Raw genomic sequence first — 72,089 nt, forward strand, 5'->3', positions numbered from 1 at the left:
TTAGGGGCGTTCACATATCGCTTTTCTAGAGTTTGCACAAGTTTGTTATTTCCAATGGAGGTGCACGCCTTCCAGATGCCCCCAGTTAAATGAATGCCTCTGCGAGTCACGTGACAAGAACTGATTGATCAGCTTCATACTTTGTATAGAATATACACATTTCGGTAGACTAATTATCTCAAACAAACACAGAACGCCCAAACACTGCAGTGCTTTGTAATTTTCTCCATAAATAAAACTTGTATCAAAGTTACAGCAGTGTTCTGTCAGCTTGTCATTCTCGAAGGAAACGGTTAATCGGAGACCGGTGCACTGTTATAAGAAGATTGGGGAACACTGGGCTAATGGACGTCTTCAGTGAAGTCAGTTTCATTTACTTCACAAAAGTAAAGGAGTAAAGAGTAAAAGTTAAGAGAAAGTAAAGAGGCCGAATGGAGGAGGCTCATTCTTTATCCTCGCTGCAGTTGGTCTGTTTGGTCTGAACCGTTGATTAAGGGCATAATCGAGGTATTTAAAGTGCACTTAATCATCGTAGAGCAAATAGAATATTTCAGTGTGAATGCACTTCTTACACTATTTATACTACAAAATGGCATAGAATAGTGCCTAAGTATTCAATTTGGGATGCACCATGTGGTTAAGTGAACAAGTCCAATGTACAGTGTGTCATTTGGGACACAATTTACGAGTTTAGTGTCGTACCAAATGGAATGTTTTATTCTACTAAACGGAAATTCAAACCAACTTTTCCGCTATTATCAGTTTGTCCTGTGGCTTGCTGCATACGCCGGCAGAGAGGAAATGCAGAAAGGGGTTGACCACGAGGACGAGGTTCAAGTCCGGCGAAGAACAATTCTAGAAAGTAGGTAAGACAAAAATAGGAGCCAAAAAATAAAATAAACAAGTATATAACAGGGTGACAATGTGGTAAAACCTGAAAATGTAAAAACCATGGCAAGGGCTTTTCTTTTGCTGGAATGCTTTTCAAAACACTGTCGGTTGGGTTTATGGAAGAAGGTGGGCTGGTCAATAGGTGCTTTTTAAAACACTATTGGTTGGGTTTAGGGAAGGGGGTGGGTGGGGGGGTCAGTCAGTCAGTCAACATCTGCCGCTGCTGGATTTTTTTTGGAAATGAAAATCAGGTTGACGTCAAGTTCCAGCATCCAAACTAAAACCAACCAAATATCAACGTCTAATCAGCGTCCACACACTGTAACACCTTGACGTTGTGTGGACGTTACCACTATGACACCTATCAGACGTTGGATTTTGGTCACTTTTCAACACAACCTAAAATCAACCGAATATCAACGTATAATCATGTTACATCTTAATGTTGTATGGACGTTACCACTATGACATCTATCAGACGTTGGATTTTGGTCACTTTCCAATACAACCTAAAATTACCCAAATATCAATGTAATTTGACGTCGTTATTAGGTGTTAAAATAACGTTGGCCTTAGACGCTAGTTAGACATAGAATTTTGGTCACCTGACGTCATGACCTAAATCTAACCTAATATTAGCGTCTTCTGATGTTGCGTGCCTGCTGGGTAAACTACACTTTTTTTTTAATTGTCAATGTAAATGCACTACTTTTACTGTTTATACTGCAACATGGCATATAATAGTGCATAATATGTGATTTGAAATGCACCTCTTGTGTGTGTGAAAATGGCGGACCGCTCATCTGCATTGAAGATGTCTGGAAAAGTCATCGGTCGAGGCCGGTTTGGAGTCTGAACGGCCTGCCGGTGTTGGCGGTGTCCGTGACAGGTCCTCTCCTGGTGCGCTCGCTCCCATGATGAATGGCCACCTTTCTATTCTTTATTGCTCCACTAAATCATACAACTGCCATGTGTTTATAACCCGTTTTTTTCACCAGTTTTTTTTATCCCTTCTCCTTTTTTTGGAATTAAACTACAGGCGTCCTCTTTTTTCTAATAGGCAACATACATGAGTACCGGTCAAAAGTTTGTGATCAGAATATTATCAATGGTTTTAAATAACACTCTTCTTGTCCTCACCAAGTCTTCATTGATTTGATCAGAAATCACTGTTTTGGATTGACGGATTAGTTTGGAAACCAGCTCTCACTATTAGCTGCTTACTGTATGTTCAGTGTTGGGTGTAATAAGTTACTGAGTAGCTAGTTACTATAATTAGATTACTTTTCTGCAGACAAAAAGTAAAGTAAGGGATTACTTTTCATTTTCAGGTAATTTAATTACAGTTACTCATAATGTACTTGATAAAATACTGTACATAAATTCAACCGTTCTAGATCAATCATTTAAGAGAAGCAGTATAATTATTGTATCAAGCAGATACATTCGTCAATATACGTCAATATATGGAATGCGTTAAAAATATTGTGTCATTGCTTTTTAACTCTTTTAATATTCTTTATTATTCTGAAATTGTTGTGTTTTTATGAAGCTAAAATGTCCTGTTTGGCCAACGCAATCTCACGACAATTCTATCTTTTTGATTTAGTGGCTAATTCGTAGAAGGGGCTAATAATGTTGACCTTAAAATGGTTTCTTAAAAATTGAAAACAGATTTTAGTCTAGCCGAAATAAAACAAATAAGACTTTCTTCTGAAGAAAAAATATTATCAGACCTACTGTGAAAATTTCCTTACTCTGTTAAACATCATTTGGAAAATATTTGAAGAAGAATTCTGACTTCAACTGTACATGGTACTTTTAAAAGGTACTGAATAAAATGTGAATATGTAACACTGATGATGATAATAATAATCCTTAAATTAATCTCGAATGATAATCTGAGACTGAAGACTGGAGTAATTATGCTAAAAATTCAACATTATTTTAAAGAAATAAATGAAAGCGTAGGATCATTACGGACACATACCCAGGTCTACATTTCTGGGGACTGCGAAATACGTAACAGGAGATACGTCTGCTCGCAGTTTTTGTTTTTGCAAACCCACCAGAGGCTGCTGTGTATGCTTTTTGATGAGCTCAAATTTCACTTGCGCATCCTCTTCTTTCGTAAACACACCAGAGGGCGCTATATAGACTTTAGCCGACCTGGCCAACTTGCTGTTGACTGACTGACTCACCGACTGACCCACCCACTTCCCTAACTCTACCGATAGTGTTTTCTAAAGCAATCTAGAAAAAGAAAAGCAGTCGCAGCCATGTGATTTCACCATGTTTTCAGCCTGTTGTTTATTTATTTATTTAGCTTTTGTTTTACTTGGTGAGGGCAAGGCAGTGGAGCAGTAGATAGTGCTGTCGCCTCACAGCAAGAAGGTCGCTGGTTCGAACGTCGACTCAGTTGGCGTTTCTGTGTGGAATTTGCATGTTCTCCCTGCCTTCGCGTCTGTTTCCTCCAGGTGCTCCCCACAGTCCAAAGACATGCGGTACAGGTGAATTGGGTAGGCTAAATGTCCGTAGTGTATGAGCGTGTGTGTGAATGTGTGTGTGGAAGTTTCACAGAGATGGGTTGCGGCTGGAAGGGCATCCGCTGCATAAAAACTTGCTGGATAAGTTGGCGGTTCATTCCGCTGTGGTGACCCCGGATTAATAAAGGGACTAAGCCGACAAGAAAATGAATTAATTAATGTTTTACCTGGTTTCTAAAACTGTTCTTCGACGGACTCTAACCCTGTCATTGCGGTCAATTCCGCTCTGAGTACCAAGTCCATCGGCATACGAGGCGAGCCACTGGGCAAACTGGTAACACCGGAAAAGTCGTCCATAAGGAGGTAAGCAGTCTGCAGTAGCGTGAAAAGGAGCAAAAGCCATTGGTGGTGTCATATCACCCTATAGCGTTCATTTCAAAGACAAAATACAGCCATACGTAGCTCTGGCTGCATATTTTATGCTCTCCAGAAACGTAGACAGGGGTACATATCCACAATAAGCGTGTGTTAAAAAACATCAAAAGTCTTACTTTAGAGACATCTACGTTTTTTGTTACGTGAACTGCAGACTTTCCTCCATCCACTACTATCCAATAATCATGTCCCCGCATTCGCATTCATGGCTGGAATTGCTGTGCATATTAAAAGGTCTGAAAAATCTGCAGCTTCATTACTGAAATGGTAGCAAAATGGACGCACAAAAAACCATTAAGTCCCTCCAACTAAAAGTCTTGATGCTCTAACTAATAAAGTGAATATTTGGAGTGGTTCAGTATTGTTGATAATTCAATTGCGCAGAGCTTAATGACTAGACGGTGCGATGCATCAACCTCCTTTATTCTACACCTCCTGCTCCTGTACTTTTTACTCTCAGATTTTTTCCCATTAAGAAACTGGCCCAGTAATGATACAGTGCATTATTTCAGCTATTGCTTTTCGGCCAAATTAACTGAGGTCTGTGTAATATATGTAGCATGGATATGATACAGTCTCCATCTCCGAACCATAATCATATACTTTCTGCTGCCTGATTACTACTAGAGATGCTCGTTCCTACTTTTATTTTTGAATAAACCTGAGCACTGTGTATTTCCAAATGATATCCTGTTATTGGTCAGAATATTAAGTCTTTTATTTGTTGTGTTTGACAATCAATCAGGATTACTGAACGTTTTATTGATTATACTGAAATATTTTACTCTTTTCGATTCTTTTCCACTAGAGTGTCGCCTATTGGTGATTCTATGCTCTTTATCACAGCTCTGCCAGTGAAAGTGGTTGTGCTCAAGCACATCAAAATGAAAAGCTTCTTGAAGGGGCGGGGCATGCCAGACAATAGAGAGCATTTGATTGGTCAGGATTTGATGAGAAACTGTCCCTGCTGAAAAATCCAGCTTAAACCAGCCTAGGCTTGGTTGGCTGCTTTTAGCTGGTCGACCAGGCTGGTTTTAGAGGGGTTTTGTCCATTTCCAGGCTGGCTTCCAGCCATTTCCTGCCTGGTCTTAGCTGGTCAGGCTGGAAAATGACCAGCTGAATCCAGCTAAAACCAGCTTGACCAGCCCGGTTTAAACTGGACATAGCTGGTTTTAGCTGGGCTCCCAGCCTGGCTTGGTTAGTTAAGCTGGCTTTAGCTGGTCATCTTTTTACCTGGTCAGGCTGGAAATGGCTGGAAACCAGCCTGGAAGTGGCCAAAACCCCTCTAAAACCAGTCTGGTCGACCAGCTAAAACCAGCCAACCAGCCTAGGCTGGTTTAAGCTGTTTTGTTCAGTAGGGGAAGTATGAGGTGTTGTTAATGAAACAAGCTACAAGCTTAACTTGTTTATATCAGCTTTACGTCTTCTAAACACTCATTTTGTCGCTGTTTTGGTGCACACTAACTTATAGATATCCTAAAAATTAACAATGCTGATACGAACATCTAAAAACCTTTACTTTAATCTTATTTTAATCTCATGGGACCTGTGATGTGTTTTGAAATGTGTACTTTTATTCGATGTTTGATGTAATTCGAAACACATAGTATATAGTCTCTTCCCTTTTTAAAAAAAAAAACAGGCAATAGCATTTTGTTTTACCCAAATTTTGTATAGAGGTAAAGTTGGTTTTATGTTCGCACATTTGTTCATTTAGCATTCTCTGTATTGTTTACCATGTTACCTTGAATATTTAATCGGAATTAGCATGCAAGTATGACTTCTAAACAACATTAACACTATCTAATTCACTGTGAACAATGTTGTACTTGGCTGCTAATATGATTTTCCTATTTAGAATTGGCAAAGAATACTTTTCTGAAATTATATTATTAAGTAAAATGTCTGAATATACATATATAAAACCAACTTTGCCTCTTTAAATTTTGTCTCTGTTTTGGTGCGCACTAGTTTGTAGATACCCTAAAACTAACAATGCTAACACCTAAAATGTATTTTAATTTCATGGGACCTTTTGTAACCCTGCCATTTGTATTAAAATATTTGGGGAGGGGAAAAAGACGGAGTTTGAGATGCCAGGCGGCAGATACGGAGCAGCACCGACATCATCTTTTATTTATGTTTGGCTAATGGCTCGAGCCGCATTACAGGCTCGGTTGTGACAGCACTGAGCAACAGCCAAGTCCAATTCCGCTGCTCTGCACACTTTACCTTTAAAACTGTGAAATACAGCCGTACTGGAGCATCAATCAGCCTTCAGTCCACACATGCGGACAGGTAGAGCTGCACCTGCGACGAGTAAATCCTGCTGCTCTGACAGAGTCTTACAGAGGCAGATTTAAGACAGGTGAGACACTTACTTCAGTCACTTATATATAGTAGAGGAAAGGAGCTCTGCAATCTGAACCTCTGGTATCTGCCTGGCTTTTTGCTTTTGTAATGGTTGGACATGTTTCATGCTGTTCCACCGTAAAGAGATGCATATGCTTTTAGTTTTGGTGTTTGTTCGGTCTGTGAATGATCTTCAGAAGAAAAAAAAAAACTGCAAGCGAGGTTTTGATGTATAGTCTGTACTTTGTCTCCACCTAGCGATTATATGGGAAAACATTAAAGGCCAATGCTTTGTTATAATTGCTTTGTAAAATAAAATAAAATAAAATAAAATAAAATAAAATAAAATAAAATGCATTCAGATGTATTAAACATTCACTAATAATTGTAGCATAATTAAAATAATTGTTCTTTCAATAATATTAAATAAAGTGATGGACCACTATTTAAAATGACTAAAATGATTATTATTAGTAGTAGTAGTAGTAGTAGTATTATATTCACAAAAAAAAATCTAAATTCTATCAAATAAATTGATAATCCGGGATTCTCAAAAAGCGAACAATAATGATTGTATGACTATCCAAAATTACAAAAAAAATGTAGTTATAATTTCAAATAAACCAAATCCATTTCAGGCTATTGTTTTTTAGCATAAATGTATCACTTTTTTAATGACTGATTATTATTATTATTATTATTACTATCATTAAGAATAAAAATAATGTAATTTTCATTTAGATAAAATAGTATAAATTATTTGATTATCCAAGGTTATCAAAAACTGATAAAAAAAAAACTGCAGCCTAATTAAAACCATTACTTTTTAAAAAAAACAAAATAATATTAAATAAATAAAAAGCAGCACTAATCAAAATTTAAAAAAAAAAATTATATTTATTTTCAAAAAAACACAATTAAATTGAAGTGTCTAACTATCCAAAATTGAAAAAAAAAAGTTTGTAAATAAAATTGAATCAAAACATTTCTATTTTATTAATTATATTTAGCATAAATAGTCAAATCCAACAATACTTACAATTACTAAAATATATTAATAATAATAATGATGATAATAATGTAGATTTCACTAAAATAAAGAAGCATAAGTTAATTAAATATCCAAAACTGGTTAATAATTGCAGTCTAATTAAAACCACTGCTTAATTAAAAAATAATAATAAATAAATAAAAGACAGCACTAATCAGAATTTTAAAAAATATGCTAATGATTAATTTCCAATTTTTTTTTTTATTCTTACAATTGCCTGACTATCCAAATTTAACAACAAATACGGTTGTCATTTAAAAACAGATCAAAACATTTGTATTTTATTCATTAGATTTCAGTATAGTTTGCATTAGTCAAATCTAGCAATACTTGCAAATACAAAAATATACTGAATTAATTATAATAATAATAATAATAATAATGTAGATTCTCCAAAACTGACAAATAATTATAAACATTGCTTTATTAAAAATATTAAATAAATAAAATGCAGCAATACTCAGAATTTTAAATTTTTTATTTAATTGTAAAATACATTTACATTAAAGTTGCCTTACTATCCAAATTTTAAAAAAAAATGTGGTAGTAATTAAAAATAAATCAAAACATTTATATTTTACCCATTATATTTCAGTAGCATAAAATAGTCAAATACTCACCATTACAAAAATATAATATTAATAATAATGTAGTTTTCTATAAATTATAGTGTAAATTAATTTGATTATCCACGATTCTCAAAAACTGACTAATAATTACAGTCTAGTTAAAACCATTACTTAATTTAAAAAATGTAATAAATAAATAAAATGCAGCAGTATTCACAATTGCAAACATTTACTAGTAATTACTTTGCAAATTTATTTTTTAAATTGCCAATCCAAATTTAACAAAAATGCAGTTGTAATTAAAAGGAATCTAAACATTTCTATTTTATTCATTATAGTTGCATAAATAGTCAAATCCATCAATACTTACACTTGCAAAAAAAATACAATAATAATAAAAATAAATGTAGTTTTCAAAAAAAAAAAATAGAGTAGTATAAATGAATAGTTTTTTCCAATATTCAAAATCTGACCAATTGTTGCAGCCTAATTAAAACCATTGCTTTATTAAAAATAATATTAAAGTCAATAAATGCTGCAGTATTCAGAATTGCAAATCACATAATTTTTTTCCCAATAAAATACAATTAAATTAAAGTTGCCTGACCATCCAAATTTATCAACAAATGCGGTTGTAATTAAAAATAAATCAAAACATTTATACTTTATTCATTATATTTTTGTATACACTGAAAAAAAATATTCAAAGATGATTATATGGATTTACCTCTATTTTACCTCAAGTGGTTGTAAACAATTTATTTGTGTTGAATTTAAACAAATTAAGTTGATAAACATTAATAAACTTAATTTGTTTGTTTAAATTCAACACAAATAAATTGTTTGCAACAGTTCTGCATGCAACACTTTTTTTCCAGTGTATTTAGCTAAATAAATAGTCAAATTCATCACTACTCACAATTACAAAAAAAATTATTAACTATAATAATAATAATGTGGAGCATAATTTCTACTATTAATTATAGTCATTTTATCTAGGAAACATTTTTTAAAAATAATTCATGCTTTTATCAAGATTGGACTACTGTAATGCGCTATATTTTGGGATCAGTCAGAAAACTATATCCCACCTACAGCAGTTCAAAATGCTGCAGCAAGGCTTTTAACCAGCACCAAAAAATATGACCACATTACACCAGCTCTGTGCTCCCTGCACTGGTTGCCTGTGCACTATCGTGTCACAAATTTTTCTGGTTTTTAAATCTCTAAATGGCTTAGCTCCTTCCTACATGTCAGACATGTTGACTGAACATCAGCCTGGTCGGTCTCTTCGGTCATCAAACCAGAGACTATTATATATTCCAAAGTGGAGGCTGAAATGCAGGGGTGACCGGGCTTTCGCAGTAGCTGGTCCTACGTTGTGAAATGCTCTGCCCCTCTGTATTAGGTCTATTTCATCTCTGTCTGTTTTTAAATCTAGGTTGAAAACTTGCCTTTTTGATTTGGCATTTTATCAGTGAAAATTGTTTGTTTTTAGCTATATTAGCTATTAGTGATAATTGTTTGTTTTAGCTATAATTTTATACTTGTTGTTTGTGATTTATTGTTCAGCACATTGGTCAACCTTTGGTTGTGTTTAATAGTGCTATATAAATAAAATTGACATTGACATTATTCATTTATTGTCCTTCGGCTTAGTCCCTTTATTAATAAGGGGTTGCCACAGCGCAATGAACCACCAACTTATCTAGCAACCGCCAACTTATCCAGTTTTACACAGCAGATGTCCTTCCAGCTGCAACCCAGTACTGGGAAACATCCATACACTCTCATTCACACATTTGTTTACAAATGATCAAAATTATGTTTATAAACTACAGCAAAGGTTATTAAATTCACCTAGAGGGGCCAGAGCACCCAGAGAAAACCCACGGCAACACGGGGAGAACATGTAAACTCCACACAGAAATGCCAGCCGACCCAGCCGGGATTTAACCCAGCGACCTTCTTGCTGTGAGGCTACAGTGCTAACCACGGCGCCACCGTGTCGCCCCTTTATTATAGTCACAGAATTTAATTTAAGTTAGAGTAAAAATCGCATGACTACACAGAAGTAACAAGAATGTTCTAATCCAATCCTTTTTATTTCCTCTGATTTGTCAAGCAAATGATCAAGAATTCAGACTGCACTGCTCTGAGCTGATTTTTCAGTATGAAACAGCAGCAGTTTTGAGCCGTGCAGTGACTGACAGCTTTTTATGATCTATCAATCTTCTGAATCGTGGTCTGTGTGTGTTATGGTGAGTTGAGGGACGTCTGACCCACAGACCAGCGTGACATTTACTGAAGGAGCCACGCGCACCACGGAAATCCCATTACAGCAAACCATGATGGATCTGTTCTTCCAAAGAAAGCCATATGCTGCCTGACATATTGTTTGTTATCATTTGTAAAGATAAAAATAAATAATTTTCATTTTTATTTATCTATCTATCTATCTATCTATCTATCTATCTATCTATCTATCTATCTATCTATCTATCTATCTATCTATCTATCTATCTATCTATCTATCTATCTATCTATCTATCTATCTATCTATCTATCTATCTATTTATTTATTTAAGACTATTTTAATCTATTTATTTATTTTATTTTTTATTTTTTACTTTATGTATTTTATTATTATTATTTAAATGTATTTATTTTATAGTTTCTTTTTTTTTAATATTATTTGTTTATTTATATCTTTTCATAAAAGACATGTTTAATTTTTTATTTAATTTTATTATTATTATTATTATCATTATTTTATAATTTTTTTTATTATTTTAATTAATTTGTTTAATATGTCTTTTCTTTTTTCTGTCTCATATTTTTTCTGTTTTTATTTTAATTTTTTTATTATTATTTAAAAATATATATTTTATCGTTTCTTATTTATTTACTCATTCAGTCAATCAATTATTCATTTTCTTTTCGGCATAGTCCCTTTATTAATCTGGGGTCACCACAGCAGAATAAACCGCCAACTTATAACCACCAATATTATTTTAATTAATTTATTTATTTCATTGCTTTATTTATTTATTTATTTTTATTTATTTAATATTGTTTTAACTCATTTATTTATTTTATCTTTTCTTTTTTATTTCATTATTTATTTTATTATTATTATTTTGATTTGTTTATATTATTGTTTCTTATTTTGTATTTTTTATTTAATATTATTTTAATTTATTTATTCATCTTGTGTTTTATTTCCTCATTTATTTATTTATTTGCTATTTCATTTAATTTTTTTTCTTTATTTGTATTTTCTTATTTATTAAATTTTTTTTTATTATTTTAATTATTTTATTTTATATTTTCTTTTTTCTTTCATCATTTATTTCATTATTTTTATTTATTTATTTTAAAGTTTCTTATTTATTTGTTCAATATTATTTAAATTAATTAATTTATTTAGTTTTTTTCCTTTTTTCTTTCATCATTTTTTATAACTATTTTAATTCATTTATTTATTTCATCTTTTATTTATTGATATTTTTTCTTTGTTATTAATTTATTGTTATATTGGTATTGAGCAGAAAAGTAACAAGACTTCTAATAATATTCAAATTTATTAAAGGGATAGTTCACCCAAAAATGAAAATTATGTCACCATGTATTCACCCTCTACTTCTAAATCCATTTCACTTTCTCTCTTCTGTTGAACACAAAGGAAAATAGTATGAAGAATATTAGAAACCTGTAACCATTGACATCCCCTGCATTTTTCCCCTACTATGACAGTGAGCATTTTTTTTACATTGTTTATACAGAACTGTATAAAGGTTGGGCGACACTGTGGCTCAGTAGTTAGCACTGTCGCCTCACAGCAACGAGGTCGCTAGCTCGAGTCCCAGCTGGGTCAGTTAGCGTTTCTGTGTGGATTTTGCATGCTCTCCCTGTGTTGACGTGGGTTTCCTCCAGGTGCTCCAGTTTCCAAAGACATGCGCTATAGGTGAATTGAATAATCTAAATTGGCCGTAGTGTATGTGTGTGAATGAGTTTGTATGGGTGTTTCCCAGTACTGGGTTGCAGCTGGAAGGGCATCCGCTGTGTAAAACATTTGCTGGGTAAGTTGGCGGTTCATTCAGCTGTGGCAACCCCAGATTAATAAAGGAACTAAGCCGACAAGAAAAAAAAAATGAAGGTTTGAAACCGCATTTGTAAAGAAATACTACATTACCCATGATTCTGCACCAACAGGTGAGTGTGTTGAAGAAGGGCTGGAACCAAACTGTGCAGGGCTGTGCAGTTTGGCATCCCTGTATTAGGGCATAGGGATGAGCCTTTCCGCATGGAACAAAGTAAGAAACGGTGTATTTTGTGTCATTTATTATCTAAACTACACACAGCTGTGAGAGAACTAAAATAATTATTTAGATTAGAAGATTTTTAGAAGGTTGACCGAAAATTTCTTTGGGGAAGCAACCACTGTGAAAACCCCCTTATGAAACCTGGAAAATCCAGAAGAGTTTATTATTTTGAGTTTCTTTTTTAGGTGGAGCATGTCCAGCGTTTCGCAGAGAAAGTATGTTAACATTATATTGAAATATCTGTTTATATCTTCCAAAACAACTAACCACAGAATGAAGGGATCAGAAGAATGTCAACCGGTAAACATGTTTAAAAGTTCAATTGACCAAAAAACTTAGCGAGTTTACATTGTAGAAATTCTGTTTCAAAAGTTCACACTTAGATATTGCTCAATGATGTTGGCAGGTTTGGCATGCTGTCCTAGGAGAGAACCCTGAGCTTGGAGATAATTAAAAAGAAGGCTCCAGCCTGGTCAATGCGCATTTAAGAGGTACAAGATAATTTAATTAGTTTAATTAATTAGTTTAAAATAACTTTTCTTTTTTCTTTTTCTTTTTTTCTATCTTTTATTTTTCCTTTTTTATTAATTAATTAATTTATTTATTTATTTTATTATTATTATTTTAATTTATATGTTTCTTCATTTCTTATTTATTTAATCATTTATTTAATATTATTTTATTTATTTATCTTATGTTTTATTTCCTTTTTTATTTATTTATTTACTTTATTAATATTATTTTCATTAATTATTTTTTCTTTTATTTATATTTTCCTATTTATTTATTTATTATTTTAATTTATCTATTTTAGCATTTCTTATTTATTTATTTAATATTATTTTAGTTTATTTATCTTATGTTTTATTTTTTTCCTTCTTTATTTTTATTTTATTTTATTATTATTACTTTAATTTATTTATTTTTCTTTTCATTTAATTAATTTATTTAATATTATGATTTTTTATTTATTTACAGTATACAACATACTTTGTACAAATTCTGTTTCAAGAGTTCACACTTATATATTGCTCAAGGATGTTAGCAGGTTTGGCATGCTGTCCCGGAAGAGAACCCTGAGGCGTCTGGTCAATGCGCATGAAAGGGTAGACGAGATCAGGTTGTTTATTTTAATTATTTTAATTAATTTGTTTAAAATAACTTTTTTCTTTTTTTTCTATCTCTTATTTTTCCTTTTTTATTTATTTATTTTATTATTATCATTTTAATTTATTTATTTTATGATTTCTTATTTATTTATTTAATATTATTTTAATTTATTTATCTTGTGTTTTATTTTTTTCCTTCTTTATTTTTTATTCATTTTATTATTATTACTTTAATGATTTTTTTTCTTTTTATTTATTTTATTAATATTATTTTAATTTATTTATTTACAGTATACAGCATACTTTGTAAAAATTCTGTTTCAAAATTTCACACTTAGATATTGCTCAACGATGTTAACAGGTTTGGCATGCTGTTCTGGGAGAGAACCCCGAGCTCGGAGATTACAGAACCCAAGGCTCCCGCCTGGTCAATGAGCACGTAAGGGGGTACGAGGTCAGATTGTTCTCGAGAGCTCCCTGAAATGGTTCGGCTTTTCCTTAATTATCAGGTGCAGCCCTAGAGGAATAGACCATTAACCACACCAGCACATACCCACGTGGTGAAAGCTCAGCTCTGGCAGCAACCATTAAACACCAACAGGTGTCAGGGTAAACTCCAAAACCTCCAGTACTATACTGGAGAGATTATCATGAACCAAAGTTTACTGACTACTACACTTTTTAGCATCCAAAAGCTTTTTTGGTGGGACAGGATTCTTGACTATTGTGTGTTGATGCAATTCTCTGGCGAAAGACTTGATTTTATTGAATCACATGATCAAATCTGAATGCAGAAGATGAGAAGGAATGTAACGCAATAGCTTGTTATCATGCTGCCTTTGATCAATAGCACCGTTGACCTGATAGCAAATACAGCAAAAGGGCAAAGTTTAAAAAATAAAAGCTACTAGCTAATCCTCTATAATGAAGACGAAAACAATGTGATACAGTCTTCAAATCAAATCAACACCACATCCAGATCAACCACGCGAATCTCACGTAGTCCTCACGAGTGCTTCTCAATGAACGTTTTCAAAACCAACATAAAGCAACCAACAACACTTTGCTATCTTGCTGTTACCGAGCAATAAATATACTCCTGATGTTATTTCGCATTGAAAAGTGACTCATGTTTACCTGATCCAGATCCCTCCCCTTTATGGTTCCCTCTACACTGATAAGAGCACAGCAAACACATAGACATTTGGCCAAATCTCAGTCTCTCAATCAGTCTGCTTCTGAAGAGTCTTGGGCACTAATTACCGTATCAAATACCTCCGGTTCAACTCCAAGCGACTTTCGACAACAACTTCTTAAAGACATCAAGGTGATTCCAGCATTCGAACTCCATATATTGGAAAGGAAAGACTAACAGATCCGAGAGGTCACTGACATGCTGGAGTGTTTACGAGTTTTTGATGGACGCTGAGTAAGTTGCTGGTTAGCTTTTTTCATGGTGTGCTGTTGATTCTGAGATACAGGCCGAATCTTGACTTCATCATGAAGATCTCTGGGTCGTCTCTTGACCTGAGTGTGACGGAGTATGGAATAACCCTGGACCCGACATTCACCATGCTGGAGTTTGACGGTCTACGTGTTCTGCCTGTACAAACAGGTATGTGTCTAACCTTTGCTCTACTGACTCATTACCCAGTTATTGACTCAATTGTAGCGATGAATTCTGTAGACAAGCCTCGAGGATGATTGAACACCCTGCTGACAAGACTAGATGAGATCAACTAGGCTTGCTAGTTAGTGCTTGTTTTGTGTTGGTCTTAGTTGCTTAGTTTCGTAAACTAGCATGGGCCTTTTAAAATAAATTGAGTCTTGCTGGTTTGGTTAGCTAGTCACTGGCATACTTTTTAAGAAAAATACAAATGTTTTAAAAGTCTAGTTTTGAGCCTTTAAAAATTGCTTCTTATATTCATATTGCTTTTATCTGGTTAAAAAAAAACTTATGCTGATTAAAGGTTGAATTTATTTAGTCAATATGTAACCATGTGTGTTTACATATCTTAAACATAAGCTATCAACAAGCAATTAAGTTTTTTATAAATCTTCAATATTATTTTGAGAGCAAAAGTTTAGTATTTTAAATTCTATGAAAACAAAAATGTACTAATATATATATATATATATATATATATATATATATATATATATATATATATATATATATATATATATATATATATATATATATATATAATAGGTGTGCATAGATTAATTTCTTTTAATCTATATTAATCTAGATTAAAATGGCTTATTTTAATTTTAATTCTGCCGGGGGCAACACAGTGGCGCAGTAGGTAGTGCTGTCGCCTCACAGCAAGCAGGTCGCTGGTTCAAGCCCTGGCTTGGTCAGTTGCCGTTTCTGTGTTTGCATGTTTCCTCCGGGTGCTCTGGTTTCCCCCAAAGACATGCGGTACAGGTGAATTGGATAGGCTAAATTGTCCATAGAGTATGTGTATGAATGAGTGTGTATGGATGGGTTTCCCAGAGATGGGTTGCTGATGGTAAAACGTGCTGGATAAGTTGGCAGTTCATTCTTCTGTGGTGACCCCAGAATAATAAAGGGACTAAGCTGAAAAAGAAAATGAAAGAATGAATGTTTAGAAATGTGTTGAAAAAATTGTATCTCCATTTAACAGAAACTGGGGAAGAAAACAAACAGGGGCTAATAATTTAGGGGGGTTAATAATTCTGACTTCAACTGTATATAAATATAGAGAGTGTATATATATAAATATATATATATATATATATATATATATATATATATATATATATATATATATATATATATATATATATATATATATATATATATATGTATATGTGTGTGTGTAGTGAATATAATTTAAACTTTTCTTATTATTAGTTGTATTAATAATTATTAGTAAAAGTAGTTATTTTTAATTAATTACAAAAATATAATTGAAAATGCATTTTAAAATTAACAATAACTAATTTGTTTGTGCAATTGTAACCAAACTATTAATACACACACACAAAAAAAAAATCTTAAATAAAAACTCAAGAATTTAGATCTTTTACAGTCTAAAAAAACTTGAGTTATTTTAAATCAACAGTGGGTCAAATGTGAACATTCCCAACTTTGGGTTCAAAACAAAACCGTTGAAATATAAAAACAATGAAGAAATTTGTTCTTTTACACTAAAAAGATGCTAGGTTGTTTTAAACTGACATTGGATCAAATATAGACAAACACAACATTGGATTAATTATTTTAACTCAATGATTTGGGTTTGTTCATATCCAAAGCAGAATGAACTGCCAACTATTCCAGCATATGTTTTACGCAGCGGATGCCCTTTCAGCTGCAACCCATCACTGGGAAACACCCATACACACTCAATCACACATAAAATACGTCGTATTTAGCTAACCCAATTCACCTATAGCACATGTCTTTGCACTGTGGGGGAAACTGGAGCACGCGGAGGAAACTGACGCCAAAACGGGGTGAACATGCAAACTCCACACAGAAATGCCAACTGGCCCAGCCAGGACTTGAACTAGCAACCTTCTTGCTGTGTGTTGACAGTGCCAACCACTGAGCAATCTTGCTGCCAATGTAATAATGCATTCTCTTCATTACAATATCTAACCTGAGCGTTACGGTGGCAAGAAGGTTGCTGGTTTGAGCCTCGACTGGGTCAGTTCACATTTCTGAATGAAATTTGCATGTTCTCCCCGTGTTGACGTGAGTTTCCTCCAGGTGCTCTGGTTTCCCCCACAAGTCCAGAGACATGCAGTACAGGTGAATTGGTTAAGCTAAATTGTTCATAGTGTATGAGTGTGTATGGATGTTTCCCAGAGATGGATTGTAGCTGGAAGGGCATCTGCTGCATAAAACATAAGTTGGTGGTTCATTCCACAGTTGCGACCCTTGATTAGTAAAGGGACAAAGCCGAAAAGAAAATAAATGAATAATATCTAAGGCTAAACCTCCAGAAACTAAATCAAAATCCACATCGCTGACCTAGTTGACAATCCTTCAGCTGCACATCTCGCTCTGGTGACCAGCTTTCCAAACACAATTTACACTTGTTGACCAGCAAGGTCTGTCTTTTCAGCAGCAGAGTCTTGTTGGAATATGATTGATGTTGCATTTGAGTTGCGTACACGCTACATGCACGGCTGAGTTAAAACATAAACACAAAGATAAATGTTTAAAAGAGGCCTGTCAGCAGTTTGTATGCGTGTCTGCTGCCAATGAACATGGAGAACCCAGACGCAAGCCAAGTAGAGCATGTGTTGAACTGCTCTGGACTCTAAACTCTTCCATACTCGAGTGTTTAGGCCATTTACTGCACAAAGCAGGGCGCTAACAGCTAAATTCACTGTGACATTAGCTGCTTTAGCATGAGATGCTGCAATTTTAACTATACAGTGGTCAACATATATAAGTACACCACTCACAAATCTCTCATTTAAATTCATATTTTTCATAGGAAGCTTATATCTGTGCATATACATTAGATTAGTCAGTACTGAAGCCAAATCTGGAGCTAATCTAACAAAATAGCTTATGAACACGCTCCAAAATTACTACACTCAAATGTATATGTGAGAGAAAAACATTTCAAAAAGAGTGAAAATTCAAGAGAAACTAAAGATTTATTCAATTTGGCTGATATTTTGTAGATTGTAAGATTTTTTCCAAAATCTTGCATGAATTTAAATGTTTTATCTTTCTATTTCTATAGATTTTCAGTGACTAAAATATAATTTTAATAAATATATTTGTTTAATAAATTGGTTTTGTATAATGTGTTTGTGTCGCTCCTGTCAGCTAAGAGCAGGAATCGGGGGCTACAATTCGCATAGGCTCACCAATATTGGACAATAGAAGATTGGAGAAACGTTGCCTGATCTGATGAGTCTCGATATCTGCTGCGACATTTGGATGGTCGGGTCAGAATTTGACATCAACAACATGAAAGCATAGATCCATCCTGCCTTGTATCAATGGTTCAGGCTGCTGGTGGTGGTGTAATGGTGTTAGTACCAATTGAGCATCATGTCAACGCCACAGCCTACCTGAGTATTGTTGCTGACCATGTCCATCCCTTCATGACCACAGTGTACTCGTCTTCTGATGGCTACTTCCAGCAGGATAATGCACCATAAAGCGCAAATCATCTCAGACCTGTTTCTTGAACATGACAACCAGTTCACTGTACTCAAATGGCCTCCCCAGTCATTATATCTCAATCTAATAAAGCATTTTTGGGATGTGCTGGAACGGGAGATTCACATCATGGATGTGCGGCCAACAAATCTACAGCAACTGCGTGATGCTATCATGTCAATATGGAGCAAAATCTCTGAGGAATTTTTCCAGTACCTTGTTGAATCTGTGCCATGAAAGATTACGGCAGTTCTGAAGGCAAAAAGGGGTCCAACCCATTACTAGTAAGGTGTACCTAATAAAGTGGCCGGTGAGCATATATGATCTATATTCACTGATAAATGGATAAAACCATTCATTTTCAAAATGGGCACTGTACATACTGTATAAGAGGACTTTTAAAAAGCTTATACACACACATACACACACACACCAATTCAACCTTCTCCAACTTTCCATTATAATCTCATTTTCTTATATCATTAGAAGTGCTGCTGATTCAGATATGCTGGATCCATCTTAGCAAAGCACACATGCGTGGGTGCCAGAAGCATTGTGGACTCTTAATATAATATAACTGCCCTTTGAACCCAGAGGCGTTCTGTATGTTAGAGCGCATTACCTCTCTGAGTGGCTTTAAAGTGCTGAGTGTATTATTTGCATACATTAGGCTTTATTCCTGCATCGGTTAAGTGAAGATGTGACGTTCACTGACTTGGGATGGCAATCACATTTAATGCAACACATGAGGGAATTGAATTAGGTTTTTAGCTAACACTGCAAAATGACCTGGATGGAGTCTTTTTACTGACCTGTTTAATTGAATGGAGTTTCTCTTATGCAAAGTAATAAGCGCAGACACTCTGTAGCTGGGTGGATAATCCACTGACTGATTGGACACAGTTGGAATTGCGGTCATTACCTTCAGGAGTGCGCAACAGGTGGACTGTCCGATTATTATTAGCAATGTTTTTGAACCCAGTGGTTGGGTTTGTCCATATTTGACTCACTTTGTGTTACAATGACCCAGTATTTATTAATTTTTTTTTTTTTTTTTGAGTGCATGTGAGTCTTCTGGGAGGTGGCATGGTGGCTCAGTGGTTAGCACTGTGGCCTCACAGCAAGAAGGTAGCTGGTTTGAGTCCTGGCTGGGTCAGTTGGCATTTGTGTGTGGAGTTTGCATGTTCTCTCCGTGTTGGTGTGGAATTCCTCCGGGTTCTCCGGTTTCCCCCATGAGTCCAAAAACATGTGCTATAGGTGAATTGGGTAAACAAAATTGGCCATAGTGTATGAGTGCGTGAATGTGAGAGTGTATGGGTGTTTCCCAGTACTGAGTTGAAACTGGAAGGGCATCCGCTGCGTAAAACATATGCTGGAATAGTTGGCGGTTCATTCCGCTATGGCGACCTCTGATAAATAGGGGACTAAGCCATAGGAAAATGAATGAATGAATGAATCTTCTTCTGAGATATGGTGACTTATTTTTATTTATTTATTATCTTTTAAACTAAAAAATTAAATAAAATAAATAAATAAAACAAAACACAATAAAATGAATAAATGAACAAAACAAAATAAATAAACTAAAAATTATAAAAATAAAACTAAAGTAAATTTATAAAATGAAATGAAATAAATAAATAAAAACATAAATAAATAAAAATATTTCATTATTATTAAATGAATAAATATTAAATAAAAAATAAATAAATACGTAAATTAATTAAATTAAATAAAGCGGTGTCTCGATGGCGCAGTGGGTAGCGCGATAGCCTCACAGCAAGAAGGTCGCTGGTTCGAGCCTTGGCTGTGTCATTTAGCATTTCTGTGTGGAGTTTGCATGTCCTCCCCGTGATTGCGTGCATGGGTCTTCTCCAGGTACTCCGGTTTCCCCCATAAGTCCAAACGCATGTGCTGTTGGTCAATTGGGTAAGCTAAATTGTCTATATGTGTGACTGAATGGGTGTTTCCCTGAATGGGTGTTTCCGACTAAGCCGAAAAGGAAATGAATGAAAGTAAAATAAAATAAAATAAAATGGACAAGTCCAACTGCTGTGTTAAATCATTACATTAAATTTTAAGCCCAACTTTACTTCAGTTCATCCACATTTTTTCAAGTGGTGCTCGCTGCAGAGACATTCCAGCGAGCTGAGCTCCAGCGAGGGGGAGCTTAAGCTTGAGCTCCACCTTTTTTGCACTTCTTCTACGAGTGATGTCACTGGGGGTAGGGTTAGGGGTGGGGTTGGTGTACGCATTAAAACAGCTTACAGGAGGCAGAGCGAGAGCTCATGCTCCCCCTCGCTGGAGCTCAGCTCTGCTCAAATGGCTCTGCAGTGAGCACCCTCTCCATTTTTTACCCAAATTTGGGTAAATAATTTTTTTTTCAGTGTACACTATAATTATTGAGTGATCTTCAATAAGAGTGTGTCTCGTGTATCACATAGCACTTTTGAGCTTCTTCGAGAACCATTCAGAGTTATATGTAATCATTTAGCAGAAGCTTTTAAAGCAACTTACAATTGAGGAGGCATTCAGCGATTCAACAAGAAGAGGCAATACACACAAAAAGTGCTAATTATTATTAGAGGAACTGTTAGTGCTCAGAAAATTAAGTGCTAGAGTAAGGAGGGGGAATGTTTTGTTTATTTTGTTGTTGTGGTTGTTGTTGTTGTTGTTTTTGTTGTTTTAGAATGAAGAGTGTTTCTACAGGTGGTTTGTCAAGCCCACTCAACAGTGTGAAGCTCACTTAAAAAAATACAATGTTTTTGTTTGTTTGTTTATTTTTTCGCTCGTTTGAGATGTTGAGTGATCGTAAGAAAGTGTCTGGTGCAAATGTGCAAAATTAAGGAATTTTTGCTTAAATTGATAAGAGTCTGTTCTACAGGTGGTTTGTCAAGCCCAGTGTGAGGCACACTCAGAATTGTGTTATGTTGAGGTTGTCATGTGGTGTGATTTGGTGTGGTGGAGGGGGAGAGAAGATGGGGTCCTGGTTTTGTTCACAAAACGTATTGGTCAAATCTATTAAAGTATGTGTAAAATGGAGGGGGGAAAGAATGGAGAACAACAATAGGGTTCTGGAAGTAAAAAGTGCATGACAGCTATGCTCATTCATGTTTGCTATTTCACAACTGGTTCATCAGATTTACAATTTTTTTTTAGGGTAAGTGGTTGCAAACAATTGATTTGGGCTGAATTTCAACAAACACATTAGGTTGAACTTGACTAAATTTAACTTGTTTGTTTAAATTCCGCCCATATAAATAGTTACCACTTACCTAAAAATATTGTAAATCCAATTAATCATTTTTTTTTCATTGTAGATTAATTGGCCAGCATAATACTTGACAATATTTCTGATTTTACTATGCTTTGATTAAATAAATAAGTAGTCTTGATATCAGAAGAGATTTTTTTCGAAAACACTGACAACTTTCACTGGCCCCAAACTTTTGAATGGTTTTGCATATGAACTCAAACTAATTGTGTTTTCCCACTCTATTTTTCCATCTAAGATCCACTAATGCCAGGTCACGCGTCTGCATCAGTCCCCGTGGTGGTCCCACAGCAGAGCAGCATGAGTCTCTGTGCCATCTGCGCAGACCGAGCCACTGGAAAACACTACGGAGCGTCCAGCTGCGACGGCTGCAAGGGCTTTTTCAGGAGGAGTGTGCGCAAGAACCATGCCTACACATGCAGGTGAAACCAGTATCACATATAGCTAAGTCAGAATTATTAGCCCTCTTGAATTATTGTTTTGGTGTAACGTCACTTATCAGTCATTCTGGAGTCCTTTGGCTCTTGTACCCCAGACATACTTCCTCTTTCTCCAGCCCTTCTCTGCATACCCAAACTGAACAATTAAGTGCATCTTCAATATATTTCACAACTTCTACAAGCATCATGCTCCTTGTGACCTGTCTAGACTTCTTATTAGACAGCGGTCTGGAACAAGGGTCCCCGCCCTAAAAAAATTCTTCTTCTTCTGCTTTTTGTCAAAAGTTTCTTCTGAAAAGTATGCAGCACAGTAAAAAAGAAGAAGTGTGTCTGGTCAATATATGGTATCATACAAAAGAAAGAGATTGATTAATTTGTGGTTAGTCTAAACATATTTCTAATAAAAAATAAAGACACAAAAGTAATAAAAATAAATTCCTTTTTTTCCCAAAAATACTAGTATTCAGCTTAAAGTGACATTTAATCCTTAACTGATAATTTAATCCATAAGAGGGCTAATAATATTGAGCTTACAATGTTTTTTGTTTTTTTAATAATAAAAACTGCTTTTATTCTAGCGGAAATAAAGCAAATAAAACCTTCTCCAGAAGAAAACAAGTTATAGGAAATACTGTGAAATATTCCTTGCTCTGTTCAACATTATTTGGGAAAGAAACAAAATTAACAGGAGGGCTAATAATCTTGACTTCAACTGTACACATGCAGATGAAACCAGTATCACATTCAGAACTGGCTACTACACTGGATGTGCTTCCTCTACCAAAATTAACCATGGATTTTACGGTCACACTTTACAATAAGGTTCATTAGTTAATGTTAATTAATGCATTTACTAACATGAACAAACAATGAACAATACATTTACTACTGTATTTGTTCATGCTAGTTAACGTTAGTTAATGAAAATACAGTTGTTCATTGTTAGTTCATGTTAACTCATGGTGCATTAACTAATGTCAACAAGCATGGACTTGGATGTTAATCATGCATTAGTAAATGTTCAATTATGATTAACAAATGCTGTACATGTGTTGTTCATGATTAGTTAATGTAACTAAATGCATTAACGAATTAACCTTATTGTAAAGTGTTACCTATTTTACTATAGCAAAAAGTGTAGCAAGCATGTTTTGGTGATACTCAATATACAATATTTATGAAATCCAGTGAAGGAAATCATATTGACACTAAATAAGATACTGTATTTAAAGTAAGGTAAAAAAACAGGGTTATTTTTTGATGAAAATTATTATTATTAACTGTTAAAAATATCTATTTGAAAAAATAATCTAGAAATAAAATGTGAGACAATAAACTAAAAAACAGCTAAAATAGGATTAAGTTGAAGCACCAAAATTACTGGAAGAGGATAAAAAATGTATTTGAGCTACATAAAGCTAATTAGTTATCGTTTTTCTATTCATTATCATAGTATAAATAAGTAATTCCGTATTTAAACAACACTACAGGGCATTTAGCATACTATTATCATTTAAATTTAATAAATAAAATAGAAATTCTGATTAAATCATGTCATCTCATTATACATACTGTTTATGAGGGATTCGAGAATTGCAAAAAAACAAAAACTTTAACGAAAGAGTTTTGAATAATAACACAAATTATATCAAGTCATCTCTTAAAAATAATGTTTGTTTTTTATGTATTAAGAGAAATGTTGACACAGTAAATGTTAACTTCAAGACTCTCACTCTGCTTCCTGAGTCATGCATTCAGCTTTAATTGTGATGAAAAAATATTTTTGTGTGTGTGTGTGTGTGTTTACTCTACAAATTTAAGTAAACATTTGCATTTATTTATTTATTTATTTATTTTATTTTATTTTATTTTATTTTATTTTATTTTATTTATTTATTTATTTATTTATTTATTTATTTATTTATTTATTTATTTATTTATTTATTTATTTATATTTTATTTATTTATATTTTTGTTACAGGCTTATTCCAAAATGGATTAAATTCATTTATTTCCTCAAAACTCTACGCACAATACACCATATGACAATATGAAGAAAGATTTTTGAAATTGTTGCAAATTTATTAAAAATAAAAAACCTGAAAAAGCACATGTACATCAGTATTCACAGCCTTTGCTCAACACTTTGTTGATGCACCTTTGGCAGCGATTACAGCCTCAAGTCTTTCTGAATATGATGCCACAAGCTTGGAACTTGTTTTGGGAATTTTTCCCCACTCCTCTTTGCAGCACCTCTCAAGCTCTATCAGGTTGGATGGGAAGCGAAAGTGTACAGCAATTTTCAGATCTCTCCAGAGATGTTCAATAAGATTTAGATCTGGGCTTTGGCTGGGCCACTCAAGGACATTCACCATAATCACATTGTCATTATGGGGGATTGTGTGGAAAATGTTGAGGAAATAAATGAATTTAATCCATATTGGAAAATGAGGTAACATAAAGCAATGTGGAAAAAGTAAAGCGCTATCAATACTTTCCGCATGCACTGTAAACCTGCATAAAAATCTTCCAAGCACTGATTGAAAAAGCATGTGATTTGCTCCAAATGATGTCACTTCCTCTGGTGGGAAACCAGTGCATGGAGCCATGTTATTTGTTCTTCTCTTGTTAATTTAGACTAAATTAAACACTGATAGCACATTAATTATTTGTCACTAAGACATTTCAATGAATTTCCTAAGTCAACAATATGATGAAAATGCATCCAGTTGTTTTAGACATGTACTGTAATGCCTGTTTTGAGATTAGCATCTAGAGCTAAATTACAAAATATGGAAAATGTCAACTCTGTTGTTAATGATTTATTAAAAAGATTTACTAATGAGTAGGGCCAGACGGAATCTGCGGATGTTTTTCGCTATTTTTGCGGAGTATTTTGGTAAAAATCTGCAGATTTTTGCGGAATTATTTTGGGAGTATCCAGTATCAAAACTAAAACCTTAATACATGAAATAAAAAGTAATAAATTACTGAATAAAAACTGAATAAATTTAGATTTACACTTTAACTCAAGTTAATAAACAGAATTAATGATGGGCTAAAAATCTGCAGAAATCTGTGGAATTCTGCGGAAAATCTGCAGTTCCGGTTGGGCCTACTAATGACTTAAACAACAAATATGAACCAAATAAAATCTTTCCCATCACATTCAAGCATCGTTTCGATTACTATTTTACATTAACAATGAATTCAGTTTACTTGTATTATACATTTGTTGTATGTCATTCCAATATAAGAAAAATGAAGGCACTATATATCCTGTATATACCAAAAATGAAATGTGATTTCACGGAGACTCACACACATATCATCCTTGTGGCAGGAGTCCATCTATAAATGATCACAGTGTCCTATAAATAAAATAAAAGTGATCTGTGGCCACTTTCATCAGAACTTGTAAGAGCACGACCCCAAGTGTTTCATTGGATCTGTTGAAATGTGAGAATTGCAGCAGTCTCGATATTTTTCTGTCTTTGTGTGTGTGTGTGTGTGTGTGTGTGTGTGTGTGTGTGTGTGTGTGTGTGTGTGTGTGTGTGTGTGTGTGTGTGTGTGTGTGTGTGTGTGTGTGTGTGTGAAGGTTCAGCAGGCAGTGTGTGGTGGACAAAGACAAAAGAAACCAGTGTCGATACTGCAGACTGCGAAAGTGCTTCAGAGCCGGCATGAGGAAAGAAGGTGAGCACAAAAAAAATAAAGGAGTCAATTTCATTTGAGTTTACGGTGCAGTTTAAAGAGTTTCTGCAAGGTCACAGAGCTGGACTATAGGTCTACATATAAACTAATTGAGTTATTGGATATATCCCAATGCTTATGAATGTCTGCATGGCTCTGTGAATTAGAGATATTGAACAGCTGGGTGAGCTCAGACTATTACTGCACAAGGCAATTCCCAAAACCATCATATCAATATGCATTTTAATAATCTCTGAAGGTTAAGAGCAAAGACGTTGTGTAAAGGTATCTGGGCTGTGGATTTAAAATGTAAAAAGTACAAAACCAGTAAGAAAGGTGACAGCTTTGGCCAAAGTTTTAAAGTAGGTGCTCCGATTTCCACTACAGTCCAAACACATGTGTAAACCCTGCTGGTCCAATGCCTCCCAACCCGCTCCGAGCTGGTATTGAACCGGCGACCTTCCGCATGGGAGTCGGTTGCTCTACCAAGGAGGCTAAAGACCATGGCCTCTAGCATCACTAGCTGGCCTCCGTTACACATGCGCTATAAGTAATAATAATAATAATAATAATAATTCCTTACATTTATATAGTGCTTTTCTGGGCACTCAAAGCGCTTTACACAATGGGGGGAATCTCCTCATCCACAACCAGTGTGCAGCATCCACCTGAATGACGTGACGGCAGCCATTTTGCATCAGACCGCTCACCACACACCAGCTGATTGGTGGAGAGGAGACAGTGATGAAGCCAATTGGTTATGGGGATGGTTAGGAGGCCATGATGGACAGAGGCCAGTGGGCCGATTTGGCCAGGATGCCGAGGTTAAACCCCTACTCTTTTCGAAGGACATCCTGGGATTTTTAACGACCACAGAGTGTCGGGACCTCGGTTTAACGTCTCATCCGAAAGACGGATGAGACGTTAAGTGAATTAGGTAACCTAAATTGGCTGTAGTATATGAGTGTGTGAGTGTGTTTCCCAGTACTGGGTTGCAGCTGGAAGGGCATGCGCTGGGTAAAACATATGCTGGAATAGTTGGCGGTTCATTCCGCTGTGGGGACCCCTGATATATTGGGGGGTGAGAGGAGGGAAAATGAATGAGTGTGTTGTTTATCTGTGTCTCTCAGCTGTCCAGAATGAGCGCGACCGAATCAGCTGTCGGCGAGAAAATCAAGGAGTCGGGACTCTCACCATCGATGTGCTGATGCAGGCAGAGGCGTACACTCATCAGGTCAGCTTTCTGATCAGTTCATCATCTAAACAATAATTTTTAAGAGAATTGTCTGTCCAAGACATTTAAATACCTATTATACAGTTAAAGTCAAAACTATTAGCCCCCCTTTGAATTTCCTTTTCTTTTTGTAATATTTCCCAAATTATGTTTAGCAGAGCAAGAAATTTTTCACAGTATGTCTGATAATATTTTTTCTTCTAAAGAAAGCCTTATTAGTTTTATTTTGACTGGAATAAAAGCAGTTTTTAATTTATTTAAAAGCATTTTAGGGTCAATATTATTAGCCCCTTTATTGATTGTCAACAGAAGAAACCTGTTATACAAGGTCTTGCCTAATTAGCCTAACTCACCTAGGTAACCCAGTTAAGCCTTTAAATGTCACTTTAAGCTGAATACTAGTATCTCAAAAATATCTAGTCAAATATTATTTACTGTCAAAAAGGAAAGTAATTAAATGCTATTTTTAAATAAGTTAAAGTTTTATTGAGATGGATTGTTGGTGATTGTAGGGGTTTTAGAGGCCAGATTTAGTAGCTATACATAAACAAAGCAAACTTAAGACCTGTTTAAAAAGATTTAAGACCTACAACACAATATTACTGTGGATTTAAGACTTTTTATGGCCTAAAATTTAGTTTTTGAGATTTAAGACATTATAACATTTTTAGACCCTGCAGATATACGGATATACACCCCTGGTATACAAATTAAATAAAAAAAATTAGATTTATTTTTCAAATGTTTCCCAAATTCTGTTTAACAGAGCAAGGATTTTTTTCACAGTATTTCCTATAATATTTTTTCTCCTGGAAAAGATCTTACTTGTTTCATTTCGGCTAGAATAAAAGCAGTTTTTAATTTTTTTAAAACCATTTTAAGGTCAATATTATAAGCCCCCTTAAACAATATAGTTTTTGATCGTCTACAGAACAAACCATGATTATACAATGACCTGCGTAATTAGTCCAACTTAAACTAATTAAGACTTTAAATGTCACTTTAAGCTGAATACTATTATCCTAAAAATATCTAATCAAATTTTATTTACTGTTATCAAGGCAAAGATAAAATAAATCAGTTATTAGAAATGAGTTATTAAAACTATCATGTTTAGAAATGTGTTGAAAAAAATCTCTCAATTCAACAGAAATTGGGGGAAAAAATATGCAGGGGGGCTAATAACTCAGACTTGAACTGTATATGAAGTCGTTCTGCCGTCTCCAGAGCCTGTCTCAGAATCTGATGAGGGATGTCGGCAGTAAGAAGATCGCCGGCGTGGGTGATGTCTGTGAATCCATGAAGCAGCAGCTCCTCCTGCTAGTTGAATGGGCGAAACGCATCCCTGAATTCTGTGAGCTCTCGGTGGATGACAGGGTACGTGTGTGTATGTGTGTGTAACATATTTTACCTCATGGGGACATTTGTTAGTCCCCCTTAGGAAAACGGCCCAGAAATCATACAAAATGAAGTATTTAGAAAATGTAAAAATGCAGATTGTTTTGCTGAGAGAATTGGGTTTCGGGGTCAGGTTGGGGAAGGAGGACAGAATAGCCTGTACAATATAAAAATCATTACGTCTATGCAAAGACCATATAAAATGAAAAAATTCAACATTTTTGTGTGTGTGTGTGTGTGTGTGTGTGTGTGTGTGTGTGTGTGTGTGTGTGTGTATGTGTGTGCGTGCGTGCGTGCGTGTGCGTGTGTGTGTGTGTGTGTGTGCAGGTGGCGCTGTTGCGAGCTCACTCTGCAGAGCATCTCATTTTAGGAGTGGCACGACGTTCACTTCCCTACAGTGACATCATCCTGCTGGGTGAGGCAATCGGGACCCTTGAAAATAGGCCTGCTGTTATTCAGTGCATTTTCATATCTCAACCATACTGTAAATAATCATGATACAGCAGGGAAAATAAGTATTGAACACGTCATGTTTTTTTCCTGGGAATAATATTTCTAAAGGAGCTGTTGACATGGAATTAAACCAGGGGTCTGTTCTTCGTACGTGGATTACTCAATTAGATGGATTTGGATGTTGACGATGTGACACAATCCAGGATCGTTTCGTTCTTCAAAACTCATCTGAGACTTGTTGTCGTAGTAACAGTTCTGGTAGCTCAAACCTGCATAGAAGCAGGTTAATTTCATATAAACAGGATTAGATTGGCTCAGTTCAAGCAAATATAATACAGAAAGTATGTAGCAAATGCGGATATTTTCTTACATTAGTTATATACACTTGGAAAAATAATAACTATATATATATATATATATATATATATATATATATATATATATATATATATATATATATATATATAATAAATAACTATATATATATATATATAGTAAATAAATAAATAACTATACATATATATATATATATATATATATATATATATATATATATATATATATATATATATATATATATATATATATATGTATGTATGTATATGTATGTATATATATATATATATGTATGTATATGTATGTATTACATAAATATTAATAAAACGTATGTTTCCCAGAGATGGGTTGCGGCTGGAAGGGCATCCTCTGCGTAAAACTTACTTGATACGTTGGCGGTTCATTCAGCTGTGGCGACCCCGGATTAATAAAGAAACTAAGCCGACAAGAAAATGAATGAAGGAATGAATGAATGAATGAATGAATGAATGAATGAATGAATGAATGAATGAATGAATGAATGAATGAATAAAACGTATGCAATCTGCACTCCAAAATAAATGTACAAAGACTGCTACCTGGTGGTTCAAAGACAATATTTATGGATATTAACTTTTAAGATTTGTACACTGAAGAGTGTAATAGACATGCACAACATGTGACTTTGTTTTTTACAGCTAACATGATGGTGATTTGATGTTTCGCAATAGTTGCAGACACCTTTACCAATATCAAAATGCTTTAAAAATTGTACAGTTATTCTTTACAATGATTAAAAAAACGGCTACTATAATACTACTATTGCTACTATAGTAAAGAACATCCCCTCTAATTCTAAAACTAAATAAATTGCTCTAAATAAAATAAGTTTAAGCCTGCAGCCCAACTATTTTTTTATTGTTTATATATATATATATATATATATATATATATATATATATATATATATATATATATATATATATATATATATATATATATATATATATATATATACAATAAAACAATAAAAAATAGTTTTTAATAAAACAAAAAAAAATTTTAAAAATCAGAAATATTGTAAAAAAAAAAAGTCCTTGCTCTGTTAAACATCCTTTGAAAAATATTTAAAAATAATAATAATTTTGCATTACAAATGAACATTCTGACAGTGATTGCTTTTATCAGGGTATGATTTGTGATTATATTGTGTTTGTGCAGGAAACGACTTCATCATTCCTGTTGGCGGCAGTGAGCAGGAGATGTCGAAGGTAGCGGTTCGTATCCTGGAAGAGTTGGTGCGGCCTCTGAAAGAGCTGAACATCACAGACACCGAGTTCGTCTGTCTGAAAACCATCGTCTTCTTCGCCCCAGGTTAGTCAGGGATCATTGGTGTATTCCCGGTTTAAACACGCCGTCTGTGCCAGCAGTGTCTGCTCTTGTTCCTGGCACTGCTGTGTTGTACTGTCTTCTCTGGTTTCGTGAAGTTTTATGAGGATCTATTAATATCGTGGACGTGCCGATAGTGGATTGTTGGACGTTTCTGCCTGTTGGCCTGCAGGTCTGATTATAAGACTGGAGCCAGGCTGGAAGAACTGCTGTGCTTTATTTACTTTTGGTTTGAGCAGAGCTGGATCATTTTTTGTACACGTGCAAAGTTAAGGCTTATTTTAATTACTTTTTTTCACTCCAAATGTTTATTTTGGTTTTAACAGAAGTTGTTTAACCTGTTGCTTTTAAAGCGATTAGTTGACTTTACTTAAAAAGAGAGTAAATTCAATTCTTTTAACTCGATTAGCTGACTGCTGAAAGTGAGTTAATTCGTTGCTTTTAAAGCGATTAGTTGATTTAACTTTAAAAGTGTTTAATCATGTTGCTTTTAAAGCAATTAATCGACTACTTAATGAGTAAACCCGCTTACTTTAATTCGATTAGTTGACAAGTACAAGGGGAGTTAACCTGTTGCTTTTAAAGCAATTAATTGACTACTTAATAAGTGAGTAATCCCATTGCTTTTAAAGTGATTAGTTGACTTAAAAGTAAATTAAGTAAATTTGTTTAACTTGATTAGTTGACTGCTAAAAAGTGAGTTAACTCGTTGCTGTTAAAGTGATTAGTTGACTTAACTTTAAAAGTGCTTAATCCTGTTGCTTTTAAAGTGATTAATTGACTACTCAAAAGTGAGTAAACTCGTGGCTTTTAAAGCGATTAATCGACTACTTAAAAAGTGAGTAAACCTGTTTCTTTTAACTCAATTAGCTGACTACTAAAATGTAAACAAACTCGTTGCTTTTAAAGCGATAAATTGACTACTTAATGAGTAAACCCGTTTATTGTAACTCGATTACTTGACTAGTAAAGAGTGAGTAAACCTGATGCTTTTAAAGTGATCAGTTGACTTTACTTAAAAAGTGAGTACATTTTATTTTTTTACTCGATTAGTTGACTGCTATAAAGTGAGTTAACCCATGGCTTTTAAAGTGATTTGTTGGCTTAACTTTAAAAGTGCTTAATCTAGTTGCTTTTAAAGTGATTTATCGACTACTCAAAAGTAAGTAAACGCGTGGCTTTTAAAGCGATTACTTGACTTTACTTAAAAAGTGAGTAAACCCGTTTCTTTTAACCCAATTAGTAGAATACTCAAACTTGAGTAAACTCGTGGCTTTTAAAGCAATTAGTTGACTTTATTTAAAAAGTGAGTAAACTCGTGGCTTTTAAAGCTATTAATCGACTACTTAAAAAGTGAGTAAACCTGTTTCTTTTAACTCAATTAGCTGACTACTAAAATGTAAACAAACTCATTGCTTTTAAAGCGATTAATCGACTACTTAATGGGTAAACCTGTTTATTTTAACTTGATTACTTGACTACTAAAGAGTGAGTAAACCTGATGCTTTTAAAGTAATTAGTTGACTTTACTTAAAAAGTGCTTAATCATGTTGCTTTTAAAGCGATTAATCAACAACTTAATGAGTAAACCCATTTATTTTAATTTGATTAGTTGACTAGTAAAAAGTGAGTAAACTCATTGCTTTTAAAGTGATTCGTTGGCTTAACTTTAAAAGTGCTTAATCCTGTTGCTTTTAAAGCGATTAATAGACTACTTAAAAACTGAGTAAACTTGTTGCTTTTAAAGCGATTAATCGACTACTTAAAAACTGAGTAAACTTGTTGCTTTTAAAGCGATTAATCGACTACTTAAAAACTGAGTAAACTTGTTGCTTTTAAAGCGATTAATCGACTACTTAAAAACTGAGTAAACTTGTTGCTTTTAAAGCGATTAATCGACTACTTAAAAACTGAGTAAACTTGTTGCTTTTAAAGCGATTAATCGACTACTTAAAAACTGATTAAACTTGTTGCTTTTTAAGCGATTACTTGACTTTACTTAAAAAGTGAGTAAACCCGTTTCTTTTAAACCCATTAGTAGAATACTCAAACTTGAGTAAACTCGTGGCTTTTAAACCAATTAGTTGACTATTTAAAAATTGAGTAAACTCGTTGCTTTTAAGGTGATTAATCAACTACTTAATGAGTAAACCTATTTATTTTAACTCAACTAGTTGACTACTAAAAAGTGAGTAAACTCGTTGCTTTTAAAGCGATTAATTAACTACTTAATAAGTGAGTAAACCCATTGTTTTTTAAGCAATTATTTCACTTTATATAAAAAAAGTGAGTAAACCTGTTGCTTTTAAAGCAATTAGTTGATTTTATTTGAAATGTGAGTAAACTCCTTGCTTTTAAAGCAATTGATCAACAAAAAAACTTGTTACTTTTAAAACAATTAGTTGACTACTTAAAAAGTGAGTAAACTGTTTGCTTTTAAAGTGATTAATCGACTACTTAAGTGAGTAAACTCATTGCTTTTAAAGCAGTTATCCGACTACTTAAAAAGTGAGCAAGCCTGTTGCTTTTAAAGTGATTAGTTGACTTTGCTTAAAAAGTGAGTGAACTCAATTCTTTTAACTTGATTAGTTGACTGCTAAAATGTAATTTAACTTGTTGCTTTTAACTCGATTAGTTGACTTTACTTAAAAAGTGAGTAAACTTCTTGCTTTTAAAGCAAATAATCAACTTAAAAAGTGATTAAACTCCTTGCTTTTAAAGTGATTATTTGGCTTTACTTAAAAAAGTGAGTCAACCTGTTGTGTTAAAGTGATTAGTGGACTTTAGTTGTCTTTACACTATTTTAAAAAAAATCACAAGAGGGCTAATAACTTTTTATAATTTCAACTTTAATAATATTCTCCTCTATTACAGAAAAAATGGCCGGTACAAATTGTGTTTATCATTTTCCTAACTCACTGACAGATGTTTTCTCAGATGAATGTGTCTGTCATACTTGATTTCTAACTGATGTCAGTGTGTGTTTCAGATTGTCCTGGTCTTCAGTGTGCTCAGGCTGTGCGGCGTCTGCGGTTCCAGGCGCAGGTGCTGCTGGACGAGGCCACGAGTGAGCAGCGCGGTCGATTCGGGGAGCTGCTGCTGTTGCTGACCACACTGCAGAGTGTGGCTTGGCAGATGCTAGAGCAGCTGCAGCTCATGCGTCTCCTGGGCAGAGCCAGCGTGGACAGCCTGCTGATGGAGATGCTCCTGGGGGAAGAAGCCACCAGAGGATCAGAATCACTGCCAGCCACAGGTACTCAACAAATGTGCTTTCATCCCTGAAGAAAGAAAATTTACAACTGATGCTAATAAGCAGCTTTTTTCACTGTTGGGCCACTGCAAGCCAGGGCGTTCATCGGACCAGGCCAATATCCCAAATAGCTCGCAGACTCAGTGCACCATGATAACCCAACCCCAAAATAAAACGCCACACAATTAGTGCATTTTCATTCATTATATTTATTTACTTGTGGATCGACCATTGGCATGGTACCCCAAGTGGTCTAGTCACTAACAAAGAGGGGATGACCCAGCACACCACCCAATGTTAAACCACAGGATTTTTTCTGGTAACAGCTCAGTAATGTTGTGTTGTACCAGATGGCGTCAAACATTCAGTACAAATGCTCCAGAGAGCTCTAAAACATAAATTCATTCCCTAGCCTAGCATCATGAAGCTTCGAAACCTTTACGAATCTTTGGTTTCGAGTAAGGGGTTCGGAGACCGAATCAAATTGGCAAGATTACATGATTTTAATGAACAGAGATTTACGTCTTTACTGTTTGGAAATGTTTGGAAAATTCAATGGTCCTCCGCATGTGGCTCCATTCAGATCGCCCCCTAGTGGTAGATCACTAAACAGGCTTCATAGTTTTTACCTGATTACCTGATTATTTTTTAGGTTCAGTCTTTGAAACGACATTCTGAAGTCTAAGCAAACCATGTATATTTTTCTTTATTATAGTCAGGAACAAAAGAACCAAGTAAACACAAACTAAATATCACAAAATAAAATCACAGAGTAATAATTATAATTAAATTGCTATTTTTTACCTATAAAAATTGGGGGATGCATAACATATATATATATATATATATATATATATATATATATATATATATATATATATATATATATATATATATATATATATGTGTGTGGGTGTGTGTGTGTGTGTGTGTGTGTGTGTGTGTGTAAGTTATATATATATTTACACACTATATATATATATATATATATATACACACTCACCAGCCACTTTATTAGGTACACCTCATTAGTAGCGGGTTGGACCCCCTTTTGCCTTCAGAACTGACTTACTGCTTCGTGCTAAAGATTCAACAAGGTACTGGAAATATTCCTCCGATTTTGCTCCATAATGACATGATAGCATGACGAAGTTGCTGCAGATTTTTTTGCGAACCTTCCATTCCACCACATCCCAATGGTGCTCTATTGGATTGAGAACTGGTGACTATGGAGGCCATTTCGCCACCTTGGAATTATAAGGTTCTCTCTGCGTTCTGAATAATTTTGAGATATTGAGCTTCAAAGTTTTGAGTTCCATATAGCAGTATGTATGTAACATTTGTTTTTGTTTTTTTTAATAAAAAGTCTTAAAATATAAACAACTTTAAAAATAAAAATATCTCATTATTTTAAGTTGTTATTTAATAAGAATATGTCAATAACTCAATTTTGACAAATATGTCAGATAGAACCTTATAAATCTGAGGTGACCATTTGAGTACAGTGAACTCATTGTCATGTTCAAGAAATCAGTCTGAGATGATTCGTGCTTTATGACATGGCACGTTATCCTGCTGGAAGTAGCCATCAGAAGATGGGGGACACTGTGGTCATAAAGGGATGGACATGATCGGCAACAATACTCAGATAGGATGTGGTGTTGACAAGATGCTCAATTGGTACTGATGGGCCCAAAGGGTGGCAAGAAAATATCCCCCGCACCCCTACACCACCACCACCAGCCTGAACTGTTGATACAAGGCAGGATGGATCCATGCTTTCATGTTGTTGACCCCAAATTCTGACTCTACAATCTGAATGTCGCAGCAGAAATCGAGACTCATCAGAGCAGGCAACATTTCTCTATTCTTTTATTTTCCATTTTTGGGGAGTTTGTGCGATTTGTAGCCTCAGTTTCCTGTTCTTAGCAGGAGTGGCACCCTGTGTGATCTTCTGCTGCTGTAGCCCATCTGCCTCAAGGTTGGAAGTGTTGTGTTTTCAGAGATGCTCTTCTGCATACCTCAGTTGTATCGAGTGGTTATTTGAGTTACTGTTGCCTTTCTATCAGCTGGGACCAGTCTGGCCATTCTCCTCTGACTTTTGGCATCAACAAGTTAACTATAACTACTGTATTAACAACAGTATGTTGTGTCTAAAACCATTAGTCATTCAGTAAATTCCTCCAAAGTTTATATCTTCATAAGAACTTTTTTAAAGCATACTAGTTCTTTTTCACAAAGGTAAAAGCTCACAAAGCTCATATTACAGTGCATGTCAAAAACTGTCTTTCCACACTGTTTATTTCTCCAAAGAAACTCTATAGAAGAAACATCTGAGACCAAGTTCAATCAGAAGCCTAAGACGTCTGAATTATGAAACGTTCCTCTGAGTTGCCGCAGTGCTGATTTAGGATCAGTGTATAAAAACTCTTGGATTTCGGTGGTCCAGAAACATCGTGGAGAGTTACCGTAGACCATCTCCAGTGTAAACATCAGTGAACTCAAAGCTGGTTAAGATTCCATAGGAGATCCCGGTCCGGAGTCCATCAGTCTCAGTCTAAGCTCTTAGGTTTAGGTTAAGACCCATCATTAGTTCTCTGAGGGAGCCGAGGCTCTTTTGCGGCCTTACCTGCAGTTAAAGTATGAACAGGTCGGAATTGAAATAAAACAGGAACTTTTCTGCCTCTCTGTAGAGTCCAATGCTGAGCCGCTTCTATTCAGCACGGCTACAGAGTCTGTTCTCTCCAGAGGGATCCTGACGGAGCACATCCCGATGCCGAACTTCACATCTGTGATCCTCCCTGTGCCCCCTTGTGAGTATCACTAGATCAGACTGTCAGTCCTTTACAGTTTAAAGGTTCAGGACACCCTGGAGAACTTTTTTTTATATATTAACAGATTTGTGCGTGTCGAGCATCAGTTAAGACAATGTTAGCACCTGTCAGCTTTAATTGTGGGGAAAACTGGATAATTTGGAGCTTTTGTCAGCTAATTTCAACTTCCGGGTTTAAAATGATTTTTGGGGAGGGATCAAAATCGGCGACGTAGCGAAGTACCGCAAGTGCAATGATGGCGCGTCGGTTTCTCATTATTATTCATAGCGGAGTTTCCTTATCCTATGAGAAGAGCCGGCTGCTTAATTATTCATGAGAGCATGACAGCACGCGCTTTCCGAAGGCAAGGCAGACGCAGACCTGCCAGACCAGTGCCAAGCTCAAGCTGTGAGACACGGAACCACGGGCACGCAGTAGCCGTTCATGAAGGCTCGTATGTGTTTGTTTCCATAATCCGCAGGGTTTGTTGCATGTTTCTCCCCGCGATCCTGTCAGGGCCGATCATACAGCAAAGCTGTGTGTGTGATGCAAGCATTTTTGTCGGGAGAGCAGCACGAGAATTGGAGAATGGCGGATGTTGTCTTGTATCAGGAGTTCATTCACATTCAGACACATCGCCGAGCTGCTGTGTTTGCCTAAATCCTCCAGATTACCAGCAGGACTAATGGTTAAAATAGACAGGTCAGGAGACCTGCTGCACTGAGTCTGCATTTAGATCTATGATTCAGACCCGGGGATTGAGGGAGAAGTCCTCATTTATAGTGTTTATATAAGCACGATTACCTTTATAATGATATAAATTGTGGTTGTCTGTATATGAAATGACGAATAACAAATGTAGCAGGGCATTAAATTACTGTTTATTTCTTTGCATTTTAACTTTGTAAACTATAAACTCATGCGTCTCCTCACGGTTTGTCTCCATTTGTGAGCTAACTGACTCCATTTGTGAGCTAACTGACATCTACAGTTGTTCGCTCCCCTTCTCCCCTGCTGGCCACGCCCACTCCTGCACGATGTTCGCGGAGCCCATTAATCATGCATCTTTTGAAAAAATTCTGAAGTAGACTTTAACCGAAAGTGGGGGGTGTCATGGCCCTTTAAAAGGATAGTTCACTCAGAAGATCAACATTCTGTCATTGTTTTCTCATCATCGTACATGACAAAAATAAGTTCATATTAGAAACAAAATACAAGTTCATATTAACATTTAGCATATAAACAAAATGTCAGACAATACCTGACAGAAGTCTTGTCATCAATCCCAGTAACAAATAATAACTCGACTTCTAGTTGATCATTTGGTAATATGGCAGAAGGTCGACTTTTTTGATGAATCATCTGTTGAACTGCATCCCAATCATCACAAATACTGCAGAAGACCTGTTGGAACCCACATGGACCAAAGATTCTCATAGAAATCAGTCAAGTTTGGTGAAGGAAAGGTCATGGTTTGGGGTTACATTCAGTATGGAGGTGATCTGCAAAGTGGATGGTAACGTCAACAGCCTGAGCTAGACATTTGTGCTGCTCATTACCTTACAAACCACAGGAGAGGGCAAATTCTTCAGCAGGATAGCGCTCCTTCTCATACTTCAGCCTCCATCAAAGTTCCTGAAAGCAAAGAAGATCAAAGTTTTCCAGGACTGGCCAGCCCAGTCACAAGAAGTGAATATTATTGAGCATGTCTGGGGTAAGATGAAAGAGGAGGCATTGAAGATGAATCCAAAGAATCTTGATGAACTCTGGGAGTCCTGCAGGAACGCTTTCTTTGCCGTTCCAGATGACTTTATTAATCAGTGATTTGAGTCATTGCAGAGATGTATGGATGCTGTCCTCAAAGCTCATGATGGAGTCAGACACAGTATTTATTCTGTTTCCACAGCACCATGACTTTATATTCTATACTAGACATTATTTCTTTGACAAGACTTTTAACTAGGCAAAGTTAGACCTTTCTGTCCCAATTAAATCATAAAAAATCAAAGCATGATCATATTTTATTTTGGTAAAATAAGTGTAATCTAGAGGCCTTTGCCCTTCATATAAGCCACTTCTGAAACCAAATGATCAACTAGAAGTCAAGTTATTATTTGTTGTTCCTGAAACTTTTGTCAGGTAGTGTACATGCAACATATCTTTCGAAATATTGCAAAAATAGCTGTTTACTTTTTTTTTTCAAGTTTAACAGGATAGTTCACATTTAAAAAAATCCCTTCTGTCATTGTTTACTCATCATCATGTCAAACTTATTAAACCCACATAGAAATCGTATATGGCAATATGTGCAAAGTACATATATGACATAGAACTTCATATTATGATTTATAAAATGTCATATATGCAATGTATATTTTGAAATATTGCAAAAATGTCTGCTTTCATTCAGTATACATTTTTTAAGTTTAAAAGGTTAGTTCACTCAAAAAAAAAAAACATTCTGTCATTGTTTACTCGTCATCATGTCAAATTTATTAAACCCACATAGAAACCTGATGTACAGCAATATATGCAAAGTACTTGACATACAAGTTCATATTGTGGTTTCACATACAGCTGAAGTCCCGCATCATCCAATCCATGATTCTCCAATCAGATGATTCCTAAGCTACTATAAATACCCTAAGCTCTATACAACAGCCATCTTCATTTCCCCCCATCCACCCCTTTCCTAGATTGGTGGCACGACGGCCCAGTGGTTAGCACTGTAGCCTCACAACAAGAACGTCACTGGTTTTAGTCCTTACCAAGCCAGCTGCTGTTTATGTGAAGAGTTTACACGTTCTCATGCTTGTGTGGGTTTTCCCTGGGATCCCCGGCTTCCTCCCACCATCCAAAAACATCCAACTTAAGTTAATCGACTAATCCAAATCGCCACCATAGACATGCTCTTAGTAAGTAGTTATCTCCTAAGAGCAATCACTATCTGTTCATTAGCAACTACAGCGCGGGAGTTCTCCAGATCTACCTGAGCTCAAACTCCCCTCTTACCTTGCAAATGGGAGGGAGCCCGGGGCTCGAGGATCCTGTGGGCTCAGGGCTCTCTCCCAGGACAGCATGTCAAACAAGCTTTATAATCAGTCATCAGCTAAGTGTGAACTCTTGAAATACATTAAGCTTATTTACTGTCAACCAACACTTTAAAAAAAGTTGACTCAATTTAAAGGCAACTTGCTGCACAGCTATTTTGGGTTGACTCAACTTTTTACCCAAAATATTGAACTGCAGCAAGTTGCCTAACGATTTTAAGTTAGGTGAACTTTTACTTTACAGAGAAGTAACAATGATTTACTGTAGGATGTTTACAGTTTTTTACCGTTAAAGTCACAGACTTTTTTAGAGTGTATTCTCTGATTAAAAAAATAAGAAAGGCTAGAATCTCGTGCCATAATATTAGTTTCTGATAAAAAAAATAATTTAAAAAAAACATGTGACAGATGTTCAAGGCATACCGCGATTTGTAAAAGTCAAGGTTTTTAAACCGTCAAAATTTTCTGCTATACCATTCCTAAGGTATGAGTAAGAATTTTTATTTTCATTTCTTTGTTGTTTTTTAGAACAGCAGTATCTCCAGCAGATAAGATCTCCAAAGATGTTGTTTGAAATTGTAAATAAATCAGTATTTTTTAAAACAAATGAACACAGCAGAAGTCGAAAATTCATTTAAATTCTTTATTCGAAATATTTTACATTTTTTTCTCAGATTAAAACATATTGAGTACAATGGGGAAAAAGGTTTTGTTTTTTACCCAAACATTCAAAAAGAATATATTTTAGAGCAGTAATCTCAATACCGTGATACCGTATAACCGTGATATTTATTTGCAAGGTTATCATTTGTCAGAATCTTATACCAGCCCATGCCTCGTGAAAGAACGATGATTTATATCCACCTGCATGTGCCTGTTTATCAGAACCATTAGGTTAGCCATTCCAGGGCAAATGTGAAGTTTATTAGTAAAGGACTTTTCCAGCCTGATCTCACGAGAAAACGTAAGTATTTTATGTTTTGCCAGTTTCGTGGCTAATTCGTACGAATTCGCACGAGTTCAGTCGTACAACATTGTACGATTTTAAAAAGGAGGCGTGGCACCTAAAGGCTGATTTATACTTCTGCGTCAAATGCCGTTGTATGCTACGGCGCTGGCACAAAGCCCTTCACCGTGGCCGTCGGCGTCACTGACGTGCACCTCTCAAAAAATGTAACTACACGTCTCAACAACGCGTAGCGCAAGCTCTGTGATTGGTCGGCTTGGTAGCGCTGACGAGTCTGGGCGGGACCGAGAGCCGCGCGAATGGCGTGAGCGATTGTTTACAAGTGTGGAGTTCCGTGAAGGAGCTCCGGATGGAAAGTTATGTTTTGTGTTTACCTCACAGTTAAAGTTGTTGCACGTCCGCCGGTTCCTGCCTCAAAATGAGCGAGTTTGAGCCACTTGTACAAACAGGAAGTGTTCAGGAAAAGCAAAACAGAAGCGAAGAAACTCAACACAGAGGAACATTTACACCTCACTGCCAACTAGCGTTTCGGAAGTGTTAATGCAGACCAATTGAGACAGCGCGCAGAAGTATAAATGCACAGCTACGCACGTTGCATGCGCCGTGGGTTACGCCGGTCACTTGACGCAGAAGTATAAACCAGGCTTAACCCCACCCCTAACCCAAACCGTCATTGGGGGATGAGCAAATCATACTAAATTGTACGAATTAGATCGTATGAATTCATACGAATCAGCCACTAAAAGAAAAAGTTACGAATTGCCGTGAGATTGTGTTGGACTTTTCACATTGAATACCATATACAGTACACAGTAATACAAGTGTTTTCCATTTATTTACTATTGTGAATTGCATTGTGGGATGTTGAGCTCTGCTCTCTTGGCTCTTAATGTTGAAAATTCAACTCTACAATTTAACAAAGTGACTTTTGTTGACATTTAGTAAGTGTAAAATAACAGAAAATGTGTCGGTGCCAGTAGTCTAGTATATGGTACCAACATGCTTACGGTGACCCGAGCTCGATGTCCTTTGCTGATCCTTCCCCTCTCTCTTCTCCGAATACTTTCCCATCTAAATTCTCTACTGTCCTATCATAATAAAGGTAAAAAAAAACCTATAAATAATAATAACAGAAAAAGTACTGGCAGTCTATTACAAGGTTTTTGTATCGTAATATATAACACAAACCTAGAAAATTTATCATTTTAAACTATTAAAAAAGGCACTTTTTTGGAACTTTTCAAGGTTTAAAGTCGTTGGAGGAAAGATCAAGATCCCATAATTCAAAAGCATAAATACATAGGGGCAAATGAAAAAAACTACTAACTAACCTATACATTTAGGTTGATAACATGAACTAATAATGAACAATACTTGTACAGCATTTTTTAATAATAGTTCAACATTTACTAATGCATTGTTAAAATCCAAATTCATGCATGTTAACATTAGTTAATGTGTCAGGATTTAACATGAACTAACAATGAAATCACTTATTTTTATAACGCTAACATGAACAAATGCTGTAATAAATGCATTATTCATAGTTTGCTCATGCTAGTAAATGCATTACTCCATTAACCTGGATATGTTTTACAGTGTAGTTTAACAAAAAAAAAAAAAAATGCATGTTTGTTTCAATGTTTTTGATTGTGACCTTCTGACTGCAGCAGCTCTGGCCGAAGACGCTCTCCTCTCCACACACACCGAGGTCTTCACACACGGACAAACAGAGGACATGCCAAGAGAAATGCCCAACAGCCTGGCCATGCCAACCGTCCACACGTGCCTTTAACCACATCTGTTTAAAGCTGCTCGGTTACACACAAATGATCAACTTTATATACTTACAGATGCACACAGACACTCAAAATCGAAGTTGCTATTATTATTATTATTATGAAGCATCGACTGATATGTGTAAAATACAGTGTTCAAATCTAACAGTGTTAAATGTTGAAAATTAACAGATAATAAAAAGCCTTCAATCGGTATGTGGATATTTTTGTATTGAGATCGCTGGTAAATGATTGTTTGATTTATTGGATGGTGACATGGAAGGTTGCGTGCGTAAACATTACAGTACAACAGCGCTCATCATGGGTTCATGGTTCAATCAGATACACAAGCACATGAGGGCTGGTCAGTCTGCTTTATGTTTTTACTTGAAATCATAATGAAGATTTATTTTTTTTAAGGCCCGAACATTGTTTTGTTCTGTACGCTCTTAAAAATAAAGGTTCAAATATTGTTTTTCACAGCATTGCCACATTATAATTCAGAGTTTATTTATGCTATCTTTAACTTTCATGTCTTTACAAGCATCAATCCTAATGAAACTCATTCATCTTGCTGAATCTGCAAATTTTTGCTTTAAATGTGTGAAATATAATGGAGATTTGTTTAGGAATAAACATCTATGTTTTGTTATGCACACTTAAAAATAAAGGTTCCTAAAATAGTTTTTCATTGCATTGCCACATTATAATTCACTCACTTTTAATTTAAATTCATTCATCTTAAGGATTTTGTGCATCTTGGCTGCATCAATGCAAAACTGCATATATTTGTGGAAACTTTCTTTGTTGTGGGAAGAAGAAGACAGGGTCAGCGATAAGGTAAGTGAAAATGTTCTTTATTTTTAAGTATTCAATAGCACAGGGCTCAAAAGTGCATCCGTCTCTCTCTCTATTTCTTTCTCTCAACTGGTCTCTCCTGCTCCCTTAAAGCTGCAATCACATCAGAGTTTGAGCATGCGATATTCTGTCGTGCAGCGCTGCGAACAGGGGCGGGATTAAACAAGTTTATTAGACATTTCAAGAGTTCACACTTAGCTGATAATCAATAAAGCGTATTTGCGTAATATATGCAAAGTAAAGGGATGAAATCAAAAGATGATATATATATATATATATATATATATATATATATATATATATATATATATATATATATATATATATATATATATATATGTCAGAATATATTTATAAAAATATTTAATATTATTTCAATTTCTTGTTTTCGACTATTACCATGTTCCAACCATATTCTGGCAACTTTTTCAGTGTCTTTACCCAAACACAACCAATTTTCTTTTTAAAGTATATACACCAGAGGGCGCCAAATGCTTATTATGATCCGATATGAAGCTTTTTCATGGATGGGTTGTTGTTCTGATTTCGTAATGTATTATTATTATTATTATTATTATTATTATTATTATTATTCTGCCGTGAATACGCAGTTAGAATTAGTGATCATAACCAGAACAAATTCTGAAGTAAGATAATTAATATAACAAAACAAATCCTACAAATCTAAACCTTTAAAGTGCACTTTTAACACCCACGTGAAAAAAGCACTCTTAAATACTATAGTATTTTTTAACCATGCTATAGTAAAGTATATTATACTACATTTATTATAGTTTTTACAACGCTTTGTTAGCATACTGTAGTGGGAATGAATCAACTGCAATTAATACCGTAGTTTGCTTAATTTGTTGTTAACTTATTAAAGTATAAGCAATTTGTTTAGATTACTATAGTTGTTGGTGGATTACCACAGCAACTATTAACTCTGATACTTTACTCTTTACTCAGATACATAGTAGGTTTCAAAAACACTATAATATGTATTATAATTTACTATATTTTTATAAGAAAATGTCGAACAAGAGCAAATGCATGTTTGAAAGCAGCAGACATTAGCTTTTTATATATATATATATATATATATATATATATATATATATATATATATATATATATATATATATATTTTTTTTTTTTTTTTTTTTTTTTTTTTTTTTTTTTTTTTTTTTTTGCTCATTTTAAGAATAAACTCTATTAATTTTTACTTACTTTTTCAGTAAATTACCCAACAATTTTTAGTTTTCTAGAAAATGCTTCTTGGCTTAAATATTTATAGATATTTGGACCAGAAACAAGACAAAACCTGAAGGTCAGAGAAGTTTTTTTTTTTTTTTTTTTCAGGTCAGAAATGATTTAAAGTGGTAAACGTGTGATGGTCAGTCAGATCTTCTGAGGGGATTTTCTGACTCATCCACAGGAGAGGGGATTAGTGGGCTGCTTTCCATCAATAAAAAGGTGGAACAAGAAATATTTGCCCCCCTGGCAACAGTAGCCACAACCAGCAGACCTGTCCAAATAACTAGAACTGCAGTTGTTAACACATTCAACATCACCTAATTTTTAAAGTCAAACTGGTGACACACTTGCAAAACTAATAATGTATGAGTAATTATTTTATTGTGCCAAGATTAATGCACCTGTGGAGACATTTCCTACCCCAAACTATCAAAAGAAAATGTTACTATATCCTCAAAGAAATAGCACTTTGATTAAACATGATTCAATCAACCCAGTCTCATTCTAAAAACGTACCGCTATATACATTTCTGAGTCCCAGGAGCTTAGTTTTTTGCAGTTTTTGTTTTTGCGAATCCGAATCAGTGCGATGTTCAGACCCCACTGCGTTATCTGCGTCAGCTAAACTCTCCCACTCTGTTTTTTTCTTTTGTTATTAATTCCGGAGGACAAACTTGCCAATAACACAGTTTTTCTCTGGTCTACCTCCGAAAGGAGAACCTCCAATTCACATTCTGTTCAAAGTTTCTCTTTTTGCTTGCTTTTGCCATTACTTTTTTGTTTGGTTTTACCAAAGAGTCATTATCATATTCATACGGTGGAGGCGGCAAGTACGGGTTTCGCGCTCGTGCACGTGCGCTCAGTTTCACGTTAAATCGGATGTACAAAGAGAATATGCATCGGTTTCATACATCCGCATTTTTTACTGCGTTTGCACATTTACAGCTTTGTGCGTATGCAATGTTTTAGTATAAATTCAAAGCAAGTCTTCGTACATGAGGCCCCTGGTGAGAAAAGGTGGTTAAAAGTTACTCTGATTGGGTTTATGTTTGTCCGTGTTCAGCATACATGGTGTGTGTGTGTGCGTGTGCGTGCGTGTCTGTAAGAGTGGCACTTCAGAGCAGAGCTCATTAATATTCACGACACAAGCCATGTATGGTCAATCATGGACCTTCTGATTCTTTGGGTATTTTATAGAGTATTAAATGTGCTTATAAAACTCTTTCTGGAGATTTTTTCGAACTTGTCAAAGCTGTAAACCTATGTATCAGAGATCAATTTAGCTTATTAAACTAATGCAGTATATGGCACTTTTAATGTGGGCAACAGTACAGGATCTTCGTTAATAAAAATAATAATTCCTTACATTTATATAGCGCTTTTCTGGGCACTCAAAGCGCTTTACACACAATGGGGGGGATCTCCTCATCCACAACCAGTGTCCAGCATCCACCTGGATGCCGCGACGGCAGCCGTTTTGCGCCAGACCAGCTGATTGGTGGAGAGGAGACAGTAATGAAGCCAATTGGAATATGGGGATGGTTAGGAGGCCATGATGGACAAGGGCCAGTGGGCAGATTTGGCCAGGATGCCGGGGTTAAACCCCTACTCTTTTTCAAAGGACATCCTGGGGTTTTTAACTACCACAGAGAGTCAGGACCTCGGTTTAACGTCTCATCCGAAAGACGGCGCTCACTGAGCAGTATAGCGTCCCCGTCACTATACTGGGGCATTAGGACCCACACAGACCACAGGTTGGGCGCCCCCTGCTGGCCTCACTAACACCACTTCCGGCAGCAACCTAGTTTTCCCATGTGGTCTCCCATCCAAGTACTGACCGGGCGCAGCCCTGCTTAGCTTCAGTGGGCTAACATGTGAGAGTTGCAGAGAGCTAGCTGCCAGTAGCAGCTTCTTCGTTGTCGCTTTGTGCTTCAAAATGCACCATTCTCAATTGAAGACAGGTCGGGACTGCATGTAGGCCATTCAAGTACCTGTATCTTCTTCCTCTGCAGCCAGTACTTTGTAATGTGTGCAGACTGTGGTCTTGCATTGTCTTGTTGAAATAAGCATGGGCATCCCTAGAACAGAAGACAGCATATTGTGGTCCAAAATCTCTATGTACTTTTCAGCATTAATTCTACCATCACATTAACATTGGTATAGTTGATAAGTATAAATTAAAACTTAATTGAAACATGAACTTTTTAAATGAAACTTCAAGTTATGCCAAAGAGTGACCATTTCAAGTCAGTTTAACACAATTCAGTCATGTAAAAATGAGAAATAGCCACAATGGTATTAATTAAACATGAATTGTTTAGGTCAAGTGAATAGAACTGAAAAATCGTTCTTCTTTTTTTTTTTTTTTAAGTGTACTGCCATGGGCGTTCTGTGTATTATGCAATAATGGAAAGATGGATTTCATAACAGGATATTTCATAAAAAATAACAACAAAAAAAACATCAGAGCAGTAAGTAGGTCACATATTTTGTCAGTGAGCACCGATAACCTGTTGAGAGCATGTTTATAATCCAAGTCAGATGCAAGGAAAATCACTCATCCATTTCCTTAAGAGCCCTCTGACAATCATATCTGAAATAATAAAGCATCAAACGTCAAATCCAGTAGATTGGATTGAATAAACTAATTTATAAATATTGTCAGAAAGCGTTTTAATGGTGCTGCAGTGATAACTTATGACTTTATGTAAGTCAGCTCGTAAATTTGCATCACTCCGGTTCCCTGACAGAAACCCAACAGGATTCTTTCCACTGACAATTGGATTATAAAAGAGCTCCGTGAGTGACCAACAAATGGTAATGACTCTTACATGTTTCAACAATTTTAACAAACAAACACAATCAGCAGAGATTATATCTATGTTTTAATAGGTTTTCTTTATAAGACGTCTAAAGATAAAGTCTAAAAAAACACACGGGGCATTATATACACTACCCGACAAAAGTCTTGTCGCCTATCCCAGTTTTAAGAGCAACAAATAATAACTTGTCTTCTAATTGATCATTTGGTGTTAGAAGTGGCTTATATGAAAGGTAAATGATTTAATTTGAACAGTAAGGTCGGACTCTGCTTAGACAAAAGTCTTGTCACTTAACAGAAATAATGTCCAGTACAGAATGCAGCAGCACGAGTGGTCTTCAATGAACCTAAACGAGCACATGTCACTCCGCTGCTAGTCCGTTTGCACTGGCTGCCAGTTGCTGCTTGCATCAAATTCAAAGCTCTGATGTTTGCCTACAAAGTGACTTCTGGCTTTGCTCCTTCTTATCTGCTCTCACTGCTGCAGATCTATGTGCCCTCCAGAAACTTGCGTTCTGTGAATGAACGTCGCCTCGTGGTTCCATCCCAAAGAGGGAAGAAATCACTTTCGCGAACGCTCGCGCTCAATCTGCCCAGTTGGTGGAATGAACTCCCTAACTGCATCAGAACAGCAGAGTCACTCGCTACTTTCAAGAAACGACTAAAAACTCAACTATTTAGTCTCCACTACACTTCCTAATCTGCAATTGCCTCTTTGAATATCACACTAACTGTACAAAAAAACAAAAAAAACTAATACTACTAATACTTCCCTTCTTAGACTTTACAGACCTGAAACTTGCCTTTAGTACTTATTCATTGTTGCTCTTAGTTGTGTAAATTGCTTCCTTGTCCTCATTTGTAAGTCGCTTTGGATAAAAGCGTCTGCTAAATGACTCAATGTAAATGTAAATGTAAAGTCATGCTGCAGCAGAAACAGAATGGATATTGTGTCTGACTCTATCATGAGCTTTGAGGACTACATTAAGGTTGTCGTTATTTACACATGAACTCATGTGACTCATGTTGTAGTTAAAGTTAATTCATGATTAGTGCAGACCTTAACTCATCATTAATTTATAATAAACTAATGTTTAGTTTACATATTAATACATCATTATTCATGTACTGTTATTGTAAAGTGTTACCGTTATTATTTGTTGCTCTTTCAACTGGGATCGACAACAAGACTTTTGTCAGGTAGTGTATATTCATTTCTGCAGTATTTACCCAGATTCAAGTGCAAGTCTTTATAATAATTTCAGCGAGGGTAATGATGGACTACACACAGTATGCTTGTGTAAATGGCATAAACGTCTTCACAGTTGATTCACACAGGGGCGGACTGGCCATCTGGCAATTCTGGCAAATGCCAGAAGGGCCGGACCATTTTTTAAATGTGGGCCGGTCAGCTATTTTTATTTTTTTCATATGTATTGTTTTTTAAATGTAGGCAGCTTTTATCTCATAAGAGATGTGAATATTATGATGATGATGGTGATAATAGTAAGAATAATAGTAAATGTTAAGCAATGGCCCAATCGGCAACAACCGGCTGGTTTCGAGATGGGCCGACCCAATCTGAGGTTACGCAGACACAATCAAAATCTGGCAAGAATGTCAAACAAACAGTGAGTCCAACACAAGCTAATTGTCAGAGATGGAACATTAAAAGGGAAAGTCAGTCAAGTCAGACATTGCCAATTACATAAAATTAACTGAACTAGAAAGGGGGCAGTGCAGTAGCGCAGTAGGTAGTGCTGTCGCCTCACAGCAAGAAGGTCACTGGTTCGAGCTTCATCTGGGTCAGTTGGTGTTTCTGTGTGGAGTTTGCATGATTGTGTGGGTTTCCTTCACAAGTCCAAACACATGCTATAGGTGAATTGGGTAGGCCAATTGGGAATTGGGTAACTCAGTAATGGGTTGCAGCTTTGAGGGCAACCGCTGTGTAAAACATATGCAGGATAAGTTGGCGATTAATAAAGGGACTAGGCCGAAAAGAAAATGAATGACATGATTGCATATATGCATGGGTTGTTTTTGTTCCAGTCACATACATTAAATGTTTAAATATCTTTTAAATATGTTACTGCTTATATAATTTTACCATCTGTACACCAATATAAGTAGTGAATGTGCGTGTCCATGGTGTGGCTACAGTGTCAGGGCTGATTTTTAGTCCCAGTCCGCCCCTGGATTCACAATAGTGTGAAAATTGAAGAAGAAAAAAACAACAACAAATGATTTACTGAATAATTTTCAGCATGCACATCAAAGTGACAGGTACTGTATGTTTTGGTGGTCGATGAGGGCTGAAAATAAAAACAGGAGAGGAGTGGAGACACACAAAATTAAATAGTACAGAGATACTCTTGGCTGTAAAAGCCGATGGCTGGTGTTGAAAAGCTGTTCAACTTTCTCCAAGAACTCTGAGAGCCTCACTTATTTCCAGCTGATTTTCCTTCACTCGCTGCTCTTCTCTGGGCTTTTCCATGCTGCTTCAGCCCTGTCTCTGCTGTCATCGGAAAACAGAATGAATAAACGACAAACCGCACTGTACGCATTAGCACAGACTGAGCCTTTCAGCATGCCATCGCACTTACTGACCCAGAGCCCTGCTTCTGTAAAGAGCTATTTTCAAATAATACTATAATTATTGTCAAATCCGGCTTGTTTCAGCATGTTTAATACTTTTTTAATAAAAGGCTTTTTTGGTGATGGCAGCTTAAAGACGCCTCTCATATGGAGATCAGTGGGAGTTTTTTATGGACTTCAACAGAGTGTTAAAATCTTGATGGTTCTGTGGGTCTCGTCTATCAAATTTGAGCTTTATTTTGTATTTCTATTGGATTCAGGTCAGGTGATTGGCTGGGCCATTCTGCAGCTTGATTTTCTTTCTCTGAAAGTGTTTGAGAGTTTGCTTGTCTGTGTTTTGGACCATTGTCTTGCTGAAATGTCCACTCTGTTTTCATCTTCATCATTCTGCTAATGTAGATGTTGGACTGAAGGAGCTAATATTCATTTACAATGACAAAAGGCAAAGAGTTACTGAAAAACTAAAAGATTTCAGCTGCTGTGTGAGCTTTCCACGCCTTTTTGCAGCTCTCTTTCTTCATGTGCTCAATCATTTTTTTCATTTTGCATATTGCATGAGTCATTTAATTTTGCATAACTTCATTTGCAAACTAATATAGTTTTCTTTGCATATATGGATGTCTTTGGTTGTTACCAAGATCTGGGGAGAATTCAACAGCACCTTTAGAAACATATATATATATATATATATATATATATATATATATATATATATATATATATATATATATATTTTTTTTTTTTTTTTTTTTTTTTTTTTTTTTTAAGAAATATATAAAAAAAATATTGACATGTTCAATACTTACTTTCCATGCTGAATATATTTATTAAAGCTTTCAGACTAAAGCAATATTTTTATATATATATATATAGGTGCTTGTTCAAACTATTATTCATTCATTCATTTTCTTGTCGACTTAGTCCCTTTATTAATCCGGGGTCACCACAGCGGAATGAACCACCAACTTATCCAGCAAGTTTTTACACAGCGGATGCCCTTCCAGCCGCAACCCATCTCTGGAAAACATCCACACACATAACGGATAATTTAGCCTAGCCAATTCACCTGTACCGCATGTCTTTAGACTGTGGGGGAAACCAGAGCACCCGGAGGAAACCCATGCGAAGGCAGGGAGAACATGCAAACTTCACACAGAAACACCAACTGAGCCGAGGTTCGAACCAACGACCTTCTTGCTGTGAGGCGACAGCACTATCTACTGTGCCACTGCCTCGCCCACTATTATTCAATTTAATTTTCAATTCATCCTTATTTCTATGCTGTTTAAATTTTAGTTAAATAGACTTTCCCAATCATTTAGTTGCTCAAGCATTAAACGAGACAACAATCCAATTACTCGCACATGCCTGTCAGAATCGGCAGGCAAGCGCAGAAGCTCCATTGAATATACTGAGGTAAGATAAATGCTCATATTTTAAAGACATGGCAGGGACAATTTTATTTAATGCAGTGCTTCTTGTACAATCTGAGACCCACTTTATATCGGATATCACTTAAACCTTAAGACCTTTAACACACTGATTTTGTAATGGCATACAGTTCCGCGGAAGCGCTTAACCCAGGTTTCTGACAAACTTAAAGTCCTTTAGCACAGTGGTCCCCAACCTTTTTATCACCGCGCAGGCCCGTGCAGAGATCGTCCAAAGGGCATGTGCAGGATAAATTTTTTGAAGAGCAGGGGGGTGGGGGGGATGGGGGGTGGTGGGGGGTTTGGGTTGTTGTTGTTGGGGGGGCACTTTTGATCATTTTGGAAGGGCACTTTCTATCCAAGACTAAAAAGGGCATGTTCACTGCACAGGTTGAGCCCTATGTGTGCACGTGCCTGTCACCGCGGACCGGTCAACAGTTGTCAATTTTACAACGGACCGGTGTGGGCCGGGGTGGGGGAGGAGGTGAGGGGGCCTTCACGTGAACACAGCTGCTATGCTCGTGCATCCAGGTTAATCATGAACAACTCAGTGCGCATGCGCTAGTTGCACTATCGCGGTCTGATTATGTTTCAATCAAGGTTTATATGCATTAAATACATAACATCTGTGCCAAACATTTCAACTGACAAACATATTAACAATAATACAACCGTATAGACGAATAAAATGTATGCATTGGCATGTTACAGCTCTGAGTATGATTATGTGAAACTCCATATAGATACATTTTGCAATGATTTCGGGTACTTACTTAGCGATGCTTGTTCACATATATGCACAATCCTTAAATGATCTGCTGATTTGGACTCTATAATACCTGTTTTATAACTTTAAACTATCAACAACCACCACTGCGCTATATTCTAGCGATCATCCTTCCCACTCCGTGGTGGATTTTGGGATAGTCCATTTCACGTGAGATGGCGGGGGTGAGTGGAAGAAAACAAGTCGCTAGGGGAATATTTTCTACAGAAATAATTTATGATTTCTTATGTGGCCCGGTACCAATTGTTCCACGGACCGGTACTGGTTCGCGGCCCGGTGGTTGGGGACCACTGCTTTAGCATACATCCACGTGTACCCTATTAATTTATAATATATATTAATAAAATATTTATTAAAGCTTTCAGACCAAAGCAACATTTTCCTGTTTACATAGTTTGCTTCTATAGATTTTGTAGTCCAAATACATACTAAAACATTACAATGTATTTCTAACTAACCCTGTAATTCATTACAGCGCAGTACATTCACTCCAGCTCTACATTACAGGTCATTTCCATGGATTAGTTTAGCAATTCCAGCACAATAGCCAAAAGACTGCTGGAGAATAAATACGCTTATAAATTCGAGAGAGACAAAAGGGCAGCGGTTAAGAACACATCTCTTTTTCTGCTTTGCCAACAACAGCGATCATTATGAATCAAAGATAATCAAAGGCAAACCGATACCCCGGCTGTAGTCCAAATTCTTTCATTCTTCAAGAGATGAAACCTGTGGAAAACTTAAAACCTCGGCTTCGGATGCCGCTTTCAGCTCTCCAGAAGAGCTGACATGTTTATCTGGAGTGGGTAATCTGTTCTGGCTCTTGCTTTCCTGTACAGGTGTCTTACAGCATGATGATTGATTCTAGTTAAAGCCGGTGACCTTTCTTAAAGTGATAGCAGAATAAGAAATCACCTTTGCCTCAAATCCACCCCACAGCATTCCAAGCAACCAATCATATTTGAGGGACAAGTTTGTGTCTAGTTTAGGTTTGTTAAAAGAGTATATTTGGGATATTAAAATAATATTCCAATATTGTTCCCTTTTGGTCATTAAAGTTCTGTACTGGTTATCATCATGACCCCGTCATTTTTCAGTGAATTGTAGCTTAACATGGGCTGTTTCTCAATATGCGTTCTTCAGCGGTCTTGCGTCCTCGTGCAACGTCATCATCAGCTGCCCAAGTTCAGTTCCAATACTCAAGACCGCAAGTACGGAGGACGCGTGAAACTTCCCGGATGTGATCTTGATATCGAGGACGCACTGATGCAGACTTAAGCACCAAACTCGCCCTGGAAGTCCCAGAAGTCATTGCAACTGGAGGTGGGAAGCGCAGCATTTTATTTAGATTTATTATTAAAGTTCAGAGATTTAACTTATTTACCTCAGGAGTTTCCCTAAATGAAACGGTGAAAGTAAACATTACCATGAACATCTTAATAAAGGAATAAACACATTAAGGGTGTTTGTTTGCTGAAATTCGTATTAAAATCTTTTTTATTCATATTGTGCAACAAAGATTTATAATGTTTTTTGCAAAGTATATATTTTGGAAAGGGGAAAAACAATAAATCGTTGTATGAGTGCTGTAATGTTTAAATAATTTACCATTTAAAACACGTGAAGGTCATGTGACCATCAGGAAGAACGCAGCATCTCAATTCTCAAAGGACGCGTTCTCTGCCCTCGCGGTCTGCTGAGTCTGTTCTCTGCGTTCTTGGAATTGAGAAACAGCCATGGTCTGTGAGAGAGAGCCCTGAGCTCAAGGGATCCTCAGGCCCAGGGCTCCCTCCCTTTCGCATGGAGAGGGGAGACTGAGATTAGGTCGATCTCAACTCGAAATTAGTTTAATATTAAACTTAACTTAAAACTATTGATTTGATTTGATGAATGTTAAGACCAGGGTGTAAGGCATTGAAGATTAAGAACTGTGGGAGTGAGGGGGGGAAATAACGGTCAGTAGTAAGGTTAGTGGGACGATGTTGGTGGGGGGGGGGGGGGGGGGGGGGGGGGCACATCATAATTTTGCCAAGTATAATGCGATCCTGGAATAACATCTATGTTGATCGCTTAATTCTAATTGGCTGATTATCTTGATTGGCTGATTGGAATGTTGTTCCAGGATCGACTTGGTTGTCCTATAGGGTATGTGCCGAGCTAGTGCTGTTCCCATGCTGATACACTTCCGGTGACCTGTTATTGTGAACTTTTTTCCATTTTATACGGTTCCTTATACAGCATCGATGTTGTAATGTCATTAAAATACATTCAGTTAAATAAACTTTAGCATTTATTTAGTTGCTCAAGCATAAAGCGAGACAAAAAGCTGTTTGCTCACACGTGCCCGTCAGAATTGGCAGGCTAACGCAGAAGCTCCATTGGATATACTGGGGTAAAATAAATGCTCATATTATAAAGACATGGCGGGGGAAATGTAATTTAATGCAGTGCTTCTTGTACAATCTGAGACCCACTTTAAATCGGATATCACTCAGCCAGTGGAGATCGCTGATTTTTAAAGAAAACAGACCTTAAACGCACCAGATTTTGCATTGGCATTCAATTAGCCGGAAGCGCTTAACCCAGGTTACTGGCAAATTAAAAGTCCTATTAGCATGCTTCGGCATATACCCCATAGGTGAAATCAGGAGGGGGGGGGGGGGGGTTAAGTGGCTAGCCATGGGTGCCCAACAACCACAGACCCACCCTATGCCACCCCACCCCCAAACAACATCACCACTCTATTCTCCATAAGTGTTTTTTGCTCTTATTATTTGTGAGAAACGACTGCTGGCGTTTGCATTTTAGCCAAACAACAGAAAAACCTAGCTTCACCACCCACTGCAAACGTACTTTGGGTTTAACACATCTAAGAATAGTGTCTTGGTGCAATACAAACAGTTTTGTGAGGACTTTAAAAGTAGACCCCAAATGTTAAAACAACACTGTGGTTGAGCACAGTGGGAAAACAACTGCGCTTCTCTCTGTAATTCTTTAATCGAAGAAAAGTAGATGGTTAAATGCTCAAAATATCAACGCAAACACAACGACACGTCCATGAATATGTAGTCAAAGCTACTAATGGGATGCTGATTTACAAACCAAGACTGAAAGAAGACGCTGAAAGCCAGAAGTGAGGAGAATAAAACGCAGACCTGTCACTTTACTCCAAGCATCCCGAAAACCTCAGAAGCCATAGTGAAGCTGGCAGCATTCATAAGCATTGCCAGGTGCCAGGGAAAGACAAGGACCAGAGGATTTAAACAAAGATGAAGCGGTCAGTCTGTATCCTGGCCTGATTTTCATTAAACCCTGGTGATCCGTGTTATAAACGTCTCTGCTCTCTCCACATGGACACCCTGCCCACAATAACAGCACCGTCGCTTTCTGAAAGGCGGCTCTAAATCCTTTAAATAGAGTACAGATCTCTGTCTCCGTCTGACTTTTTGTAATTAATGTGCTGTAGCTTCGCTGCAATTACCCAATAACAGCGGCGTGTGATGACAAGCAAATGTGCAGTAAATTTAAACCACACAGTTATTTCTAATTTTTACGACCCACTCAAGCAACGCCACTTTAAAAACAGCAGCGAGAGAGAGAGAGAGAAAGCACCCCCTTTCTGATAATAGTGGAGCTGGAAGATCTCATCTGTTTTTTGCTAGTATGGGTAACTGCAGTATGGAGAAATGGGCATGACAAAAGGTAGGGGCGTGGTAAAAAGTTTTTCATTGATCCTTGTTTATATATATATATATGTCATATATATATATATATATATATATATATATATATATATATATATATATATATATATATATATATTATTTTTAAACAGATATAGATGATACAAATTCTGTATATATTGAAATATTTATGCAACAAACTTGTTTTGCATCTATGCGTGTGTGTGTGTGTCACTTAATAATAAGTAAATATGACACACACACATATATTATGTCGAAGCAAATTTTACTTCTGATGCGATTAGGGTTGGGTACCGAAACCTGGTGCCATTATAGCCCCAGTACCTTTGTAACCGGTATGATTACCGGACCAAATCAGCATATGAATTTTGGTGCCTAATTTCGGTGCCACTGGTGCTGCGACAAAGACAACCCGGGCTCATTGTGGAAACGTAGCCCCGCGGACGTTTCTGCGGACTGCGATTTACGTCCCGGGAGGTACGTATTCGAGCGTTTTTTTGTTTTCGCGGATCCGCGAGAGGCCGCTGTGCGCGCTTTTTCGCGTCTCGGGCGGGCGCCTCTCGGGAGCGCATGGCGTTCGCGCCCGCGCTGTTCTCGCGCGAATAGCCGCCGGATCTGAAAAAAAAAAAAAAAAAGCAAAATCCCTCGTCTTCGATTTCGACCGCGTTTTCAGATCCCGCCGCGTTCTCGCCCTTATTTTCCTGATTCCGTTTTTCATCTTACCTGAGTTCCAGAACCCGCCGTTCCCCGGACTCGATCCCGGTCGTCGTCCACCGCTCCGGCTCGTCCTCCTCCTCCTCCGGGGCCTCCGCTCCGCCAACGCAACGCTGTGAGCTAGGCGGACAAACTGATTGCGTCGGGAAAGCCCTCCACTCGGAGGCGAGCCGTCGGCCGGCGAGCGCGAAGAGGAGGGGCGGAGCGGCGCCACACCGCCCCGCAGCGTTCGCTCGAAAAAAAACAAACGCGGCCTTTACGTACCTCCGGCCACGTAAATCGCGGTCTCCAGAAACGTCCGCGGGGCTACGTTTCCAGAATGAGCTTGGGTTGGACAAAGACGTAAGAAGCATCAAGAAGTGCATAAAAGGCACAAATAGGTACACGTTGTCACATCATCTCTACACATTTAATTCTAAACTTTGAAGAATACGGACAGGCGATGTCAGGTTTTTGGGTCCCACTTTATATTAAGTGTCCCTAACTACTATGTACTTACATCAAAAAATAAATACAATGTACTTACTGTGTTTATGATGTATTTGAGAACACTTGTGGTGCTTTTGAGTTGGGATAGAGGTTGGGTTATGGACAGGTTTGGTGGCGTGGGTTTAAGGGTGGGTTAAGGTGTAAGGGATGGTCAACAGTGTATTTACAAATGTAATTACAAAAGTTAGTTACAGATGTAGTTACATACAGGTATTTAATCAAGCATAAGTACACAGTAAATACATGTATTTACACAATAAGTACATTGTAGCAAACTATTAATTCCTATGTAAGTACATATTAGTTAAGGCCACTTAATATAAAGTGGGACCGGTTTTTGTTCTTGTTGCTTAGGGAACGAACGCACGCAACGCACGCAATTTAGCGCATTCGGTGAGCGAGAGCGATTCTCCTCAGATCATCACGCATGATCGCGTTGATCAAATTTGCTTAAACTAAACATTCTAAAGCGTATTTTACAAAAATGACTCTGACACAGCAACGTGAAGCAGATGCTTTACAAAAGTTGCGTGTAAGGGGGACAATTACGTAATTATGTTCCCCAAAGGAACATTCAAAAAGCAACTCATGTAAACACTTTGATCATATCATTGTCTTATTCAGATTAAGGCAAATCATTAGATTACTGATAACCATGTAAACATAGTCACAAACCCCAACCCTGCAAATAGGAGATCAGTATTTTTGATGACAGCCTTTCCACAGGTTAGTAGTAAGCTAAAGTAATTTCATAATGCAAATCTTAAATTCATTCTAATAACAAATGATCAAAGGAAATATATTAATGTAATTCAAATATATAAAATATGTCAATATAATATAATACAATATATTATATTGTTCTATTAAAATAATTTTTTAAAGATGTTGTCAAATAAAAGATTTTTCTAGAGTCATCCACCATAATTTTATGGCTCAAATATATTTAGTTTTAGTGTTTCGGCACCGGTATCGTTTTAAAAGTATCGATTTAGCATCAGTATCGAAATAACCCCAAACGATACCCAACCCTAGATGCGATTAATCTTTGCCCAGCACTAGTATTTCTAACAATTTTTATGGATCTCGACCAGATCCAAATAGTTCTGAATATGTCACAAGGGTTAAATATGTTAGGAAAAAGTCTCTTTACGTACAATAAGACATAATTACATAATTAAACATGCCAGTGACGCAAAAACACAATTTATTAAGCTGTCACAATAAACCAGACTCCAGAGCACCTTTAAACTGGTGACGAAAACCAGACAAGCAGATTCACTACCGAGAGCTTGATGTTTAAACAAAGTCCATTGTCTGTTTGGAGTCTTTATAATAAGATGTAAACCAACACAGCACAATAGTATGCTGAACCAGCAACTACTCATAAAAGAAAAGTCTGAAATCTTGATGTACTTTCAGCCTCTTCATAGAAACAGGCACTTCAATAATAACAAATCTATTGTTCCCCAAATATGGTGATGAAGTACTGTAAATCAGAGAGAGTTCAAGTTTATGATTAACTTGTTACGCACGATGACTTTCAGTGTTGGTGGCAGTTTATCATCTTAATTAAATACTTTGTCATGTGTTTTATTTAATATACATCACATATTATTGCAACAGCCCTAAGCGCTTCCTTTATTTATTGTATTTTTTCTCTATCCAGATAATGAGCCACATTTGCTGGCATCTTCCTGAAAGTAAAAAAAAAATCCATTCATAGAGCCCTATAGAAATGTATTGTAAAATAATTATTATAATTATAAACTCAACCGATGGCATTTTGTTGAAGTTTTCTGTTCATATTATTGCAAATCATTAAAAATATATATAAACCAGTCAGCGTCAGAGTTGCAGTAAACTACATAGTAAAAAATATCATTGTATTTTGTGATTCATGTTTTGTTATTCATGCAGTTTGTGTTTTTTGTGCATTGAAACTGGCGATACGAGCATTACAGCACGTACTGTAACTCCAGCTTTCACACACTGTGGGCAACTCTAACAGCCTCCTCTCAGAGCCTCTACTGTCATTGTTAATGTTGTTTAACAGGAGAAGCTCTCTGGATGTCCACATCTGACTGTTTATGGATGACTCCCAGAATTAGTCTTTCTGCTGATGTTTGTCCAGAGGAAATCTAGGACGCAGTGCACTATAAATTATACAAAATTTAAAAACAGAGCAGCGTTACTGAGGGAACAAGGGCAGATGTGTTTAATCGAAATGGCCAGATCATTCACAAAACCAGTATTTGCAATGCATCATTCTATAATAAATACTCTCAGAAACAAAGGTACAAAATCTGTCACTGAGGCAGTATTACCTTTTCAAAAAAGATCTCTTTTGTACTTTACAGCTGCACAAATAAAGGTATGCGAGCTGTCACTAAGGTGGTACCTTTTTAAAAGGTTCACATTTGTATTTAAAGAGTCCATATTGGTGCCTCAAAAGTATATATTAGTACCTAAACATTTTAAGAGGAACACTTTTGAACTTTTTAGGTACTAATAAGTACCCTTGAGGTATTAATATGGACTTTTTAGGTACAAATTTGTACCTTTTGAAAAGGTACCATCTCAGTGACTGCTAGCGTACCTTTATTCCTGAGAGTGTATCTTTATGGTACACTATACCTTTAAAGTGCCTTTCTCTACCTTTAAGGTGCTATGAGGCACAGATTTGTAACTGTATAATTAAGGTTATGAAACAGGCCTTGATGTCCTGGGGGGTGAGGTGGGTCGGCTGGGGGGTTAGAGGGGGATGGGGAGGGCAAAGCGTCCGACAAGTGAAGAGCGTGATGTGGGCGGGGCGTTGGGAGCGGGAGGGGATGCAGGACAGGTTGGGATTCTTGTCAAGGCCAGATTCACAGTGGCAGGCTGGAAATGTCCCAGTGCTCCCTATGGCCAGTCCGCCCTTGGATGGATGGATGGATGGATGGATGGATGGATGGATGGATGGATGGATGGAAGCGATTAGATTATAATGGATGAATGGATTGGATTAGAATGGGATGGATGGATGGATTGGATTAGAATGAATGGATGGATGGATGGATGGATGGATGGATGGATGGATGGATGGATGGATGGATGGATGGATGGAGGGATGGATGGAAGCGATTAGATTATAATGGATGAATGGATTGGATTAGAATGGGATGGATGGATGGATGGATGGATGGATGGATGGATTGGATTAGAATGGATGGATGGATGGATGGATGGATGGATGGATGGATGGATGGATGGATGGAAGCGATTAGATTATAATGGATGAATGGATTGGATTAGAATGGGATGGATGGATGGATGGATTGGATTAGAATGGATGGATGGATGGATGGATGGATGGATGGATAAATGGATGGATGGATGGATTGGATTAGAATTTAATTGAATGAATGGATAGATGGATTAGAATGGGTGGATTGTTGGATGGATGGATGGGTGGATGGGTGGTTGGATGGATTGGATTAAAATGGATGAATGGGATGGATGGATGGATGGAATTGGATTAGAATGGAATGGATTAATGGATAGATGGACTAGATTAGAATTTAATGGGTGAATGGGATGGATGGATGGATGGATGGATGGATGGATGGATGGAATTGGATTAGAACAGAATGAATGAATGGATAGATTGGATGGATGGATTAGATTAGAATGGGTGGATTGATTGCTGGATGGATGGATGGATGGGTGAATGAATTAGAATGGATGGATGGGTGGATAGATAGATTAATGAATTGGATTGAAATGGAATGATGGATGGTTGGATGATGAATGGAAGGATTGGATTAGAATGGAATGATGGATGGATGGATGGTTGGATGGATTGGATAAGGATGGAATGATGTATTGATAGATGGATTGGATTAGCATGGAATGGATGGATGAATGGATTGATTGATTCATTGATTGATTGATTGATTGATTGATTGATTGATTGATTGATTGATTGATTGATTGATTGATTGAAATGCATGCATAGATGGATTGGATTAGAAGTGGTGAATCGATGGATAAATGGATGGATGGATTGGAATGGATTGGATTAGAATGAATGGGTGGATGGATGGATGGATGGATGGATGGATGGATGGATTGGATAAGGATGGAATGATGTATTGATAGATGGATTGGATTAGCATGGAATGGATGGATGAATGGATTGATTGATTCATTGATTGATTGATTGATTGATTGATTGATTGATTGATTGATTGATTGATTGAAATGCATGCATAGATGGATTGGATTAGAAGTGGTGAATCGATGGATAAATGGATGGATGGATTGGAATGGATTGGATTAGAATGAATGGGTGGATGGATGGATGGATGGATGGATGGATGGATGGATGGATGGATGGATGGATGGATGGATGGATGGATGGATGGATGGATGGATGGATGGATGGGTGGATGCATGGATGGATGGATGGATGGATGGATGGATGGATGGATGGATGGATGGGATTTGATTAGAATGGATGGATGTATGGATGGATGGAATTGGATTACAATGGAATGAATGAATGGATTAGATTAGAATTGAATAAATGGATAGATGGATTGGATTAGAATGGGTGGATTAATGGCTGGATGGACGGATGGATGGGTGAATTGGATTAGAATGGATGGATGGGTGGATAGATGGATGGATTGGATAAGAGTGGAATGAATGGAAGGAAGGAAGGAATTTACAACACAACCCCAGGCAATATGTTAGGGGTGGGAATCACAGGTTAATGTACGATATAATATTACCAAAATCTATTTAACATCTATATTACAACCAAAGCGGCAAACTGCTGCAATGCAAGACTGATGAATAAATTTAGATCTTTTGTACATTATATTAATATTTAAATAAAGAATGCTACAGTACTTGGTGCCAAAGTATCAATAATGTAATACGGCTGGCAATATCACAATAAATGAATATATCAATATTTTAACTTTTTAACTTAATAATGTAAATAAAAGTAACTATTTCAAACTTTTCAACATCGAAAAGGAATGAGAAAAGATCAAGACCTCATAATGCAATTCAAAAGCATAAATAAAGGTAGACAAAATATGCAAAACAGTTATATAGATTTGTGTGTGTGTATGTGGGAGGGGGGGTGTGGGAGTTTGGGGTTGTGTGTCCAATATGGACTGAATAACCTCCCTGCAACCTCCTGCTCACATTTGAACCCCGAACCGCACGCTTGCACCTGTAACCTGCCTCTGGAGATTGAGATATGAGTGAAAATAAGAAGCAAACGGGCAAGTCTTGGCAGCGCTTGTGCTTTTGGCTTCAATTGCAGCCTCTGCTGCACCTGATTACATACAGAGCGACTCCAGAGGGAGAAATGTGCACAGGCAATGAGGCCGCAGGCTGCAGAGTACTTTTCCACTCATCTGATGTAACTGTGTCTGCCTGATTCTGAAAGGCCACTTACACGTTGCTGGTATTAAGTAATAACACTACATAATGTAGAATAATCCAGTGAAATACAGAAGCTTTTCTCTCTCAGAGGCCATTTGCACAGTAGATAAATCCTACTATTTGTTTCTCAAGTCTCATTTGCATCGTTGTCATTGGCTAGAAGCTCCTCTACATAATTCAGGATTGTTTAAAGGTGCCATGAAATTAAACTAAACATTTTAGATGATAGGATATCTATTAGCTAGTGTGCTCCAAAACAGTGTTTATAAAGTAAAAAATTATAGAAGTTTATATAATATAAAACCGATATAAACATCAAAAGCTTGCAGTTTGTCACTTCCATATAAACGGATTTTTATTCACGTCTCAATTATGCATTTACAGTGGTATGAACCATTATAGGGGCGGTCGTATATTTATATTATCTTTTATTCATTCATTTAATTTCCTTCAGCTTAGTCCCTTTATTTATCAGGGGTTGCCACAGTGGAATGAACCTCCTACTTATCCAGCATATGTTTTACACAGCGGATGCCCTTCTGGCTGCAACCCAGTATTGGGAAACACCCATACACACTCATTCTCTCACACACACACACACACATACAAACACTACGACCGATTAAGTTTATTTACAACACCTATTCACCTAATTCTCCGCGTACGAGCAGGCGCAGCCATTTGAATCGTTTTGGCTCATCCTCCAGTCTCATTCACTTCACCAAACAGGCATACTTCCACAATTTAAAATAAGGTCAATAGCGCATGTCTTTGGACTGTGGAAACCCCGAGCAGACCCACGCCAACACGGGAAGAACATGCAAACTCAACACAGAAATGCTAACTGACCCAGGAGCACTATCCTTCTGAATTTAAAGTGACAGTCACTAAAAAATAAGCCATTTAGATCAAAGCCTAAAAATTGTCTAATTTCAAGGAGTTATATTATTTGTGTGGTATTTTGAGCAAATACTTTGCATACACAATATAGAGACAACAGAGTGTTATATCTTGTAAAAAGAGACATAATAGGTGTGCTTTAATTTATACAACTTTAAAAGAGATTTTTGTATTATTATTTTTTTTTATTGCTAATTCTTAGATTACAGATTTTCAAACTTTTTTATCCTATCATAACAAACCTTACATCTATTCAAAACCTATTTATTCTGCTTCCAGATGATGTATAAATCTGCATTTCCAAATTTCGACTCTAACCGTACGTTCACACCGAAAGCGGCGAGAGCGTCAAAGTAGCCGGAAGTCATTTATTTTCAATGAGAGCCGGCGGCGATAAGCGGCGAGGAGCAGCGCGGCGCGTCTTCGCCGGCGTGAGCGTCGAGGAGAGTTGAAATGAAGTCAACTTTATGGTAATGAGCTATGACGCGGGTCGGCGGCAAGCAATCAGAATGAAGACGTCCACCGCTTGATAGCAGTTCAGAGAACACAGACCTGTGAACTTTGGTTCCGACCACAGTTGTTCCCAAGGGTTTGATTATTGCGGTCGCCGGATTTCCAATTATTTACAATTTTTTCCTACAGGAACATACAGTACATTAAATAAGTTACTGGCGAGTTACTGATGTTCATTAATGTTATATAAATTTATCTTAAAAAAGCGGGAATCTCACGCGATGTGACAGTACAAAACAGTACTGCTGCTTCAGGATATTTCAGACATAGGGACACATATTGGATAAATAGAGCAAAGCCACACCACACGCAACTTGATCTTCCATTGTTGTATGAATTTGATAAGAAGTGCGCAACATTTTCACGCTAGAAACATGTTTTATGCAGGAATGTAACTGATATGCTGCAAAGGCTCCTTTAAATATGAGATCAATGTAGCGAGTTTTGACGCTCTCGCCGCCGGAGCTGAAGGCAGAGAGCGTTGTCGCTAGGGCGGCCAGAGCGACCTTGGACGCTCTCGCCGCTTTCGGTGTGAACGTACGGTTACAGTATGTTCCTGGGTCACATTTATGCATTTACAGTGTGCTGTGTTATAAACAGTAGGGAGAAAATGTGAAACTTGCTAATATGCACATTGTAGCCGGCAGTTAGCTCTCTGCAACTCTTACATGGTCGCCCACTGAAGCTAAGCAGGGCTGCGCCCGGTCAGTACTTGGATGAGAGCCCACATGGGAAAGCTAGGTTGCTGCTGGAAGTGGTGTTAGTGAGGCCAGCAGGGGGCCTAACACCCCAGTATGTTGAAGGGTACACTATACTGTCAGTGAGCGCCGTCTTTCGGATGAGATGTTAGGCCCTGTTTACACTACTGCACTTTGGTATTAAAATGGCGTTTTAGATCAAAAACGATCCGCGTCCACACTAGCGTTTCACCTAGCATTTCTGAACATATCTCGGTCCACACTACGCCACCAAAAACGTATATCACGTGACCATTTGCGCACTCTGGGCATGCGCGTTCTAGTATAAACAGAAAGCATGCGTCTCGCTCGGCATTTGGTTATTGTTAGTCATCAAACGCCGGTTGAAAATTGAACGTGATGGCAAAGAAAGCAAGAGAGGTATTTTTGTGGACAGACGACGAGGTCGAGTTGTTACTAAACGTAACAAATGAATATCTGCTCAATGGTGCCTAAAACAGACAATAGTGCAAACAACGCTCCCATTTCTGTGTCCATGTTGTTGTTTACAGTGAAGGCTGGTCTGCTGTCTTTCGGTAGCGTTAAAGCCATGTGTTATAGTCATGTGATAGGGACTTGACGAATAAGGGAAGGATACGCAATGACACAAAAGCCCCAATCAGGTAGCAAATCTCAGCAGCCCCGCCTCCGTTTTCAGATGTCTCTGTTTTCCCTCATCCACACTGAGACGAAGCAGCAGCGTTTTAGAATGAAAACGAGCTCTCCAGCGTTTCCAAAACGCTCCGTTTTCAGCGATCGAAAACTCCGACGTAGTGTGGACGGATGGCGTAACCGTAGCAAAACTCATGCGTTTTAAAACAAAAATGCATTAGTGTAAACGGGGCCTTAGACTGAGGTCCTGACTCTCTGTGGTCGTTAAAAATCCCAGGATGTCCTTTGAAAAAGAGTAGGGTTTTAACCCCCGCTTCCTGGCCAAAATTGCCCACTGGCCTCTGTCCATCATGGCCTCCTAACTAACTCCATATCATAACCGGCTTCACTCTGTCTCCTCTCCACCAATCAGCTGGTGTGTGGTTTGATCCAATATGGCTGTCGTTGCGTCATCCAGGTGGATGCTGCACACTGGTGGTGGATGAGGAGATTCCCCTCAAAAATGTGTAAAGCGCTTTCAGTCTCCAGACAAAGTGCTATATAAATGTAAGGAATTATTGTTATTATCATTGTTTTAATGTACAATTAAAGAAAATTATGGAAATACCAACTTAAGAGCTAACAAACCAGTCTAGATATAAACTAAACAGCCATAGAGTAGGACATTTTGTAGCTGTCTGGGTCATTGTATTAGACAGAAAATAAAGCTATTTTGGCAGCTTTTGTTGGAACTTCCTATGAAAAATATGATTCAAGAGATGAAGAACACGTCTTGTCCTCAAAACGGCAAATGTCCTTCAGTTTTAGAGCAACATGTTTACAACAAAGCCGTGCCAGATGAGTCTGTACACACTGATGTGAAACCCAATAAGGCCTCGAGACTGTCCTGAACAGGTACTGGCGCGCTTACCGATGGAGAAATATCTTGCATGTATCTGTGAAAAGTGTCTCTTCTGCTTTTGTCAGACAAAAACAAAACTTAAACCAAAGCTTCAGTTTACTGCATGAAATAGTAAAAGACGACAGAGTGTCCGGATGCTGTAAGATGGTCGGTAGGAGAGCCAGGAAAAAGGCTTATACTGCAGATTCTCCAGCGTAACAGCGACTCTCTGGGAGGCCCGAGGAGATAACCATGACTTACAGTTGTGGAGTGTTGGGGAAACATGTGTCAATCCAAAATAATTCTATGAAAACAACATGTAGAGTGTGATGTGGGGGACTTTTCATTTGGTTTCCTTCATAGAAAGTTTGCAGATAAATTTAGATAGTTTGTAGATAAATAGATAGATAAATGGATGAATGTAATTTACAACACCACCACTGGTGATGGATAGATAGATAGATAGATAGATAGATAGATAGATAGATAGATAGATAGATAGATAGATAGATAGATAGATAGATAGATAGATAGATAGATAGATAGATGGATGGATGGATGGATGGATGGATGGATGGATGGATGGATGGATGGATGGATGGATGGATGGATGGATGGATGGATGGATGGATGGATGGAATGGATGGATGGATGGATGGATGGATGGAGATGGATGGATGGGTTATGTGGGTGTGTGGGTGGAAGTTACAACACCACCCCAAGTGATAGATAGATAGATAGATAGATAGATAGATAGATAGATAGATAGATAGATAGATAGATAGATAGATAGATAGATAGATAGATAGATAGATAGATAGATAGATAAGATAGATAGATAGATAGATGGAAGTTACAACACCACCTCAGGTGATAGATAGATAGATAGATAGATAGATAGATAGATAGATAGATAGATAGATAGATAGATAGATAGATAGATAGATAGATAGATAGATAGATAGATAGATAGATAGATAGATAGATAGATAGATGGATGGATGGATGGATGGATGGATGGATGGATGGATGGATGGATGGATGGATGGATGGATGGATGGATGGATGGGTTATGTGGGTGTGTGGGTGGAAGTTACAACACCACCCCAAGTGATAGATAGATAGATAGATAGATAGATAGATAGATAGATAGATAGATAGATAGATAGATAGATAGATAGATAGATAGATAGATAGATAGATAGATAGATAGATAAGATAGATAAGATAGATAAGATAGATAGATAGATAGATGGAAGTTACAACACCACCTCAGGTGATAGATAGATAGATAGATAGATAGATAGATAGATAGATAGATAGATAGATAGATAGATAGATAGATAGATAGATAGATAGATAGATAGATAGATAGATAGATAGATAGATAGATAGATTTATGGATGGATGGATGGATGGAAGTTACAACACCACCTCAGGTGATAGATAGATAGATAGATAGATAGATAGATAGATAGATAGATAGATAGATAGATAGATAGATAGATAGATAGATAGATAGATAGATAGATAGATAGATAGATAGATAGATAGATAGATAGATAGATAGGACGGACGGACGGACGGACGGACGGACGGACGGACGGACGGACGGACGGACGGATGGATGAGTTATGTGGGTCTGTGGATGGAAGTTACAACACCACCCCAAGTGATAGATAGATAGATAGATAGATAGATAGATAGATAGATAGATAGATAGATAGATAGATAGATAGATAGATAGATAGATAGATAGATAGATAGATAGATAGATGATGGATGGATGGATGGATGGATGGATGGATGGATGGATGGATGGATGGATGGATGGATGGATGGATGGATGGATGGATGGATGGATGGATGGATGGATGGGTGGATGGATGAGTTATGTGGGGCTGTGGATGGAAGTTACAACACCACCCCAAGTGATAGATAGATAGATAGATAGATAGATAGATAGATAGATAGATAGATAGATAGATAGATAGATAGATAGATAGATAGATAGATAGATAGATAGATAGATAGATAGATAGATAGATGCATAGATGGATGGATGGAAGTTACAACATCACTCCAGGTGAACTGGTCCCTATACTACACTCATGCTGTAGATGGACATATTCAGTTTTTGCATTGGTGACAAACACCCCCAATCTCAGAGAAAAGTGAATTGGATGCAGTGAGGGGAATGCACTGGACTATAATCTGTCCCTTTTGTTTCTTTGTAAGTTACTTCTGCACAGCTGAAAATGTCAGCTCCAAGAACAGGAATTTTGGCTGGACGTGAATCCTCTGCTCCATCCCATTACAGCAAACGTCACCAGCCGGCCTCAGTGACTCGCTGCTCATGTCAGACTGGTGTTTTTTACTCTAGGGAAATGAAAATATGAATCAACAAAAATGGCGCACTTGAACTCTTTAAAGAGCCAGACCCTGCGACGACCAACATGAGCGCATAGACAGACATCACAACAAACCAACTATATAGTTAATTCATGGTTCAGTGGAACAACAAACTGCTCGGGTTTCACCTCGTATATAGTCATCTGTTTCTTGTAGCCTGCTAACTATATGCTGTTGAACAAATAAAGCCATTCACGTACTGCATGGTTGGAATAAGTCAATTACAGCCTGAGGGAACGTAAAACCCTTTGATGGAATTTGTTTGAAAACATTCGTCATATGGGGTCCAGTTAAACTGTTATTCTTTGGGAAAGTAATGACATTTCAGTCTCAGTTTTAGGGAAAAACCTTGGATGTTTGTCACTTAAATGGATAGTTCACCCTAAAATAAGCTAATTCTGTTAGTGTTTATTCACCTTTTACTTGTATTAAATTATTAAGAGCTTCTCTTTTCTGTTCTTTCTTCTGGGACTTCTGTTTAGTCCCTTTATTTATCTGGGGTCGCCACAGTGGAATGAACCGCCAACTTATACAGCACATGTTTTGCCTTTCCAGCTGCAACCCATCTCTGGGAAACATCCATTCACATTCATTCACACACATACACTACCGACAATTTTGCCTACCTCGTCAGGACCAGGCAAAGTTTTTCCAAGCTTCCATTGACCAATTTTGGTGAGCCTGTGTGAATTGTAGCTTCAGTCTCCTGTTCTTAGCTGACAGGAGTGGCATCCGGTGTGGTCTTCTGCTGCTGTAGCCCATCTGCCTCAAGGTTGGACGTGTTGTGTGTTCAGAGATGCTCTTCTGCAGACCTTGGTTGTAACAAGTGCTTATTTGAGTTACTGTTGCCTTTCTAGCAGCTAACCCAATCTGGCCATTCTCCTCTCACCTCTTGCATCAACAAGGCATTTGCGCCCACAGATCTGCTGCTCATTGGATATTTTCTCTTTTTCAGACCATTCTCTGTAAACCCTAGAGATGGCTGTCTAACAAAGTTGTACCTTACAAAGTGACCGGTGAGTGTACTTTTATGAATAGTCATGAAACAGTTTGACAGTTTTCTTTGATTTATTATTCCTAGGGATTTCTCCTTTACAAGCAACTGAATCGGAAGTTCTGAAACAATCGCAAAAACGAGCACACTTCTGCATTGAAGAATAAGGTCAATACCAAAGCCTTAAGAATAAGTGCCAAAGCCTTAGAGTTTTCAGTCTGGGAGAGAAATCTTTCCCAGAACTCTTGCGCATGTGTGGACGTTTTTGGTTGTGTAACTCAACCATACTGTGAGCTTATCAAAAATATAACAGGGACTCGTTGCGTAAACCAAATGGCATTTGTGTTGGCAAGAGCGGCAGCCCTTGATGTCTACGTCACATCAGCGAAGCCGGATATATGAGAAATGTTTCCCTGTGATTCTGGTTTAATGACGATCAAAATCGTTCTTGGAATGATGAATGTTGATGAAAAGGGTTTTTCCAGTGAGTCACAGATTTGCGTGTGCTTACAAGTGCTGTTGTAATGTCAATTATTAAGGGTGAGAAAGACTTAAGATTACGGTAAGTGGACAAATTGTGGTGTCTGGGTGGTGTATTAGCCAAATGCCTTTACTTTCTGCTTTTTTGTGTCTGTTTAATTAGTGGAAATTGTGTTTTGTGAACTGTGCTGTGGACATAAAACTCAGACTATACCAAACTGCTGCTTATGTTTTGTACATTCTTACCAGACATGATTTAGGGTAAACATGATACATCGGAAGAAAATTATTATTGTTATTTTTGCAGTATTTCCCAAGCGCCGTTTATCTTATTTCTTATAGGGGAATCACCAACCTATGTCTTAGAGCTGTGAACCTACTCTAGTCTCACGGTTCAGTTCGGTTACGATTATCATGCCATCGTTTCGGTTCAATTCGATATCTCGGTGCATCACGGTGCATTGACGGTGCTTTCCATACAGTTTTATATTTTTTTTACAGCAGCAGTTCTTGTATTAAAATGTATGAATATATTTTTATTTATATATTATTTGTAATACAATTTTGTCGTTTAATACAAACAGTCAGATATATAAACTGTAACTTTAAACAAAACGAGCATTAAGCAAATAATATAAACAAATATAAACATCCAGCTCAATTTCTGATCCTTGTCTAGTTCTCTTACACCCCTTTGATTGGTCACACCCTCAACAAAAACGGTTGCGATTGGCTCTTGCGCGATGCGCTCTTCAGATAAGTGACACTGATAAGCGGCAGGCGGCAGCGGCGATCTCACAGCTGATGTATGATAGACACGGTGGAGAAAACTCTGCAGACACGCGCTCGTTTCTGTATCCAAACATAATGCTGTAAAACAGCCGAGAGGAGAAGAAAAGCCACCCCAGCAGGTCAACTGAGCCACTGTGTGTATGTGTGTGTGTGTGTGTGTGTGTGTGTGTGTGTGTGTGTGTGTGTGTGTGTGTGTGTGTGTGTGTGTGTGTGTGTGTGTGAGAAAGAGAGAGAGACAGAGCAAAAGCGAGAGCGAGAGAGAGAGAGAAAGAGAGAAATGGAGTAGGCTTCTTTCATTCTCTCGATCTCAGTGAAATAGGGGCTTTTGTTGTATATGTCAGTGAAAGACTGATCCAGCAAACACACACAGTGAAATTGTGCACAGTTTCTGAGTTTTAAGTAGTTATAGCGTTGTAAATACTCGCGATTGCCTCCCTCGCGACAGAGCGCATATAAGGTAAATGACGTCAGTAATAACCGGTTTTGATTATTACAGAACCGCGTCTTGTACATTACATTACATTGTCCGCGTCTGCATCGCAGTGCATCAAAGAAACGATTAATTTTGACACCCCTACTATTCACTCAGCCTATTCAATAATAAACATAACAAAAACTGCCTGCTAATGCATGGGTAAATCTTCAAAGGGAACAGTGTAATTTATAACCTCATTCACCTCATCCTGCTTGCTGTTTCACTATCTAAACAATGAAAACATGATATAAGGAAATTTGTTTCCTTTTGATATTATGATTAACAGACACCAAACAGCCTCGTGTAGCTACACATTTATATGAGCGTCATCTTCACTCTGCAGATTTATATTTGTCACAAAGACAAAAACAATTAGCGGTTAGAAATGAACTCATTCATACATTTATTTTCTACCATTTTTCTGGGGCTGGTTCATGGGGGCAGCAGTCTTAGGAGAGAACCCAGACTTCCCTCTCCCCGGACACTTCTTCCAGCTCCTCCGGGGGGCATCCCAAGGGATTCCCAGGCCAATCGAGAGACAGTCCCTCCAGCATGTCCTGGGTCTTCCACGAGGGCTCCTCCCGGTGGGACATGCCTGGAACACCACCCTAGGTAATCAATCAATCAATCAATCAAGCCTTTATTTGTCACTACACTTTCGTATAGCGAAATTGGACCCCCCAGACCATACACAAAACATCACACTTTTCAGGGGAGACAGATCATAGGAGGTAGCATTTAGAAACGAAGAAAGATACATTTGGACAGTT

The 72,089-nt window shown here is 36.9% G+C and overlaps 1 protein-coding gene and 3 long non-coding RNA genes across 9 annotated transcripts in view; all 4 read left to right on the plus strand.

The window, feature by feature from the left end:
• The first annotated feature begins 5,881 nt into the window (after window positions 1–5,881).
• LOC147843283 (uncharacterized) lies at window positions 5,882–13,727 on the plus strand. 2 transcript variants are annotated; one of them, XR_015496529.1, is made up of 5 exons: window positions 5,982–6,180; window positions 12,295–12,409; window positions 12,516–12,600; window positions 13,158–13,229; window positions 13,580–13,727. It is a non-coding gene; the product is annotated as an uncharacterized LOC147843283 (long non-coding RNA). The 2 variants fall into 2 exon arrangements; XR_015496528.1 differs by lacking the exons at window positions 12,295–12,409; window positions 13,158–13,229 and having other exon boundaries at window positions 5,882–6,180.
• A 720-nt stretch (window positions 13,728–14,447) lies between these two features.
• Window positions 14,448–43,113, plus strand: hnf4b (hepatic nuclear factor 4, beta). Of its 5 annotated transcripts, none has more exons than XM_087258843.1 (11): window positions 14,448–14,545; window positions 14,700–14,833; window positions 21,889–22,072; window positions 25,689–25,783; window positions 26,911–27,014; window positions 28,242–28,391; window positions 28,740–28,827; window positions 30,402–30,554; window positions 33,559–33,822; window positions 36,513–36,632; window positions 42,320–43,113. In XM_087258843.1, exons 2-11 carry the CDS (start codon window positions 14,719–14,721, stop codon window positions 42,442–42,444), a joined length of 1,398 nt encoding a protein of 465 aa, XP_087114969.1. In that variant the 5' UTR covers window positions 14,448–14,545; window positions 14,700–14,718; the 3' UTR covers window positions 42,445–43,113.
• LOC147843284 (uncharacterized) lies at window positions 37,196–41,563 on the plus strand. The gene is made up of 2 exons (XR_015496524.1): window positions 37,196–39,802; window positions 39,882–41,563. It is a non-coding gene; the product is annotated as an uncharacterized LOC147843284 (long non-coding RNA).
• A 26,837-nt stretch (window positions 43,114–69,950) lies between the features above and the next one.
• LOC147843285 (uncharacterized) overlaps window positions 69,951–72,089 on the plus strand; it is a 38,314-nt gene continuing 36,175 nt past the window's right edge. Inside the window, exons 1-2 of the long non-coding RNA XR_015496531.1 lie at window positions 69,951–70,134; window positions 71,764–71,931. This is a non-coding gene — a long non-coding RNA (uncharacterized LOC147843285). The remainder of the gene's footprint in view (window positions 70,135–71,763; window positions 71,932–72,089) is intronic.

Source organism: Danio rerio, chromosome 7, assembly GCF_052040795.2.
Source record: "Danio rerio strain M-AB ecotype USA chromosome 7, GRCz13ab, whole genome shotgun sequence".
Lineage (NCBI taxonomy): Eukaryota > Metazoa > Chordata > Actinopteri > Cypriniformes > Danionidae > Danio > Danio rerio.

Coding starts and splice junctions, on each gene's coding strand:
- hnf4b (XM_087258843.1), top strand. CDS start 14,719: ATGAAGATCTCTGGGTCGTCTCTTGACCTGAGTGTGACGGAGTATGGA. Junction 27,015..28,241: donor CAGAGGCGTACACTCATCAG/GTCAGCTTTCTG, acceptor TGCCGTCTCCAG/AGCCTGTCTCAGAATCTGAT. Junction 36,633..42,319: donor GATCCTCCCTGTGCCCCCTT/GTGAGTATCACT, acceptor TTCTGACTGCAG/CAGCTCTGGCCGAAGACGCT.